The sequence below is a fragment of the Nymphaea colorata genome, chromosome 8 (genome assembly GCF_008831285.2).
Source record: "Nymphaea colorata isolate Beijing-Zhang1983 chromosome 8, ASM883128v2, whole genome shotgun sequence".
In the NCBI taxonomy this organism is placed as follows: domain Eukaryota; kingdom Viridiplantae; phylum Streptophyta; class Magnoliopsida; order Nymphaeales; family Nymphaeaceae; genus Nymphaea; species Nymphaea colorata.
The window spans coordinates 5,660,178-5,732,266 of record NC_045145.1 but is presented as its reverse complement, the minus strand read 5'-3'; the positions used below and the strand labels follow the sequence as shown (position 1 = coordinate 5,732,266).

Here is a 72,089-nt window from a genome sequence, read left to right as displayed (position 1 = left end):
CTACCATTTTGTTGTAGTTTGATAGAAATAGAAGAGATGGAAGAGACACATACCTCTCTCTCTCTCTCTCTCCCTCAGTGTTGCTTTCCTTTTCTTGGTTCTTTTCCCCTTTTCTTGGTTGCTAGAATGATGAGAGATAAAGGTGGAGAAAGTCATATGAAGAAGCACTCATCATCATCAAAGGACCCACCATAGGAAACAACACGAGGGATTGTGGTTGTATCCACGGAACAACAAGTTTCTGAAAAACCTAACCCTAATTCCAACCCTAACCCTAATCCCAATCCAAAGAGAGTTAGATATGGAAGTAGGCAATGGAAGCCAGTCAACCCCCCACAACCACAATCGTAGCTGCCGCTGTCTCCCCCAACACTGTCAAGCTCACCACAATTCCAAAATCTGGCCACTTCCCACCACCAACCTCAGCCGGCTATGGCGGACTCCTCATCTCTCGCAACCTCTACTTCGTCTCACTCTCCATGACCTTCCTTCTCTGCCGCCTTCGACCAACACCACCCGGATTTGATAATGAAAAACCCTAACCTTTATTTTATTTTTTTTGTTAGTCGGGTTTATCAGGCCGTCAATGGTAACAGGTTGAAGCCCGAACCTGACCCGTTAATGGTAACAGACGAGCCCGATAACTATTTTTCCAGGCCCAGGCCTGAGCCAGGCCGGGTACTTGGCGGCAGCCCACCTTGGTGCCCAGGCTTACTTCTGCCTCCTTGCCGCCACCCTTTATCTCTTCTTCTTCCTCCTCTTCCTGCTACCTAGTTTTAGCTTCCTTCCATTCTCTCGCCCGATCACTCTCTCTCGCTTCCTCGAGACCCCACGGCCATCTTCCCCTCCTGTCTTCCACTCTTCCCCTTTGCTCTCTCTCCATCTCTCTCTGCTTCCTCCTCTTCTTTTTGCTCCCTCTCTTTATTAGTCCCTCGCTAGTGAAGGATGGCAATCGTGACGGGGATAGGTGCTTGGAGGCACTGCTGGCCACTTGCCCCATCGATTGCCTCCATGCCTATGTCTCTGGCCTCTGCAACCACCGAACCCTTGAGCAGCTCTACCGGATCGTCCATCTTATCGCTTTCTCACTTCCCTCAAGGTCAGCTACGTCCTCTCATCTCCTGCCAAGGGTTCGCATCCCCCATTCCATCTTCACTGCTTCCAGTATGGGGTCCTCACCAATCAACCCTCTTGCCGCAAGTTGCCAATCGGCCGGTGGGCGATCTGCTATGTCCTTCGTCGTTTCCCTCTACACCAACCCATTCAACCACCGCCATTAAGGATTTCTCTGGTTCCGTCACCACTAAGGCCATCGCCAATGGGGATCTCCTCTGAAGGGTGTCTGGTATCATCTCTCTTCTTGTCGTTCTTGTTGCCTTCGGTTGGTATATGAGCAAATTCGTTCATTGTCTAGGGTATGTATTGTATGTTCATATATTGGTTCGATTTTCAGTAATATTCTTTGCTTATCATTCATGCCCGAGTTGCTTCCTTGTTATTAGACGTCATTAAATCATGCTGATCATATATAATCAAATGTGGCATCATTGGGTTGAATTCAATCTGATTAACAATAGACGAATCGAATCAAATTGCATGTTTGTCTTAGGCCTATAAATCCGTCTGTTGCATGTTATTTCCCTATCTATATTTACTTTGAATGTAGTTTGATTGCTTCTAGTCTAGAGTCATTAGTTTCTTGATTTCATTTTCGTTGGATAGAGTTTCAATTCTGATCATGCATGTTAATACTAGGATCATTGAATTTGTCTTCACTCTTCTCTTTAGATAGCATCTTTCCATATTTGGAACCTTGGTTGCTTGTTTGGTAGTAGTTGTAAGCTTGTGAATTTTTTTTCTTTTGGCGAGTTTCATTAATGTGCTATGAAATGAGTTTTTGTTTATACGAATGGATGTTTGTGTGTGGCCTCAATGGCCATCCCTATGAGCATTATCGTTGAAACTATATCACGTCAGCCTAGTTGCATACCTTGTTTGGAACTTAATCGGGTCAGCCTAGTAGCATACCTCAAGGCATTAGTCAATGTATGTAAAAACCTAAATCTAGTTTGTTCTTCAAGCAAAAGACCATTTCAAATAATATATTTCTAAAACATTTTCAAAATCAACTTTTTCAATTGATTTCAAAAACCCTGTCATGTGGATGTGAAGCCCAAACCTAGTCCAGCTCTTTAAGACATAGCCTAGACTGGTTGTAGAGCCCACCACTCATAAACCAAGCACCATATTCTAGACTTAGCCAATCCTTCTATATCTATCCAAATAAGATGAATGAAGATCATATCAAGAATCATGTGGTTTAAATAAGACAAACTCATATGCTCCAATCAAGCATGTTCCTTAGGTATGTTCAAACCAATTTAGGCATGATCAAACTCAGTTCTTTGACCGACCTAGTCCTAGTCATCAAAATCCTGAGTTTTAGCCAGATTTCGTCTTAAACATGATCATGAATACATATTTAAACCTCAAGAATTACAATGATAGATAACGAATCCCATATTGATCTTAGATTATGGATCTTATGTTCTGGATTTGAAATATTAGATTTTGGATCTTGGACTCTAAATAGGTAATCGTAGACTTTGAATCATAAATTTCTGCCTACCAATTTCAAATTCTAGATCTCGGATTTTGGATCTTGAATTTCAAATTTTGGATTTAGATCGGATTTCACATAATGAGTATGGAATCGTCTTATATTGTGGAATCAGATTATGAATTTTAGATCATGGACATTGGATTTTGATCTCAAACCTTAGATTTTTGGATCTTGGATCTTAGGTCTTGAATTTTGATTTCAGATTTTGGATTTCATATTTCAGATCTCAAACATTAAATTACAAATTTTGTATCTCAGATTTTGGATCTCAAATTTTAGATCATGGATATTACAATTCAATGTCAAACCTTGGATTTTGGATCATGAATTTCCACAACCTGATATGACATTTTGTATCATTATGACATTTTTATTTCAATTTTAGATCAAGAATCATACAAAATCTCTTAGATCATGATTACAACTCTTAAATTCGGATCCAGTTTTTTCCTATAAGTCCATGTCATACATCCTAGTCCTAATAGAGACCGGACTCGAGGCCTACATGACTTAGTTTTTGCATGCATCATATTAAATTTTAGGACATCAATTTTTATTGATCTATGATGATCCGAACATGAATGAACTTCAAATTAATTTCTTCTTGTTCATAAATCCATTTCTAAGATCTACTTAGATTTCAAAACATGCATAATTTCAAAATTAGGGTATGTTTGATTTTTTCTTTTTAGATTTTGGACGCCATCTATACTTTGGAAATGAAACAGTTTAGTCTAGTCCTTGGTTTGATTATCCCTGGTAAAGGTGCCAGAATGGTAAAACTTTGTACCGACATGTTGGATCCTATTAGAATCCCACATAAGAAAACATGGGTGAGTACAGGTAATGACATCTTATTTATTGTGGTATGCTTAAGCTTGAAAATTTTTACATGTAAATAAAAGTGATGACCGTGATGAGATCTATCAGTGCCTAACTAGACAAGAATGTTCCACTTCATGTTATAAATGTTGTTCCATCTTTAGAGACACTTAGGTATCCTGATTTGATGTACATGTATTTTTTTATGTGCATTATGACCTAGAATTGCAAAGGATTTTTCATGTTCACTTAGATATATGACCACATATTATCCCTCTCAATTTAGGAGTTGCTTGAAAATAATGTTTGTTTGTTTCTCTGATTTTAAACCCCATCTTGGGCCCCATTTCATTAGAGTTAACTATTTGCGCATGTGCTAGCATATTTTAAAAATTTTCGACACTCATTTGTCCTGGTCATCATGTCACAGAATACCCTCTGTATGCGTTAGCTCAGTGTGGTTCAACAGCTGGACCAACCTACTAAAGGCATGTATTGACTCTCCCTTCACCCATACTGAGGCATTAGCCTAGTATATTGATGAGTGATCAAGGAGAACGATGACCCTTAACCCTTAAAACCCCAATTAGAGGAGTCATGTACTCTGGACTTCTTGTTGAAGTATATAGACATATGTGGTATATAAAACAATCGATGATGTCAAATCCTAAATATCTAGTTCCAGATAACCAAGTCATTTTCAAACATTACATAGTAGAGTCATGTCATTAGGAGGTGTTGTTTGTAGCATTCTATGTTTGCCTTATCTAACTGCATGTGTGTCTTTTTGCATTATATTTCATCAACATTGTTCACATGATTTTCATTAAAAACTAGATGAATTTTCCAGAAGAATTCTTGTTTTCATGTGTCAAAGTCATCCAGAAAGTTTCTTTCCAATCTCATCCTATAGGGTTTTTTCAACCTGTCAATGTCAACATTGTCCTTAGTTTGAATCTTCTATTTGGTTGAACCTAACAAGCATAGTCTTATCATGTGATCTGGCCGTCCTTTATTTGTATGTTCATTTGCATATCAGTCGTGACTCAACCATGTCATTTTGTTAGGCTCCATGATCATAACATTTTCCAAGGCCCACATTGTACATTCTATTCTTAGAAGTGTCTCAGACACTAGATCCATTCTATAATCATGAGCAAAATGTAGGAGTTTCAACTCAAGGTCGTTATTATTTCATCTCTTGTTTTCTCCCATGCGATGTAGGGATGATTGGGGTCGCCTTCTCAAATTTCTTTCTTCAATCAAAGGCAATTTTCCCACTCGCATGATCAAATACTTTTGTATTCTTTCATGTGATGTATCATCTGATGGCCAAACTAGTCTCTTGTTTCAATTCATGTAGTTTCTTCACTGCCCTTCATATTGGGGCATGTTTTTTTACAAGGACATTACAAGTTGCAAGGAAATGACCACGAAAGGTTTTTCAACATGGCAAGTTTCAAAATTTTCAAAATTTGAGACCAATCAGTCCACAATTTTTGCATGCAAGTATATACCCACTTTACAAGTTTTGTGATCCTTTCAAGAGCCTCAAATTTTCATGAATACATGGTTTTTTTCTCTAATTTCACATTTGGTGCACACAAGCTTTTAAATTTTAAACTTTGGGGCACACAAATTTTCAAATTTGGTGCATATAAGTGGCTATCTTTTGCACTTCAATGCATACAAGTTTTCCAATTTCATATTTTAATGCTGACAAATTTTTCAAAATTTTACACCTCGATGCACATGTGTTTTTAAATATCACAACTTTTTTAAAATTTTGCACCTAGAAGCACACAAGTTTACTAATTTTGTACCTCAGTATGCACAATCTCTTCATATTTTGCACTTGGGTGCACACATGTTTTCAATGTCACAAGTTTTTCAAATTTTTGCACCTTGGTACCCATGGTTTCCAAATCTCGTAAGTTTTTTCAAATCTTGGACCTAAGGGCACATAAGTTTTCACTTTCATAAGTTTAAAGTTTTGTACATTAATGCATATAAGTTTTCAAATTTCACAAGTGTTTCAAAATCTCACACCTCAGTGCACATAGGTTTTCCAAATTCATATTTCAATGCCTATAAATTTTTCAGTGATATACAAGTTTTCAATTTCACACAAGTTTTCTAATTTGATACAACTTTTGTCCTTTTGCTCATAATGTCACATTTTGCTACAAACAAATTTCACAAGTCATTTTGTACTTTGACATACCATTTCTGTGCTTCGTTGCATATAAGTTTTTCAAATTTCGCACTTTGATGCATATAAGTTTCTCAAATTTTGCATATCAGTGCACCAGTTTTTCAATCACATGCAAATTTTTAGGTTCGCACATTGGTACACAAGCTTTCCATTCAGACAAGTGCAAACAAGTTTGCAATTTCGTGTTTTGGTGCACTCAAATTTTCACTAGTCCTATAGTTTCTACTTTCAAACGTGATTCACACTTTGGTGCACCCAAATTTCACGAGTCTCAAAATGATTTTGTGCTTTGTCACAACATTTTTATGTTCCAACACAACATTTATGTGCTTCAACACACCATTTTCGTGCTTTGGCTCATGCAAGTTTTACAAAACATGCATTAGTATAAAATTTCACACTTCAATGCCCCCAAAGAAATGTGCTTCGGCATAAGATTTCATGCTTTAACACACCCAAGCAAATGTACCAGTTTACATAGGTTTTTAAACTTTCGTGTTTTGGTATAAGATTTCGCACTTCAGCACCCCCAAGCTAATGTACCGATGTATAAATCTCGGGTCTTGGTGTGAGATTTTTGCGCTTAGGCGCACAATGAAACACACTTTGGTATAAGATTTTGCACTTTGGTGCCTCAAAGTGAAGTGCCTGGAAATAAGATTTCTGCGCTTCAGTGCACACGCATGAATGTACTAGTGTACATAAGTTTTCAAACTTTTGCATTCTAGTATAAGATTTTCATGTTTCGATCCATCCAAGTGAATGTGTCTCAGTATAAGATTTTCATGTTTCAGTAACACAAGTGAATGTACCATTGCGTAAATTTTTTGCGCTTCAGTGTACACAAGTACATGCCCCTCAACACACATTTTTGCACTTCGATGCACATTTTTAAGTCACATTGCATACAAGTTTTAGATCTTCACAAGCATCTACAGGCACACAAGCATTTTCCCAAGCATTTGGATTTGTACGAGACCCTCAAACACTTGTATTCATATGAGACCCACAAGCACTCACATTTTAATTTAAGATTTCACACTCCAGGGCATATTTTCGAACTTCAATGCATATTTATGCAATTTGGTATATATAAGCATTATAGACATTTCAAGTCTACTAAGTATTCCTTACACGTTATCATATTGTATCTTGTAAGTACGTAATGATTTCAGTTTCTCTAATTAGACAAGAAAATTTTAGTTATTGGTTTGATGATCGTCAAATGACGAAAGTTTGACAGGACTAGGTTATAAACCATGGAAAGATCTCAAAGAAATAGAGAGAACTAAAAGCCTAGGAGATGTCACTAGCCTTGACCCCTCGTAAAACAAAATCTTATCAAAATCAATCAAAAAACAAAAAACTAAGTTGACTCAAGCAAACATGCAAAATAAAAAAAATAAAAAAAAAAGAATGAAAATCAGCCTGAGAAATGGGCTTCGAGTAACTATAGTCGTTCTGTCAAATCAGTACTCAAGAGTATGAGGTAGGTGTAGAGTTGATTTGCATCTACACTACAAAGTTATGTGATCTATAAACATTTGTCTAGCCATGTCTTCTACAGCTTTCTGAGCTTGAGCAAGTCCGTTTGAGAGGTGTTCTACATCTAGTACCCTGGGACCAATTGGTCTCAGAGCTGCCGACCCAAAAATCATTACAAAGGTTTAGTAGAAAGCTTGATAGACATGACATTGTACATGACAAAGCTACATGACCATCAAAGTGATAAAGCCCTATAGTAGCCTGTGGAGTGACAAGGTATTTCTCATGCATATGAAATTCAGTCTGGAAAATCAAGAAAATAAGAACAAGAATGAAAAAGCCAAAAGCAGCCAAATTCAAGGAAAAATACAAAACAAGCAAAAATGTGTACCTGGAAAGCCAAGGTCACTCGAGTCAAGAATTCTCCAATAAATCAAAACGCGAGTTTTTTATTTTATTATAAAGGAAGTTGGGATAGTGGTAAATCCTGCATTAAGAAACCCTATAACATGGAGAACAATTTTTCTTGGCTTATCATTTGGAAATGAAAAAACAATTGTTTTAAATTAATTTCATAAGTTGGCTGAAAAATTTTGTTCTTACAAGAACGAAATCATGCAGGTCCTTGCAAAAAACAAGAGATACAAGCAAAGGGGTTTTACCAAATTTTACAATTACTTCACAAGCACTCACAGTTTGATGTGAGATTTTCACATTTCAGCACACACAAGCATTCCATAAGCCTTCACATTTTTATGTGAGTTTTTTGCACTTTGACACACACATGGCATGAATTTCATAAACATTTCACAAGCATTCCCATTTTTATGTGAGATTTCGGTGCTTCAACGCACACAAACATATGCATTTCATTGCATGAATTATTCAACCATCTCACAAGCATTTTAGAATTTCATAAGCACTCATATTTATGTTAGATTTTTGTGCTTCGATGCAAACAAACATACAAGTACATGCATTCCAATGCATAAATTTCACAAGCAAGCACAAACACTTACACTATGGTATGAGAACCACACGTGTTTTCATAAGTACTCACAATTTCATGTGAGAATTTCACACTTCGGCTCACACAAGCAATTCACAAGCGCTCATATTTTCATGTGAGATTTTTGAATTTTAGCAAACACAATCATGCAAGTACCTACACCTGAATGCATAAATCTCAAACAAGTTCAAGTGTCTTCACAAGCACCACACTAGTCTTCACATTGGGGCTTTTTTTTTAACATTATAGGCCCTAACCTTGTCCTTCATGATTTGAACATTTTGAAAATACTTTTCAAATCTATGAGCTTTTCCCTCACAAATGAGGCATCCTATCATTGAACCTTGTCTTTTGACCAGTATTTTTGAAACATAGTTCTTTCACAATGTTAAACCAGTCCATGGACTGGGGCATCTTCTATTTCATAACGACCTTGTGAATAGACATTTTAGAGCAATCACTCCATGTTGCCGCATCAATGCATATAGTGAGACAAAGATTTTGCATCAGGGTCGTATCCTGTCGAACATCGTGATTTTGTAAAGTTTAAATAACCATTTATCTTCTAATGTTTTTATTTAATTATGTGGTAGTGAAAAATCAAATCCTTACCATATGCAGCCTAAAGTGAACCTAAGCGAGTGTTGAGTGTTGAACTGTGTGACTCTAGATAGAGAGATCTCTTGGGTTGGTGCCTCAAGAATTATTGTATATATGATTGAATTGAGGAAATGGCCAAGCTCTCATCTCGTAATGTCTCTTTAGTCTAGGGTTCACATTTTTAATAGATTTAAGTCAGGCCGAGGGGCCACTTTAACAATGTTTTCAAATGGTTTTCAAACCCAAAATCTCAAATTTAAAATTCAGTCTGGTTTGTAAAGTGATATCCAATCTCAAATGCATTCTACAAATCCATGTCCCCTAGTCCATGTTAAAAGGACTCACTGTCAATACATTTTCATATCTCAATAAAGTAGTTTTCAACTTAAACAAAATTGTATTTCATATCTGAATATAAACATAATCAAGTCATATTTGGATCCAAATCGATTGTCGGACTCATACCCAAGTTTTATCCAAGATCATATATTAAACCCAAAGTCCAAAACTCATTTGCAAATAAACAGATCTTCGAATCCATATCCAAATGATTCTGATCTAGATCTGAATCCTATAAAAACTTGCTTTCATCTTCAAAACCATTTTCAACAAAATCAAATTTCAAATTTGGATCCAAAATTATCAAATCTAAAATTATATGATTTTCAAATGAATATCCAAAGCCAATAGGATTACATGTGTATATCGCACTCATGAATCTCCAATGTCATTGAGTCTGCCACAAGTAACCTACATCCTTAAAATTGTTAATATGTTTTTCTCATTTTCAAATTAGAACTTGTTCATATAGTTCAGTTTTTGAGAAAATTTAGTGCATGCATCCTCGTTTTGGTATGCTTCTCTCACTTTCCTCTTTTTATATTTCAATTTCATCATTTATTGTCATTTGTTTTTGCATCATGCATAATAATCATATTTCTTCATATGCCTTCATTAGTCATGCATCACTCATTTATTTTAACATGCATTGAATCACCTTACACCCACATGTTCTACTTGTCTGAAACCATACCAAGTCAGCCAAGTAGCATACCATGATGCATTAGTCTAGGTATGTGAAAGCCTAAATCCAATTTGCTCTTCATACTAAAAACCGTTTCAAATCTTAGTTTTCTAAAATGTTTTCAAAATCAACTTTTTTAAATGATGTCAAAAACCCTAGGGCATATAGACCTTGATTTCAAACATAGACTGTTGTCTAAGACCTCGCCCAGACTAGTCTTAGAGCCCACTACTCATAAACCAAACACCATAGTCTAGACCTAGCCAATCCTTTTATATTTGTATAAATAAGATGAATGAAGATCATATCAAGAATCATGTGGTTGAAAAGCCCATTTCGACAAATCTATTTAAAAAAAAAAAAGCTCGGCATGGCAGGCAAGCTTTGCGAGTGACAAAGAACTCACAAAGCTTCGCTTAAGGGCTTTTTTAGTCAATCATGCATGTGTTGGCTTTGAAAGCTTTTTGAAAGCACTCAACGTCACGAGCAAAGATAATAGCATCTCCTTTTTTGATGGTTTCTTTCAAGATTCCATCAATTGCTTTTCCTTTTAAGAAGATCCTTTCTTTTCCTTCAAAATTGCAAATGTAAAGAGATCAGAGAATTCCCGCATTCTTGATCATCTTGGCTGGATTGGACTCCTTTCCATTAGAGTGGTTAGGGTGAGCACTTTTGAGGATTTGTCTAACCTTAATCAGTGACCTTCTCACGATCGGGCATGAGCGTTCGGAAGTTTTCATTGGATACTCCCGCGGGTCGGAAGGCGGCGGGGGAGGAGAGTAAGGCTGGGTGTCGGGCCGGGCCGGGTTTGGTCTGGGAAAATCCCGGCCCGGGCCGGAGAGGCCGGGGCCGGCGGCGGCCCGGTCGGCCTGACTACCTCCCCGGCTCCCTTCCCCCCTTCCTGTCTCCCTCCGGCCTCCCCCTTCCCGTCTCCCTCCCCCCTTCCCGTCACCCTCCCCCTTCCCCTTCCCCTCTTCCCGTCTCCCTCCCCCTTCCCCTTCCCTCCTTCCCATCTCCTTCCCCCCTTCCCGTCTCCCTCCCCTTCCCCGTAGGCACGCCATCGCCGCCCCGATGGGCGTGCCGCTGATGATGGCCAGCCCTTCCTTGGGCTGCAGCTCGAACGGCCTCTCCACCCCGACCCGCCTCAGTGCCTCGGTCCCAGATATCTCCTCCCCCGTCGTCGTCCGAACTTTCGAGTTGGGCCGCCCCATCACCACGCCCGCCAGCTAGGACAGCGGCACGAGGTCGCCGGACGCCGTGATAGTCGCGACGAAGCCAGGCCGGGCCTAATTTTTGGTGGCCAGACCCGGTACCCGGCCCAGCCCGATACCCACCCCTGGAGGAGAGGCCTTTAGTCTCAAGAAGTCAGACCGGCCTAATAGCAGTTCAAAGCAAAGTCAAGACTAGAAAAGTTGATGAGGGAGTCCTGGCGCGTTAGTTGCTTTGACAGTAGTCAGAATTTCTTGAGAAAAGGCGGAACAATACACACATTGGTTTTCTGCAAGGAAGCCCCATGGCGGAACTGTTCTCAAAACGGCAAAGAAAGAGGTTAGTTGGTTCTCTCTGGCCGTCAAGTGTAGTCTACTAAAAGAGACAAAAGGGCGCTACTGGCGAGATCTACTTTGTTATCTTGGCTACCTTCCTTTTAGAAGCAATGGGTTATTTGCTTCTTCTATACGCAAAAATCAAAGAAAGAGACTGTCACAAAGAATGCCAAAGAAGGTCTTTGGATACTGCAACCCTTCTATGTTGCGGAAAATGAGACAACCTACACGAAGAAGGAGAACAACAACAACCACTTAAATGTCATTGAAGGAATTTTCGAGATATGCCTTTCGGCTTAGTTGCTTCTAATGTTATGCTACTGAATGAATGGAACAATTCTCATCTTTGTTCATGACCCCTTGCTTCAAAGGCCATGCGTATGCGGTTTGACGGATTGATGGAATCTTGAATGAAACCATAAAAAAAGGAGATGTCATGAACCATACAACAAATTGTATGCCATTAGTACTTTTGAAGGAAAAGAAAAAACAATTGATGGAATCTTGAAAGAAACCATCAAAAAAGGAGATGTCATTATTCATAGTGGTCAACACTTTGAACGATTTCTCTGACCTGAATCAGTTAAGTGACCTTAGTATCATTAATGAAAAGGTCAAGACTTTCTTGAAAGGTCAGGACTAACTGCAATGAAATGCCATTAGTACTCACTATACCAAGAAAATGCTCTAAGTACTAACCATTTTGCTTCGACCAAGGCTGTCCTCTCGAACCCAGCAAGATCTCTAATTCAGGAAGAGAGGTAGGGGTCGACACAGCCTACTGGAGGACAATAGGGTCACACTTTGACCACATAGTGTGGAAATGCCCCATCTTCTTTCCTGGCTCAATATGACAAGTACATATCTCATACAACTATGCCTGGTGGTATACAGGGCTTGAAAAGCTTCGTAGACAGCTACGCTTCCTCCTTCTAGTGACACTCTTCCGATGACTAGCTTCTCCAGTGGCGAGTGCTAATTCATATCAGACAAAACTCTCAGATCACTCTGATAGTGGTTGTTTCATGACATCAAGGTTTGATGGATTGATGGAATCTTGAAAGAAACCATAAAAAAAGCAACCAAACCACTTGACTTCTTCAATCTATTCATTGAGATACGCGGTCAATCAGGCAAAAGAATAGCCTCACTCGCTAGCATTCCTGACTTCAAACTAGAAAAGGACTTGAGGGCTTTAGCAGCTCCCCTTGACCCATTCATACTATTGTTTATAGAACCATTAGTCTTCAGTCAAAGCAAAGTCCAAGACAGGCTCTCGGTGACCAACCACATAGTCTTGAAAGAAACCATCAAAAAAGGAGATGCCATCAAATGGAGATTTCTATAGTGTAAAGTGAGTTTAGAACAGACTCTCGAAAAGAAGAAAGTCGGGATTAGGAAAGTTTTCAAAGTATGAGTCATTTTAAATGAACAAGAAGGCTTTGTAGCCAGCTGAATACATAGCTCATTTTTTAAACTTCTCCCTATGTCAATTGATGAGCAAAGCCCACAAATTACTCGCAAAGCGTAGGGCTTATCAAGACAAAATCTACTATCATGCCCCCGAACCAGCGTCAATTGATGAGCAACTCCCACAAAGCATCGCAACTTTTAAACTCACATGGTCTGATCAAGTGTGTCCCTAGGTAGGTTCAAACTCAGTTTAGGCAAGACCGAACTCAGTTCTTTGACCGACCTAGCCCTAGTCATGAAAATCCTGAATTTCAGTTAGATGTCATCTTAAACATGATCATGAATTCAGATTTAAACCTCAATAATTACAATTGATAGATAAGAAACCCAGATTGGTCTTGGATTATGGATCTTATATTTCAAATCTCAAATATTGGATTTTGGATCTTGGACTCTAAAGATGGGATCATTGATGTTGGAACATAAATCTCTACCTATTGATTTCATATTCTTGATGTTGGATTTTAGATCTTAAATTTTAGATTTTGGATCTTGTATTCCAAATTTTGTATTTTAGATCAGACTTCATATAATGAGTATGTAATCATACATCTTAGATTATGGATATCGTATTATGGATTTCAAACCATGGAGATCATATTTTGGACCTCAAACCTTAGATATTGGATCTTGGATCTTAGGCTTTGAATTTTGATTTCAGATTTTGGATTTCATATTTTGGATATATTTTAGATCTAAAATATTAGATTACGGATTTCATATATGAGATTTTTGGATCTCGAATCTTAGATCTTGGGCATTAAATTTCAAACTCAAACCTTGAATTTTGGATCACAAATTTTCTCAACCTGATATGATATTTTGTATCTTTATGACATCTCTATTTCAAATTTAGAATAAGAGTCATGCAAAATCTCTTGGATCATGATTACAAGTCTTGAATTCAGATCCAATGTTTTCCTAATAGGACAATGTCCTATATCCTAGTCCTAGTAGAAAATTGACTCCATGCCTGCATGACTTAGTTTTTGCATGCATCACATTTGATTTAAGACATCGATTTGCATTGATTTATGATGATCCATACTTGAACAAACTTCAAATTAATTCCTTCTTGTTCATCAGACCATTCTTGAGATTTACTTAGATTTTGAAACATGCATAATTTCAAAATTAGGGTATGTATGATTTTTTTTTTTAGGTTTTGATTTTGAAGGACATTTAGACTTAAGAAATGAAACATTTTAGTATAGTCTTTAGTCTGATTAGCCTTGGTAAAGGCATCAGGAACGAATAGACCTCGTACTAGTAAGTTGGTTATCATCTCTCAGCGGCCCACACAAGGAAATAAAGGTGAGTATAGGTAATGACATCTCATTTATTGTGGTTTGCATGTAAGGTTGAAAAAATTTACATGGGCATAAGCTGAGGCAAGCTTGAGCTTGGATTAATACCTAAAATACTCAACTCTAGCTCAATTTGATAATAATATTTGGATCTCAACTCAACTCAGTAAGCTCTTTTGTCATTAGCAATATTCAATCAAAACTTTGTGCAAAAAATAGGAGTTTCTATTTCATCTCTCCTGGCCAAGGAAACGAATATAGAAAATGGGGCGACCAACTTCAATACTGATGCACCCAAGAGGGAAAAAAGGACAACTGGAATATTTGCTGAGAGAAGTGGAGAGTTGGAGAGAGAGAGTAATTAATGTCAGCCATTGTTGCTGGTCTTTTACCAAGAAATATTTCGTTCTTTCCTCTTTATCTCTCTTTGCATCTCTGACAGAGAAGTTTAGGTCCAAGGAAAAGACATCTGCACTTGCCAACATTTGAAACATCCAAGGGCATCGAGGAATGGGCCACCAGAGGATGCATGAGTCGAGACAAGCTTTAACAAGTTGACTTCAATGAACTTGAACTTGCTTATAAAAACTCAAATTCAACTTGTTTGTTAAAAGAGCCAACTGGAACTCAGGAGATAGGCTTTTACGAAGTTGAGTTTGAGCTACTCGACTCAATGTTCACCTCTAGGCATGGCCCAGGCTATTGGACGAATGCAAGTCGTGACCTGTACTACTGGGCCATGCCTGATTGAGGTTGGACAATTGTGGCTAGGCCTAGTGGAAAAAGATCGTCTCGATCTGAGTTCTGCTCCAAATTTGTGCATGTATTGTCCTTGTCTCCCTATTCCTAGTCCAGGATATGGGCTAGACTAGGCTTTCAGCATGGCCTGCATCACCTAGGCTCAATGACTGACCTCACCCAAGGTTGTTTTGACTAGCCCCCACTAGCCCGCCTAGGCTTCTTACCTAGCTAGCCTGTAGATAACATGTTACATGCCTTGATTAGCCCTAGCCCCCATCCTTGGACTGCGTATTCCTACCCTAGTCGTGCACCACCTCCCATCCAGAATATTTACCGTAGGTCAGCCCTAAAACTACCTTCTACTTGATCGCTTTCACTTCCATCGAGGCCAATTACTTAGCGCTACATGCACTTTAGATAAGGACCCACTTCCTGGTCATTCCCTTGCATGCAAACCCTGCAGAAGTCCCATGACCTCCCCGGTCCTCAACCTTTGCCAGCCACGCCCGACTGCACTCTTTGAGGGCCCGCTAAAGCACCAATGGTGCTAGCCTTGTTTGGCCACACCCCTCAACCAGCCGTGCTGAACCGCAAGCTCGACCAAAGTAAGGCGTTAGCATTATCTATGCCCCTAAGTGAAAGGTACCAACCGAGCATGCAACCAGGGCAGAGACAGGTGTGGACACTATGTGGCTAATTGCCCACACAAAACAACAAAAAATACTTATTTTCATATTAATACTTCATGGTAATTATTCACGTTTACATATTAATGATCCTTAAAAACTGAAAATTTATTACGAGTACCCTTGGCCGGAAATTTTTGGCTTTGCCTCTGCATGTGGCTGCCAAGCCCAACGGCTCACTAGGCCCGACCTTGGCAACTCCTGGCCCATGGGGTAGTCCCTTTCTCATTCTCAATTCATTCCCCCACTTCTCATGCGTGGTTTCAAAGCATTATTAGTGTACACACAAGCATCTAAAAAATGAGACACACAATTGAACAGCTGGGCATTGTAATTGAGATTTTTTTTTTTGCTCCAGGCTTGTTTGGGCGAGATGTTTGCAATCTCACGTGCCGGAGTGACCTCTTAACCCTAGGATCGTTGGGAGTTCAGGGGCATCACACTGTCTTCATATCCTCATCCGACTCATTTTCTTCATTTTCCACATAATCTTCATCCTCAACTTCATCTTTCTCTTCATGCAAATGCACAATGCATTTTTCACTTCTATTGTACTTTTTCTTTTTTTTTTTCTCTTCCTCCCACCTGAAATTCTCCTCCCATTATAGTTCTATTCACCCATTTCACGGCTCCTGTCACTATTGATGATACCCTACTGGTTCGCTTGGATTAGGCTATAGGGAGTGGAGACACCCAACAAAAAGGTCGTGGTGATTCAAATTTGAAGGGTCGGAGTTCAAGGAAGAATCTGATATTCAAATTCAAATGGTCGAGGGCAAAATCGTTTTTTCAATATTGTCACACTTAGGGCAGTTTCGACTAGGGGTAGAATCATCTTTCATGAGAGAAGGGTAGGCTCGTCCACAGTCAGGGGTCAGGCTTGTGGGTCCCATCTCTTGGGTCCACCATGGGCACATGGCATCAGTTGGGGTACTTTGGTCCCAAGGACCTTGAGATTGAAGCATTGTTGCAATTTAAGGCCATTCCTAGAATGCTTTATTCTCGTTTGCTAGGTCGCTATTGCAACTCAAGGGCTTACACCTAATGCGGTCTCCTTTTTTTTTTACTAGGACTCCAGTCTTCGGGCCAAACATTTATTCTGCTCCGATCCGATCAAAAGCAAATTAAATCGATCGATTCGTTTCACCCGATTGGGGAGGCCCCACGGCCCACGCCTACAGGACCCTTTTCTTCCCCATTGCCGATTTTTTTCCTCCACATTGCGCATTTTTTCCCCTTTTCCTTTCCCTCCTCTCTTGTCGACCATACCGTAACGAGGTGTCCGGCGTGAGCATTTCTCTCCGTCGATCATCCCTCGGCAAACCTTTCGAAGGACCGGAGAACTCAAGGTTCCTGGAGAAACAGAGGCAGATGGGGGACGAATCGAAGGGCGACGATTTGCTGAAGAAGGCGGAGAAGAAGATCAATGGCTGGGGCATTTTTGGGTCCAAGTATGAGGACGCCGCCGAGCTGTTCGACAAGGCCGCCAATCAGTATAAGCTCGCCAAAGCATGTGAGTCCGAATCGTCTCCTTTCTTCCTCCACCTGGGATTTCCCGTGTTTTCTTTTTTCTCTTTTATTTATGGGAGTATTCTTTTTCATGAATTAGCGAAGTTCTCCGTGCTCCATCAAACCTTTTCCTTTTTAGTGATCCTCAGGGAATTTTGATCTTTCTCTTTTTCCGATTTCTATCTTCATTTTCTAATCGGCATGCTCAGGAGAAAGCGAATTTTGATGTTTTTGTTTTTATCTAAAATGGCCGATCAATATTTCCTTCTGCCATCTATATTTTTGTACCTTTATTCTCCGTCTTCAAGAGACGAAAACACATATTCATATGATTCTTTATCCTTCCCTCTCACTGAAATCGTCTTTGGGAAATCAACTTCTAATTTGGTATGGTTATGTTCTCTTTCCGATCGGCTCCTTCTAGTTGTTCTTCTGTCTGTTTTTTTCTCCTCTTATAAATATCTAATGCCATTTCAGGGGATAAAGCTGGAAATACGTACCTCAAATTGGCTGAGTGTCATTTGAAGGTTCTTCGCTTGCTTTCTAGTTTTTAGTTTACTGTGGGATTATGAGAGACTCTCTGGTGCTATACTGCTTAAATCAATCCAATTTATTTATTCATTACTATCTTCTCAACAGATGGACAGCAAGCATGAGGCTGCTTCGGCATGTGTAGATGCGGCAAATTGCTACAAAAAGATTAACACCGCAGGTTTATGCTTCTGCACGCTGTTGAACATGAATTGCTGTTCCCAGCTTTCTTCTTGGTTGCTAAGACATTTTTTTCGCCTTCCTCTTAGGAGAATTTACAACAACGTGTCTCCCTTTTCCTTTCTAATAAGCTTTTAGAAGAAACTAATGGGTGTTTTTGCATGATAGTCTGGAAGGAAGAGATCATGTTTGAGATATATTGGTCTTAGTCAAATTTTTCTTTAACTTTGTACTTGTTATCCCATACACGGTTTTGTTTCTCATAGTTTTGCACCACGGCACCTGCATTTTTTTAAAGGTGCACTCGCAAAAATACTAGAGAAGGATAGAAAAGGGTGGCAGGTAGTTGACCATGATAGATATCTATGCTTTGCCTTAAGGAGGAGAGATGCAATATTTTTCTGAAATATGCTGGATTACTTTGTAATTTTTGACTAATCTCTATTTAAGAAGATATTAGGGTTGACGAAAGGATCTTTTGCTAGTTTCTCTTTGTCATTCTCAACAATTACAATCAGAGTCTTATCTTACAGTTTACTACATGTTCCTATTTACTTTTATTTTAACTTTTTCAGGCACACATATGCCCAGGCTCAAGCTTTTTTAGAATGCTCCTCTTGTATCCTTACTGCTTTTGTAAGCATTTACTGATCAATTCAATTCATTGTCACAAATATTGTTCTTGGGTTTTTAACGGCAAGATTTTTCTCTGGTTTTTAATAGCAAAGTTGTTTTTTTCGAGAAAATCTTGGGAAAAACTTAAAAATAAAAAATTAGGTATAAATGAAATAAATGAGAAACTAATAGGAAAACATAAGTAAAACTATATAACAGTGATAAAAGGAATGTTTTGATGATAATAAAAAATGATGAAAATAATTTAGTTGAAGTTTATATTTGAATCCATGATAATATGAATGCTAAAAAATAGAAAAATGAAAAAATTTGAGAAAAATCGCGAAAAAAACGTGATAAATATTTTTTTCCTTTTTTTTTTTCAAAATATCATGGTTTTTTTTCTCTTTTTTTTTCGTTTTTCTTATTTTTTATGTTAATATCACAATATTTTTTAAAATATCAAGTGTTTATCTTTTGTATTGTGCCTTAGTGCACATTGTGAGATTCTGATGCTCATTGGCCTTAATGCGACTATCTAGGTTGTTTTGGGGCTGATGCTGGCCTTTATTGAGGTTTTCTACAGCCAAGCACTTAGGATTACCTAAATATTTAGATCGAAAGCAATTAGCTTGTAATCAGACATGGGTACTCGGTGGATTCAGTGAGAAAATCTCATGTAGAGTATTCAAATTTTATTACTAAATGACTGTGAATTCTGATTAAGTGGACTGTAATTCAAATAATTCGTCTTTGGCTCCTTGCTTATTGCCACTTAATGCTTTTGATTAGATGGTTCATACTTTTGGATTATGAACTGGAGTTGTTAACCTCCTTTTCACCCAGAACTGGAGTTTCTCTCTAATTTGTGATCTTTCTTATCTGCAGATGCAATCCAATGTTACGATGCTGCAGTCAGCCATTTTATGGAGATTGGTAGACTTAATATGGCAGCAAGATACTGCAAGGTATTCAGAATACGACTTTGGTATGGAAATTGGTGTAGCGTACTTAAAATTTGAGTTTTTGTTTTCATGTGTTTATCACATTTTTCTTAGATTTTATGTAAGTACTTCTGCATAATGCAAACACACACACACACACACACACATATATATATAAAAGAACTGAAATCCTTAGGCCATCTTGAGCTCCATCCAATCCAGCCGCCTGGTGCAATGGCACTGGTTAGTGTGCTGTGAAAGGCCGGAGGATTTCTCCATCCAAACCCGGACGGAGAAATCCAATCCACAATATATATATATATATATATATATATATATATATATATATATATACTATATTTATATATATATATGTATATTATCTTTTGTAAGCTCTTAGTTTCCTCTTGTATTTTTGTATATTTTTTCTGTTATTATTTCCACATCATAAGAAGCATGTACTGATGAAGGCCCTAGCCGTTGGAATGCCCTATGTCTGTTTCAGCTGAAAGAAATAAGTACAAAAACAATATACAAAAATACAAGAGGAAAATAAGAGTTTACAAAAGAGAAAAGAATACAAGGAACTCTTGATCTGTCTGTAGTGCCTTATTGTAGTTTCCTTCCTTGAGGCTCTCTTCTTGGGATTACTGATATAGATTTGTATCTATCTATGTCACATGGGTGCGGGTACGGTATCGGTTCGGGTAGGCAGTAGAGGTTCGGACACGGCAATTTTGAAAATTGTGGGTTCAACAAATTTTATAAATTCTCAAAAATGATAAAATGAAAAAAAAAACCATTAATAGTTCATACTTGTAATCCTATAAAAAATTTACAAACAAAACATTGTTTATCACAAACAAAACATTATTTATCATAAGAATACTATCATTATCATCATTCTAGCTATTCCAAGTCGATGCCCCATCGCCCATCTCGTCCTCCTCTTCTTCCATTGCCTCAAGCACATTAGAAGTTGTTAATGGAACAGAAGGTTCTTCGAATATTGACTTAACAGCTTCAACTGCATTGCCTTCTTCTAAGTTAAAGTCCTCAACATTCACGTCCCATTTTTTTAGTTTCTCTTTCTCTAGAAGACAAAAAGCAAATTGTAATTATTACTGAATAAGAAGAGAAAGATCTAAATCAATAAATCATGGAAAGATGTACAGTTTTACAATTCAATCTTCAAATAAAAACATCCTCAAATCTAAAAAACGAAAACCCCCAAATCAAGGAAATGAAACCCTAAGTTATAATAGAAAAAAGAAAAAAAAAACTCCTTCCTGGCTGCCGCCGGACATTGTTGTGGGTCATCGGATATCGTTGCCGCCCCCAGTCATTGCTGTTTTAGACAAGGGTTGAAGAAAACGCACGTAGATCGAGCTCTGCTAAAGAGCTCGACTTGTGTTTTGTAAGTTAAAGGAAACAATTTTATGGTTTGGAACAGGTCCGACCCGGACCTAATCCAACCCGTACCTAGTAGCGTAGCCATACATGGTTCCACATACCCATGTACTGAAGCGGATGCATGGGGCAATCCCACATACCCGTGTCACATAGGTATCTATATTTGTAAGCAATATTGTCCCTGGTGTATCATATCTTGGTCGGGCCGACCTATATGTTGTCTCGGAAATGTACGGTAACGTATCATAAAATTGATTTTTTAATTAAAAAAACACTAAAAAAGTAAAAAATAAGGAAAAACATTTAAAAAAGCAGAAAAATCCAAAACAATGTATTTCATATAAAAAAAACTCAATACACATAAAAAACATTAATGATTCATCATTCATCATTCATAAACCATAGGTAACATATTAAAACATCCATGATCGATCACAAGTTTCAAGAGCATCTATCACATATGAGTTTAGGCTTTAGACTTTAGAGTGTCATTTTGTCTAGTAAACTACATCACGAGTTCATCAAATCAATGGTTTCTTCCTCAAAACAGCAATTTTTTAGAGAAACCAGCAAAATGTCTCCCTCTCACAGTCTTTAGTGAAGTTTAGAGAGAGAGTCCCAGTTTAAAAGAATGACGCAAAAGGGGCCTTGGGGTCCTTTTTCAAATTTTAACCTTGTATCCTAAGATACAGGTGTATCGTATGATACACCTCCCCCTATCGTACAATACACCCGATACAGGCACGATACGCAGGCGTATTGCGTATCGAGTCTGTATCATCTAAGGTTTCTTCACCTAGAAGAGACATATCGTACGATATGCGTCCGTATCACACGATATGGATGGCACTGTTTGTAAGCGTTTACGTGGTATCAAAGCATAGTTTGATTTTTGCCTTATTCTTCCAAGCTGTTGATGTATTGTAAAATTGTGTTTTTGCCGCCTTGAAGATTGGTTGCCTCTTAGTGTCGTTGAAAGATTTTTTTCATCTATGTTGCTGGATATCGTGGATGTGTTGGATCAGCTGTTAGTAGGCCTGGGCATCGGGCCGGGCCGGGTAAGGGCCGGGCCGATCCGGCCTGACGGGCCACTCAGCCCGGCCCTCGGCCCGGCCGGCCTGACGGGCCGCTCAGCCCAACCCGGACCCGGCCCGGGTCGCCCTCCTGGCCCATTTCCCCCGCTCTCCTGTCGCGCTCTGATGGAGACGGAGGAGGAGGGGGAGGGAGAGGGAGAGAGAGGAGGAGGGGGAGGGAGAGGGAGAGAGAGGAGGAGGGGGAGGGAGAGGGAGAGAGAGAGGGGGAGCAGAGAGGGAGAGGGAGAGGGAGAGGGAGAGGGTAAGTGGAGAGGGAGGGGGAGCGGGAGCAGAGAGGGAGAGGGGGAACGGGAGGGGAGGGGAGAGGGAGAGGGAGAGTGGGAACAGGAGCAGAGAGGGAGAGGGGGAACGGGAGGGGAGGGGAGGGGAGAGGGAGAGTGGGAATAGGAGCAGAGAGGGAGAGGGGGAACGGGAGCAGAGCTGCAAAGAGGGAGAGGGGGAGCAGGAGCAGAGAGAGAGAGGGAGAGGGGAGAGGGAGAGGGGGAACGGGAGGGGAGGGGAGGGGAAGGGAGGGGAGAGGGAGAGGGAGAGTGGGAACAGGAGCAGAGAGGGAGAGGGGGAACGGGAGCAGAGCTGCAGAGAGGGGGAGCAGGAGCAGAGAGGGAGAGGGAGAGGGGGAGCGGAAGCAGGAGCAGAGAGGGAGAGGGAGAGGGAGAGGGGGAGATGGGGAGCGGGAGCAGAGAGGGAGAGGGAGAGGGAGAGAGGGGGAGCGGGAGCAGAGAGGGAGAAAGGGGGGGGGGGGGGGTTGAGCATGGAGTCGGGCCGGGCCGGCCTATCGGGCTGGTTTCTTGGCGCTTTTATAAAATTTTATTGCTGTTTTTTGGCGGTCGAGCTGAATTAAAAAACTGCTGGTGCTGGGTGTTAACCATCTAGACGTATTCCTCATGGGCGATAAAATATCTTCAGTTCCCCTATATAAACTCTTTAAGGCCAATGATGTTTGATGGGCTAGAGTTGTGAAACACTTGATTAGAAGTAAAAAGATTGTGGAGACTTGTTGATGCTTCAAAAAGGGAACCTCAATCAATTTTCACTCAAATATCTGAGCGAAAAACATGTGAACTAGAAGGATCCAACGCATAAAGTGATAGTTGAATATGAGAAAAAATGGGAGGGCCAGAAAGTAGGCTATGTAACACGGGTACTGTTCCTTTTGGAGCAGTACCCACACCGTACCAGTACGTAGGCCTGGGCAACGGGCCGGGCCGGCCCGATTGCGGCCGGGCTTGGGCCGGGAATTTCCCGACCCAGCAGCGGCCCAGCCCGTTTACATTAAAAATATATATTTTTAATTTTTTTTGTTTTAAAGATATATATTTAATATTATTAAATATATTTTATATTTTAAAAAATTATTTTATAATTAAAAAAAATAATTTTTAAATTCAAATGGGCCGCGGGCCGAGACCCGGGCTATCGGGCCGGCCCGGCCCGGCCCGGCTCGATGCCCACCCTTACCAGTATGGGTACGAGTGCCTGTTGACTGTGCCGTGCATGGTCAATGTACCTGAGGTCGAATCCGACCATTTTTCGGACTTGATCAAAGTTGACCAAGTCCAATTTCGACCTTTTTTGGTTTTTAACGTGATTTACAATTTAACGCGGTTTACATTTTTCACGTTAAAAATATCGTAACCATTAAGCCTCGACGGTTCTTCTTCACCTCGCCTTCACCAAGACTGACGACATGAGGCGATTCTCCACTCCAGCGAACGGCAAGCAGCGAACTGCGAACGGCAAGAGGCGAGCGTCGAACGGCGAAGATAAAGGTTTTTAGGGTTTTCCGATGCAGCTTTTGGTTTCATCTGTTGAAAATCTCGTTTGTTTTGTGAAGATCGAGCTTCTTTCTTCATTTTTTGTGCTTCCTTTTTCTGTTTTGTGCCTTTGTAATCATTCTTGACCAGTTAATGGTCATGCCTGTGTCTTGAAAATATCCCTCCTCTCGTTTCTTCGTCGGCCCTTCTCAAAGGTATGGCTGCAAACCTGAATCTTCCTTCGTCAGCTTTATTATTAAGGAGATTGACGCGTTTTCTTACCTTCACTTTCTATTGGGTTCTTTGTAGGGTTTTAAGGGTTTTAACAGACGAGATTTAGCATTTCAGTTGATTTCTTAGTTCCTGAACTTGGCTAAATGCGCTTTTCTGTTTTTTATTCAGTTTTTAATGTCATTCCTTTCCCTTTTCTTGCTTTTCTTGGTTTTGTTCTTTCTTTGCCTGGTTTCATTTGTGGTTCCTCTTTTCTCGTAATGCTTAACATGGAATTTATTGGCCACAGCGGCACTTTTTGATAGTTGTAGATAGAACCTGCTGTGCGTCTTCGGTCTAATAACCAGTTGTGTGCTGCAATTTTGTCCCGTGAGAACAGGGTCATGTTTGAAATCGTTGCTTTTGTGTCCTTTTGTATATTGCAGATCGTTGCAACTGAATTTCTTGGACTTCTGGTTTTCCCCTTCCTCAAAACTTTCTTCCAATAACACTATTTCCATTTTCCATCTGTTTGTAATTTTTTGATATATATATATATATATATATATGTGTGTGTGTGTGTGTGTGTGTGTGTGTACTGCTGTACCCCCACACCCCAAGTTTTTTGAAAATGGTCTGTACCCGCACGGGCAACACCCATGTGACTTAGAAAGTAAGTTATCATGTCCTGCCCCAAATTTTTACTCCATTTTTTTTTTGAAATGCACAACAGATATAGAATTTTAGCGATAGACTCAATGATACTATTCAAATACATAAAGCATTGACCGAAAAATAGGCTTTTCCGTTTTCACTATATACAAAACATATATACAAGTGCTCTTACAAGGTCGACACCTGGTCCTATTGACATGTTTCCACAAAATTACAATAAAATCAAAAAAGAAAAACTTAAATTGCAGATGACGCGCTAGCACAACACTCTCTCCTAGTGGAATGTGGGTTGCGCTAGCCAATCCGATTGCTGTCCTGGCTAGCTGCATCTCAGCGCTTCAAAGCCGTAGTTTGCTGGGTTTAGATGGCAGCATCGTCGGTGGCGCCGCTGACTCTGGATCCACCGAGTAAGGAACATCATCAATCCCGGTGGCGTCTTTATCCGCTGAGTTGGGTCCACTCCCAGTTCGTTCTCTTCTTTCTTTCGTCACGATCAAAATAATTCACAACAGAAGGCTAAGTGTCTAGAGTATGATGGATAACTATCAAATTCAATAACCCCCTAGGATTGTGTGTGCATTACAATAGGATTCAGTGGCACTATACTACCTTGCAACATAAAACTTTCTTGTCACAATTTATGTGACGTTAGAACTCTTCACACTGATCCTACGTATACTGGAGCAAATTCATTAGTGCGATACAATTTCACATAATTGTTAGCCATCATGATGATTTCATAACAAAACTGGGTTTCACACAAATCTACTGGCCGCAATACACTTGATTCATCATTCATTGGATCACAATACACTCCATCAATAATTCATTTGATCTTGTGATTTATGGAAGTGTTACCCTCTCACCTAGTCAAGTTTCGGTGCAATCAAAGTATGGTCAAGCATGCATATTTAGTGCCAATAATTCAGTCATACACATTGTCATTTGACTATGACACACATTCGGTGCCAATGATTTAGTTGCATGTGTTGTCATCCCAACTACACTAGACCACCTTGCGCAGACTCTTTCTGTATCATAGGAGCATAGCACACATTCACCCAAGGGTTTAATAAGTCTACACCTTAAGTTGCACAACCCAAGTTGTAGTTAGGTAAATTTTATTTTTTAAGGCTCTAGACTTTCCATTTGGATGACCTTATCGGTTTTTACCCATGCCACATTATGGTCTTCTTATATTTCCATTTTTTTTAGCCTTTGTGGGTGCAACACTGAGGTGTGAGTGCATCATATGCAGCCCATTGGATGGGAGAAAGCCCTTGTAATGGATTGAATCAATCAAAATCTTGTCAGACTACAATGAAGAAGCACTCTACTTGTGACCAAACCAAGAGTGGAGAAGCTCGACCTCCCTAGGACATCCTACTCAAGAAGGCTGGAATGCTTTGTTCTTTACATATAGTATAATATGATTCTTCGAGGCCTTTCACCACCTACCCTTTGAGCAGGCTATCCAATGGGAAAATTTAGCCTTTCTTTTGATTGAAGGAAGGGGAGGGATGGAAAGGAAAGGAAAGGAAAGAGAAGGAAAAGAATTATTATGAAAGCTTCTCGATAGAAAGGAAAAAAATGAAAAGAAAATGTTTAAAATCATGTTTGTTTAGGTTATATAATGGAAAGGAAAGGAGAAAATTAAGTTGGTTTATAATAATGCCCCCAATACTCTATAACTAATATAATATACTTAAATTTGTATCACATAACTAATATAATATATGTATTTTTTATTAAATAGGTACCACCCTAAAAAAATGACAATTTATTTTTCAAATGTTTAATTTCTAAAATCTTTCCTCCATTTTTTTTTTTAAATTTTTTTACCATGTACGATCCACCTACATTGATAGGCGATTTTCCAGTGTCCATAAATATACACATATATGTTTATATTTATATGCATAGGTGATGCATTATGGTTATCTTAGTTAAATTGTATCATTTCTCCCATGAAAATTACATGGGAAAAGTAATGATCTACATTGGCATATCACAAGAACAATTCATGTCGAAGTATAGATCATCGATTTATAGTGCGCAAAAATTACAAACCAAAATATTGAAACCAATTCACTATGTGTATTATTTTTCAGACAGTAAAACGGTCGACGAAGGCCATTATGGACAAGAATTGAAGCTCCCATACTTTCAATGCATGCTTTTTCTCATTTAAATGCTTGAACTTATTAGTTTCATTATCATAGCCAGTGTTGTACGTATCGTACGATACGGGGCCGTATCGTACGATACGTATCGTATCGTTTACAAAATACGATACGATGCACCCCTTGTATCGTAAATGGGGGTGTATCGTACCTGTATCGTACGATACGTGCGATACGGGCCCCCGTATCGTACGATACGTGCGATACGGGCCCCCGTATCGTACGATACGGTGCGATACGGGCTGATTTCTAAAAAGGGGGCTTGAACCCCATTTTTTCGAGTTTTTTTTTTATAAAAACCCACCCCTAATTCATTTCTAATCTATAGATTGTACCGCCTTAGAGCGAAATCATCGATTTCCATTGTGAAATCATCGATTTTCACCGTGAAATCATCTATTAAACCATGGATTTGTGCATGGGTGGCTGATTCCCATTGGGAGGAAAGGGGTTTTTCAAAACCATGAAGATGAAGATGAAAAAGAATGATATTGTTATGAATTTTGATGTCTATGAAGTATGAATGATGAACCGTGAACGCGTAAGTTTATAACATTTAGCAAAATAATAAGTCTATCATTATCTAAAAGACTAAAACATGTTTTCTATGAAGAATTTATTATTTTTAATTTTTTCTGATTTTTTTTCTGATTTTTTCGATTTTTTTTAATTTTTTCTGATTTATTATTATTATTTTTTAAAAATTTACGATACGGTTACGATACGTTACGATACGGCGTATCTTAAAGCCCGACCGATACGGCTTACGATACGCGTTTTACAACATTGATCATAGCTGCCAATGCCTGTCACCCTTTTTGTTTTGTTCTTCTCGAGCTCACTGCGAATGCCCTGTTCTTCTTTTTCTGCCAGCTGCAGACATATATCGTTATGTATTTATATGCACTTTTAGTGCATAAATACACATACTTTTGGCATGACATAGCCAAGTATGCATGCATGCTTGCCCCTATTTCTAAACAACAGCCAAACAATTGACATTTCAATCTAAAAATTGTCAAATATTACATATCACAAGCAATGTTGTAAACGGTGTAGCATATTGCGTATCGGTCAGCCTGACCTATATGTCTTATCGTAACGTATCGTAAACGTAGCGTAGCGTATCGTAAAATTATTTTTTTTGATTTAAAAAATCATTAAAAAATAAAAAAAAATCATAAAATTGAAGAAAATTCCAAAAAAATGAACAGTAAATCAGAAAAAAATCAAGAAAAATGTATTCAATATAGATAAAAAAACATCATAAATAAGGAAGAAAGGAACATTCATGTATATCAACAACACATTCAGAAATAAGAAATTCAAAAGAATATAATAAGCATCCATCACCATTTTAGACTTGAAAATTTTATAGATTACATCACAATTCATAAGTTCAAAATATGTAGTTATCTTCTTTCATGATTCAACTATAATCCTCTTCATTTTTTATGAATCCTTAGTGATTTTTTATGAAAATGGGCAAAATCTCTCCCTCTCACGTCTCTTGGAATATTTGGAAACAAGGAAAGGGGGAGAGAGAGAGAGAGAGGAGTGTAGGATTTGAAATATAATGCAAAAATGCATTTTTTCCCGTATCGTACAATACGGGGGTGTATCGCCCGTATTGTACCGATACACGAGCAAATCGTGTATCGTTAGCTTATCGCATAGGTTTTTTAGGCCTATACGATACAGATAACATTGATCACAAGTTCATTACTTGGATCCTTACATATGTTGACACTACAACAATGAGTCAAAAGTGCTAAGCACAACTATACAAATTGGGCTTGGGAGTTTTTTGAAAAGAAGCTCATACTATGAAGGGCATTGCACATATGTGCAATATTCAAGGCAAGATTGCTACTGTCTAACAAAGAGATATAACCGTCAAAGAGTACTTTAGCAAAGTAGAACAACTTTGGAATGATTAGTCTATGGTTATACCTGATTAGGTTGATGCTAGAGACATAACCTTGAGAGAAAAGTAAATCCAAAAGGAAAAGTCATATTAAATTCATTATTAGATTGGAGTCTGGGTTTAAAGGAGTCAAAACTTCACTACTTCATAGATGTAAGGTTCCTTCTATTAGTGAGACCATTGTGGAAAACAAATGGAAGAAAGTAGATTAATTTTTTCTGGGGGAGATGATGATAGTATTATTGTTACATCCTGCCACAATTCTTATATAAACCTATGTAGACCTCTCCATTTTGATAGAGCTAGTGAAGAGAATGGGAAGATAATTTGTTTAGAAGGCAAGAACTATGGTTGACATCGACAAATTGGTGATTGCACTCCAACCCAAACTTATGGATGTTGTCCAACCTTTTTCCAAAGGATCTGCTGCACCAACCTTGGTAGCCAAGGTTGCCTCTATTTGATCCGGTATGTATTCTTGGATATTTGATTGGGAGGCATCATTTCATATGATCCCTCCTAGTTCATTGCTCTTTGTACACATTAATGAGAAATTTCGTCCTTTTGTAAAAACTGCAGATGAAATCTTTTTTTCCATTGAAATGTTGCAAATTCAATTTTTTGTGACCAATCTTTTGACTTGAAGGTTTTCAAAGTATCATAATTTAGATGCATTCACGGACTCGATCTAAATATTTTTTTGGTCTTTCAAGTTGCCAACCACGATCATGATATATTTTTTCACAAAATAATATTTGGATACCAGAATATCTTTTCAGGAAGACAATTAGGGAAGGTTCTAAGAGAGGTTCGTTGATTTGTTCGACCTTTTTGAACCTTCTTGTACTTTCACTTAGAAAAATGTTAATATTTGTCATCAAATATTGGAACATACCAGTTTTGTGCCTTGGGAAGAGATTATGTATCTCTTGTATGAAAGAAATGTTTAAAGGAGATTTTATTTGTAATGATTGTATTAAAGCAAAAGTGAAATTTTTAGTATCACACATAGCATACCTTAAGAGAGTGTCACCAAATGAATATACCTTCAAGTCGTTGAGCTTGAAGTCCATCTTGCAATACGTGCCGCCAGCACTTAGATTCGGCACTTTCAGCAGCTTCCGACACTAAAACCAATTTATTACCAGCACATTTAAAGTCCACCACTGATGTAGACCAATCCATCAAACAATTGGTGAGCACTTTGGCCACCAATTAGAAACCAAACTTCAATATGTGAGCAGCAATAGGATCAGCACTAACCAGCGCTTTGATACTATCTAAACAGACCTAGAGCAGCATGAAAAATCAATAGAACAATTGCTAGGCAGATGTCACAATGTTCACCATAATTACTCGCATGGAAGAACTCTTCAAAAGAGTAAAAACAAAACTGGATTATTGAGTAGAAAAACCTCTAGGACCAGGCTAAAAAGCCTTGCCAAAAATACTTGGGAAATCAATCCCTTATTTATACATTAATACATGAGGTTGTCTTTGCTCTGCTGGAATATAGCTGGAGGATTGCAATTCAAATTTTCAAATTTTGTCCCTGTCCAGCAAACGCTGGATGAGGATTCTGCTCGTTGGAGGTTGATTCTAGAATGAGTATCACAGGATCCTTGTCCCACCCATATAGGGGTGTGATGAGGATATAGGAAACATTTTTTTGACCGTTGCAGGATGCTGCAACTTCAAGCATTCGATGATGCAATGTCAGGTGTTCGACACTGCAACATCAGGTGCAGGGGCTGCTTTAGCAACCCCCTGTGATATTGAAAAAAAAGTAGAAAAATCCCATCGCAATTCCTACTGTAGCAGCCTTGTTGCCGATGAAAATAAAAAATGAAAAACCAGCAACATTCTTTTCGATGTCAACCAAAAAAAAAAAGAAAAAAAAAACGGACTGAAACCCTCGATGAAGAGAGTTTCAACGAAGAGGGTTTCAATTGACTGAGACCCTCCATATCAAGGGTTCGACTGCTGGAAACCCTCGATGCAGCGGTTTCAGTGCCTGAAACCCTTTGTGTTGATGGTTTGTCAATTGAAACCCTCTGTATTGAGGGTTTTAGGCAACTGAAACCCTCTATGTTGAGGGTCAGGGAAGGAAACCCTCTGTGTTGAGGGTTTGGTCACCTAAAAACCTCGACACAGAGGGTTTAAGCATCATGGGTTAGAGAGAGAGAGAGAAAGAGAAACAAAAACAGACATTGAACGAGGATTGTGATGGTCAATGTTTTTTTCAGTGTCAAAAAATAAAAGCAAAAAAACTATGACAAAACCCACCTGTGAACGCATTGGGTTTTCTCCTTAGAGGCTTTAGTGACTCCACTGTCCATTTTGTTAGGCTCCAATTGCTGGTTGCTGGAGCAAGTTCAGTTTCACGAGAGAGAGAGAGAGATGAAGAAAAAAAAACGTCCAACTTGTATTTATACCCGTTTTCTCAAATTTTCATTTCAGCCACATGATTTTCCATGAATTTTCAAAACGATTAATTATGATTTAAAAAAAAAGTTACCCTGACGCCCTACAACTTTTTCTCAAATGCCAGAAAAAGGTCACATTCCGATGGTTCAAAAATCTCTCAATCGCGCTCATCAAACAATGTAACTTCATTCCTAATTTTCTCATCCACCTAAAATAACCACTATGATTTGGAAAATGGCATCATGATCCCAATTCCATTATTTCCAGAATCAAGATTCTGGAATTTGCATACCAGAATCCTGATTCTGGGGGAGCAAACACTACCCAACAGAAGAAGGTAAGGAGCTAATTCCAACAGCTAAAAAAAAAGTGGCCATTAGAACTAGCCCATGGCTAGCTCAGGTCAGCTGAGTCGCCAGCTGAACCAAAAACAAAACAAAGAAATATAAAAGGAGAAATAAAAATATATAAAAAGCCTATGTACATTATGTATATATATGATTCTATATATACTGATCATATATCAAATACAAATATTATGACATATAATATAGATACAAATATATAAATAAATGTACTTAAATGATTTCTAACACAGTGATTGTAAATCAGGCCCAAAACTTAGGCAAATACTTCAAGAATATCACTCTTGAATCTGTTAGAATTTAAATATTAGACATTATGTAAGTATACATATGTTTCATATATGATTTGTATATATGAATATCTATGGATGCATAGGTGTTATGTATTTTATTTTATTTGCTTCCTTTTCGTTTTTATGTATTTTTTATTTCTTTTCTTTTTCTATTTTTACCTTTTCCTTTTTTGTAAAAGGGAACTAGCTGTTGGACCAGCTTCCAACGGCTAGATTTCTAGCCGTTGGAGCTGGCCCAACAGCCAACTCCTCCTTCTTCTCTCCCTTTCATTGTACTATATATATGGGACTGTTGTCCCTTGTTTGGTTAAGGCTTTTAGGCCTCTCTTGTGTATTCTTCTCTTGAGATTAATAGATTTGGTATCTTCTCCTCAAGTTTGAGGTTTGGTTGTGTATTACCTATTGAAGTTGTTGGGATCTTCAAGAGTGTATCTCTTGAAGCATTTGTATTCTCAAGATCAGGCCTGATTTACATGGTATCAGAGCCTCGTTTTGGCTCTTTGTGTTGCTGTCTTTCAAGCTTGGAAGATCCAATTATTACTCTTTCCTTGGAGCTGTGAAGCACTCCAAGTGTTCGATATATTGTTGGCTGAAATTTGACACAAGAAGGTGCTGTTATTTTGCGGGCCTCTTTTGGTGATATTTGTGACGGGATAAAGCTCCCTTGGTGGTGAAGATTGTGGCAGTCCTTGACGCGTCGAAAGCTTCATTTTTGTGTGGCTGTTTTTCATCCTAGCACTACCTCAACGTCTCTTTTACAAGGTACACATTATGGATGAAAGAACTTCCTCTACTCCTCTTCCCAAATTAACTTCATCAAATTATGTTTCTTGGGCAAAAACTATGGAACATTTTATTAGAAGTAAAGGCCTATGGGGACTCGTTGATGGGTCAAAAAGTAAACCTCAATTAGTCCTCACCAAGACCATAGATGGTAAAGCTCAAGAACTAGATGGAGTTGAAAAAGACAAGACTATGAATGAATATGAGAGAAAATGGGAAGAGTGGAAGATAGGACACCACAAGATTATCACTTGGATTATTGCTTGTGTTGATACTACAACCATGGGCCAAATAGCAAAACATAATTTTGCTCATGAAGCTTGGGAATTCCTCAAGAAAACCCACACTATGAAGGATGTGGCCTACATGTGCAATCTTCAAATGAAGATTGCAAGTCTCCAACAAGGAGACAAGACCATTAAAGAATATGTTGGAGAAATGGAGCAATTATGGGACGAACTTGCTCTATTTGAACCCGAATGGTATGATCCAAGAGACATTGGAGTTAGAGAAAAACAAATCCAAAGGGAGAAATTTTATAAATTTATTCTTGGTCTTAGATCGGAATATGATGGAGTCAAAACTTCCTTGCTCCATAGGCATAAAGTGCCATCTATGAACGAAGCCATAGCGGAACTTCAAATGGAGGAGAATAGACTCAATTTTTCAAAAGACAAGAGTGAAAGTGTTCTTGCTACCTCAAGACCCGGTGCTCATATGAGAACTTATAGGCCTCCTCACTTTAATCGAAACTATGAGCATAGCAATAATGGCAACAAGAAGATTATATGTTTCCATTGTCAAGAAGAAGGACATACCAAACTTAGATGTCCTAAATTGAGGAGATTTGATAAAAAGACAAGTGTGGCTGGGACAATGTATGAAGAAAACAATCGATTTGACCTAGACAAACTTGTAAGTGCCCTCCAACCAAAGCTTATTGATGCTCTTCAACCGCTTTTCAAAGGAGGAGGGACTTCTCCAATCTCCGGAGCAACCGTGGCATCTACATCATCAAGTAAGTACTCTTGGATTCTTGATTCCGGAGCTTCATTTCATATGACCCCTTGTAATTCTTTGCTTACCGAATGCACTAAGGAAGAATCGTGTCCATTTGTTAAAACCGCCGATGGAACTCCTCTTGAAATCAAATGTGTTGGGAATATTGATCAAAATTTTAATTCAAAAGTTTTTAAAATACCAAAAGTTAGATTTATTCCCAAACTTAACTTAAATCTCTTGTCGGTTTCTCAAATAACAAATCATGGATGCGATATTGTCTTCTCACAAAATAAATTTTTGATACAGGACCATCTTTCCAAGAAGACGATTGGGGAAGGTTCTAGGAAAAATGATCTCTACTATGTTGACTATTTGGATCTTTCCAACCCTACTTGCAATATAGTCAAGAAGAGTGACATTCAAGTTTGGCATCAAAGACTTGGGCATTCAAGTTTAGGAAAAATGTCTTGTATCCCTTTTTTGGAAGAGAAATGTAAAGAAATGATCTCTTGTGATGATTGTATTAAAGCCAAAATTAAGGCTTTAACTTTTGGAAATAGAAATTTTGTTGCAAAAGCACCTTTTGAATTAGTGCATTCGGATGTATGGGGTCCCGCTCCTATTATGTCTAAAGGTGGTTTGCTTTATTATGTCATTTTTGTGGATGATTACTCTCGATATGCTTGGGTTTACTTTCTTAAACGCAAATCCGAAGTCCTTATGAATTTTAAAAACTTTTACAACATGATCAAAACTAAATTTGATGCAAACCTTAAAATTTTTAGAAGTGATTCCGGGGGAGAATTCATTTCCAATGAATTTGAAGAATTCCTAAAAGAAAAGGGAGTTATACACCAAAAGTCTTGTCCCAAAACCCCCCAACAAAATGGAGTCGCCGAAAGAAAACATAGACATATTCTTGAAACAACAAGAGCTCTTCTTATATCAAAAAATGTTCCAAAAAATTTTTGGGCTGAAGCAATTTTAACATCCATTTACTTGATTAATAGAATGCCCTCTAAAGTTTTAGAAAATATTTCACCTTTTCAAAAACTTTTTAACTTGGAGCCAACTTATAAAAGATTCAAAGTCTTTGGTTGCAAATGTTTCATTTTAAATGACAAAAATGATAAACTTTCATCTAGGGCTATTCAATGTGTCTTTATTGGCTATTCCGAAACTCAAAAAGGGTATAGATGCTATGATATTGAAAAAGATAAGGTGTATGTTTCAAGAAATGTGATATTTTTAGAAGAAGAAAATGGCTTTAATGAAAATAAACCCAAGCATGAAGATGACTATTCTTTTTTATGGATAAATGATGATGATGTTGATAGTGATGATGATGTTTTGCCTTCTTCACATAATGATGCTCAAAATGAGGTTGAGAATACTCCTTTTGATAGATCTTCACCAAGAAGTGATGGATCACCAAGAGAAGTTATAGTTTATAAGAGAAGGTCTCAACAAAACATCCAAGAGTCTCAACCTACTCTTAGGAGATCTCAAAGAGATTCTCATCCACCTCAAAAATTTGTTTCCTATGAGTCTTTTTCCCCAAAACATAGAGCTTGCTTATTAGCTATTCACTCTTATGTTGAACCTTCATCCTATCTTGAAGCCAAAACTAACCCACATTGGATTGAAGCAATGAACAATGAACTTAGAGCCCTTGAAGACAATAAAACTTGGGACATTGTGTCTCTTCCTATAGGGAAAAGGACAATAGGATGTAGGTGGGTTTACAAAGTCAAGACTAGAAGTGATGGATCACTTGAAAGGTATAAAGCTAGACTTGTTGCCAAAGGATATGCCCAAGAATATGGGATTGATTACGAAGAAACCTTCGCCCCTGTTGCTCGTATGACCTCTGTTAGAGCTCTTATTGCCATTGCCTCCATTAAACAATGGTCTATATATCAATTGGATGTCAAAAATGCTTTTTTGAATGGCTACTTAAATGAAGAGGTATACATGGATTCACCCCCTGGGCTTGATTTACCTCAAGGAAAAGTTCTTTATCTTAGAAAGGCATTATATGGCTTGAAACAAGCTCCAAAAGCTTGGTTTGACATGTTTAGCAATGTTATGTTCAAACAAGGTTTTAAATCATGCTATTCTGACACTGCTATGTTTGTTAAAAATACTGCTATAGGTATAATTGTGTTACTTTTATATGTAGATGATATGATTATTACAGGTAATGATGCCAACGGAATTATGCAGGTAAAAGACTTTCTAAAGAATGAATTTGAAATGACTGATTTGGGTAAACTAACATATTTTCTTGGTATTGAAGTAGCTTATAGTAGAAGAGGATACTTACTCTCACAAATGAAGTTTGCCAATGACATTATAAGCAGATCAGGTATCACTGATGACAAGGTGGTAGACACTCCTGAAGCCTTAGGAGTAAAGATGAAGATTGATGATGGAGAAATTTTAGAAAATCCCACTCCATTTCGTCAATTGGTTGGAGCTCTCACATATCTATCCATTACAAGGCCTGACATATCACATGCGGTACATGTCATAAGTCAGTTTCAACAAAGACCCACTTCTGTACACATGGGAGCCGCATTGAGGATTGTTCGATATGTCAAACACACAATCACTAAAGGACTTTTTCTATCATCCTCATCAAACTTGAATATGATTGCCTATACTGATGCTGATCGGGGTGGAGATCCTAATAACAGGCATTCCACCACCGGCTTTTGTGTTTTTCTAGGTGACTCTCTTATTTCGTGGAGGTGCAAAAAACAAAATAAAGTCTCTCTATCATCAACTGAAGCAGAATATCGTGCCATGGCCACCACCACCATGGAGATTGTGTGGTTAAAAAGCTTATTGAAGGACATTGGAATTGACTTAAATGAAGCAACCAAGCTCTGCTGCGACAATAAAAGTGCCATCTACATTGCTAGCAATCATACTTTTCATGAAAGGACGAAGCATATTGAAATGGATTGTCACTATGTGAGAGAAGAATATCTTAGCCGAACAATCGATATATCCTTTGTCCCTTCCGAATATCAACTTGGAGATTTCTTCACCAAAGCACTTGCTTCAGCACGTTTTCAGTTTCTTCTTGGCAAACTTTCGGTGATCACACCGTAAGTTTGAGGGGGGGTGTTAGAATTTAAATATTAGACATTATGTAAGTATACATATGTTTCATATATGATTTGTATATATGAATATCTATGTATGCATAGGTGTTATGTATTTTATTTTATTTGCTTCCTTTTCGTTTTTATGTATTTTTTATTTCTTTTCTTTTTTTATTTTTACCTTTTCCTTTTTTGTAAAAGGGAACTAGCTGTTGGACCAGCTTCCAACGGCTAGATTTCTAGCCGTTGGAGCTGGCCCAACAGCCAACTCCTCCTTCTTCTCTCCCTTTCATTGTACTATATATATGGGACTGTTGTCCCTTGTTTGGTTAAGGCTTTTAGGCCTCTCTTGTGTATTCTTCTCTTGAGATTAATAGATTTGGTATCTTCTCCTCAAGTTTGAGGTTTGGTTGTGTATTACCTATTGAAGTTGTTGGGATCTTCAAGAGATACGTGTATCTCTTGAAGCATTTGTATTCTCAAGATCAGGCCTGATTTACAGAATCTCCCACTAACTCAACAAGGCAATACACAAGAGTCCTCTAACAAGAGGATAAAGAAAACATGTATTTATCTTCAACAATAATACAAGAAGTGGCTTAACAAGCCATAGGTTAAAGAGAGGGGAGCCTACACTATATATAGAGGAGAGAACAAAAGAAAGAGGAGAGCCAACCGTTGGGACTAGTCCCCTTTAGGGAATAAGGATAAAGAAAAGGGGGGAAAAGGGGAAAATAAAAACATAAGTATCCTAATATCCAAATATATATATATATATATGTATACATATAAGACATATATTAAATAACTAATATATGTAATATATATATATAAATATATATATATATATATATATAGATACATTTAGAATGCATACAATCTAATATTCTAACACCCCCCCTCAAACTTATGGTGTGATAACCAAAAGTTTGCTAAGGAGAAAATTAAATCTGGCAGTGGCAAGAGCCTTTGTGAAGAAGTCGCCTAGTTGATATTCAGAAGAGACATAGGAGAGATCAATGTTCTTTTGAAGGAATTCTTCACGAACATAATGACAGTCCATCTCTATATGCTTCGTTCTTTCGTGGAATGTGTGATTACTAGCAATATAAATTGCACTTTTGTTGTCACAACAAAGCTTGACCGGATCCTTGATATGAATTCCCATATCTTTCAGCAAGATCTTCAGCCACACTATCTCCATTGTTGTAGTTGCCATCGCACGATACTCAGCTTCTGTTGATGATAGTGACACCTTATGTTGTTTCTTGCATCGCCAGGAAATTAAGGAATCACCTAAAAACACACAAAAACCAGTGGTGGAGTGCTTATTATTGGGATCTCCACCCCAATCAGCATCTGTATAAGCAACTAACTCTAATGTAGAAGAAGAAGACAAAAATAGTCCTTTGTTGATAGTATTTTTCACATAACGGACAATCCGCATTGCCGCTCCCATGTGCACTGAGGTGGGTCTTTCTTGAAATTGGCTTATCACATGTACGGCATGAGCAATGTCAAGTCTGGTGATGGAGAGAAAAGAGAGAGCGCCAACTATTTGCCGAAAAGGAGTGGGATTCTCCAATATCTCTCCATCATCAATTTTCATTTTTACTCCCAGTGCTTCTGGAGTATCCACAACTTTGTCATCTGAGATACCTGTTCTGTCAACTAATTCACTGGCAAACTTCATTTGAGAAAGAAGGTAACCCTGTTTGCTATAAGCAACTTCAATTCCAAGAAAATAAGTTAGTCTTCTCAAATCAGTCATTTGAAAGCATTTGTTAAGAAAATGTTTTACCTCTATAATCCCTTCATCATCACTCCCAGTAATAACCATATCATCAACATACAATAATAAAACAATTACACCTACGGAGGTGGTTTTTACAAACATGGCAGTATCAGAGTAGCAAGATTGAAAACCTTGATTAAACATGACACTACTAAACTTGTCAAACCAGGCCTTGGGAGCTTGTTTCAAACCATAAAGGGCTTTCTTAAGTCGTAAAACTTTGTTTTGAGGTAGATCAAAACCAGGAGGAGCACTCATGAAAACTTCTTCCTGTAGGTGACCATTTAGGAAAGCATTTTTAACATCCATTTGAAAAATAGTCCAATGTTTAACAGAAGCAATGACAATAAGAGTTCTCACAGAAGTCATGCGAGCAACAGGAGCAAAGGTTTCTTCATAATCAATCCCATATTCTTGAGCATATCCCTTGGCAACAAGTCTGGCCTTATATTTTTCTAAAGTTCCATCACTTCTAGTTTTGATTTTATAGATCCATCTACAACCAATAGTCTTTTTCCCCATTGGTAGAGACACAATATCCCAAGTCTTATTGCTTTCAAGAGCTTTAAGTTCAAGATCCATGGATTCAATCCAATTGGGATCTTCCTTAGCTTCAAGGTAAGAAGATGGCTCATAAAAAGAGTGATGAGCCATAATACAAGTTCGAAATTTTGGGGAAAAAGACTCATAAGAGATAAATTTTTGAGGAGGTCTAGTGTGCCTTTGGGATCTCCTAGGAAGAGATTGATTAGTTTCTTGATTTTGAGGATCTCTTCTTCTATAAACTAAGATCTCTTTTGGAGGAATGATATTAGTAGAATTATCATTGTTGACCTCTTTAATTGGCACTTCTACAACTTTATCGGGTTCATCATCATCAATATCATTAGTCCAAAGAAAAGTATAATCTTTTAGTTTCTTGGGTTCATCTTTGAAACCATGTTCATTTTCTAAAAAGATCACATTTCTAAAAACATAAACTTTATCTCTTTCCATATCATAACATCTATAACCCTTTTGAGTTTCGGAATACCCAATAAAAACACAACAAATAGCTTTGGAAGAAAGCTTATCGTCTTTATCACTTAACACAAAACATTTGCAACCAAAAGTTTTTAAGTCTATTGTAATTAGGTTTAACATGGTGGAGTTTTTCAAAAGGAGAAATATGTTTCAAAAGTTTGGTAGGTATTCTATTAATTAAATAGGTTGAAGTCAAAACAGCCTCAGCCCAAAAGTTTTTGGGAACATTTTTAGATAAAAGAACGGCTCTAGCAGTTTCAATAATGTGCCTACGTTTACGCTCGGCCACTCCGTTTTGTTGTGAAGTGTTAGGACAAGATCTTTGATGAACAACCCCTTTTTCTTTTAGAAATTGTTGAAATTCATTTGACATAAATTCTCCTCCTGAATCACTTCTAAAGACTTTGATATTTGTGCCAAATTGGGTATAGATCATGTTGTAGAAATTCTTAAAGTTTGTGAAAACCTCCGATTTGTGTTTGAGAAAGTAAACCCAAGTATGCCTAGAAAAATCATCAATAAAGATCACATAGTACAACAATTCTCCTTTTGACATAATGGGAGCGGGTCCCCACACATCCGAATGCACTAAATCAAAAGATTTTTGGGCAATAAAATTTCTATTATCAAAAGGTAAGACTTTCATTTTAGCCTTAATACAATCATTACAATAAAAGTTCTTTTGACAAAAATTCTCCATGAAGGGAAGATGAGACATTTTTTCTATATTGGAATGTCCAAGTCTTTGATGCCAAGTTTGAATGTCACATTCTTTGGAGATATTGCAAGATGGTCTTGAGAGGTCCAAAAAGTCTATGTAGTAGAGATCTTTTGTTCTAAAACCTTCCCCAATCGTCTTCTTGGATACTCGGTCCTGTATCAAACATTTGGATTGTGAGAAGATTATATCAAAACCTAGGTCGGCTATTTGAGAAACTGATAATAAATTTAAGCTTAATTTAGGAATGTGTCTTAATTGAAGTACTTTTAAAGTTTTGGATCCAAAGGTTTTCAATAAAATCAATTTCAAGAGAAGTACCATCCGCCGTTTTCACAAAGGAATAAGAATCATTTTTAGTGCATTTGGTGAGAAGGGATCCACAAGGAGTCATATGAAAAGATGCACCTGAATCAATAATCCAAGAATACTTACTTGTAGAAGTAGATGCTACGGTAGCTCCCAAAGTTGAAGGTGTGTCTCCTCCCTTTAGAAAAGGTTGAAGAGCACTTATAAGTTGATCAAGTTGGAATGAGCTTGCTTCTTTTCTTTCTTCTTGAATTGGAGCTGCAACATTGCTTCTTTTGCCAAAAATTCTAAGTTTTGGACATCTTGGTTTGGTATGTTCTTCTTGGCAATGATAGCAAATAACTTTTCTTCTTACTCCTTCATATGTACGATTGAAGTGAGGAGGTCTATAAGGTCTCAAATGGGCTCCCCGCCTAGATGTGGCAAGCACATTGTTGACTTTCTCTTTATCAAGACAAAGACGATTTTCCTCCATTTGGAGCTCCGCAATAGCCTCATTCATAGATGGTGTTTTAGAACGATGAAGTAAGGCGGTTTTAACACCATCAAATTCAGGTCTAAGACCTATGATAAACTTGTAAAACTTGTCACATTGTATTTGCTTTTCTCTAAAAATAAGATCTTGTGTCCAATGTGGTTCAAAAATACTTAATTCATCATACAATTGATCCCTTTCAGCCACATAATCTTTAATAGATCTATCTCCTTGTTGAAGATTGTGAATTTTGAGTTGAACATGATGCATATAAGCAACGTCTCTCATGGTATGAGTTTTCTTTAGATATTCCCAAGCTTCTAGGGCAGAATTTAACTTGGAAATTTGCCCGCTAGTAGCATTGTCAACACAAGTCAAGATCCAAGTAATAATTTTGTGATGACCAACACTCCATTCTTCCCATTTTTTGTTGTATTCAGTCATTACTTTTTCTTTTTCGGTTCCGTCCAATTCCATAGCTCTTCCATCAACAACTTTAGTAAGGACTAGTTGTGGTTCAAGTTTTGTCCCATCAACTAGTCCCCAAAGGCTTTTACTACGAATAAAATGTTCCATAGTTCTAGCCCATTGTATATAGTTTGTTGATAAGAGTTTGGGAAATGGAAGAGACGAGACTTTGTCATCCATGATCACAATCAACAAGGTAGATCCACTTACAAGTTATGACGAAGCTGGCTGTCGCGCAAAAAGAAGTCTACAGCAATAAGAAAAACCAGTCTCCCTTCTTCTTGTGTAAAACTTGTATGTTTGAGATGATGAAAAAATGACGAAATCAGTCACAATCTTTTTCCACCAAAACAGCACCTCAGCTTCAATCTTTACCACCAATAGAGACTAGCAAAACAGCACCTTCTTGTGTCAAGAATCAGCCAGCAATAACGTCGAGTACTTAGAGTGCTTCACGGCTCCAAAGAAGGAGTAAGAGCTGAAACTTTAAGCTGAAGGACAGCAAGATGAATAGCCAAAACGTGGCTCTGATACCATGTAAATCAGGCCCAAAACTTAGGCAAATACTTCAAGAATATCACTCTTGAATTTTCCACTAACTCAACAAGGCAATACACAAGAGTCCTCTAACAAGATTATAAAGAAAACATGTATTTATCTTCAACAATAATACAAGAAGTGGCTTAACAAGCCATAGGTTAAAGAGAGGGGAGCCTACACTATATATAGAGGGGAGAACAAAAGAAAGAGGAGAGCCAACCGTTGGGACTAGTTCCAACGGCTAGAATTCTAGCCGTTGGGACTAGTCCCCCTTAGGGAATAAGGATAAAGAAAAGGGGGGAAAAGGGGAAAATAAAAATACATAAAAAAGGGAAAAATTACATAAGTATCCTAATATCCAAATATATATAAAATATATATATATGTATACATATAAGACATATATTAGATAACTAATATATGTAATATATATATATATATATATATATATATATAGATACATTTAGAATGCATACAATCTAATATTCTAACAGTGATGACAGTATCACAAGATACAAGCTATAGAGAGAGAGAGAGAGAGAGAGAGAGATTGATTTGGAGATGAAGGGTTTATCCTTTCATCCCTTTTCAATTTTTTTTCTTTAATTTGTTTAACCTTTTTGAAAATTTCTTAAGCAACCTTACCTTTTTACTGATATTACAAAAGCTACATCCTTAACTTCTACTCATAGTTAAAGATGAAAACAACATTTATGTGGTAACCCCCGTATCCGCATTTTTAAAATATGTCATGCCTGTACCCGAATTGGTGTACTCTACTGGTACTAGTACTGTACTCACACCCACGTGTCATAGATTGTCACATTACATAATTGCAATACATATATGGCCTGCACGGACTCTTCAAAAAAGGGGTGGCACCCATGTCGACACGATGCTCGTATTGGTGCTGCTTCGACACGCACCCCAACTGCATCCTTTCTTATGCAAGTTCAAAATATTTTTCATGTTTTTTCTTCTCCTTGTCCCTTTCTTTCTTTATGTATAGTAATACAAGTAAAAAGAAAGGACAGATTAAGCTAATAAACAAACTAAAATTATATATATTATGAATACGTACATTTATATATATAAAATAAATATATTATATACACCCTTGCCGCACCCTCGCACCCAAATTTTTTGGGATACGTTGCACCGGCACTTGCATCCGCACTAGCACTCGCACCCCACACTCATGTTACATAGGCCTCAACTGCATGTATGTTTAGTTTTTATATATATATATATTGTGCATAGGAGTTTTTTGTACTTTTTCTCTTCTTTATTTTTTTATATTTCTTTTGGTTTTTTTTTGCCTTTTTTGTTATAGCTGAAGTGCTGAGCTGAAACAACTGTTGGTCTAGCCGTTGGAAGCTGAACAGCTCCCTTTGAATGACTACTTTGGTCCTCATCAATACATGCTTCTTGTGAAGCGTTTCTTATTTGTTTAGTGCCTTAGTGTACTTTGCTGGATCTGTTTTCCTTCTGTGTGTTTCTCATACTTGTGTTTGTTTGATTGTCTTATCAGTCTCAGGTGTTCAGTAACATCCAAAAAATTCTGTGCAGGAAATTGGTGAACTATATGAAAATGACCAGAACTTTGAGCAAGCAATTGCATATCTTGAAAGAGCTGCTGACTTGTTCCAGAGTGAGGAAGTGACAACATCTGCGAACCAATGCATGCAAAGAGTTGCACAGTTGGCTGCTTCATTAGACCAGTAAGCTGCATTTGGCTGTTGAATTTCTGTTTCACATAATTGAAAACTGCACTGTTTGGTTTATTTTTATAGTAATTTGGCCTTTCTGTTAACACAGTTCATGATGTTGGACAATTAGGAATTGCCATTCAAAGAAAAATCGGTAACTTTTGCTAACAATGTCACTTTTCATTTGTGGCAGAAATTTGACAGGGAAAACTGAAACTGTTTGTATTTTAGATTTCCCATTGGAAGAGTCTGGAGAGTGTAGACATTTCCCACTATTGTTAATAGCTTCTATTTTGCATACATGGTGCTTGGTCATTTTTTTGAAGGAAAAAAGTTAATGATGAAACAAATCATCAGCTGAAACTTATTCCAAGTACAATTGTGGACCATATGTTGCCATTACTAGTAGGTAGATAGCACTTGGTGCTGTTCCCGACAAATAGAATTCCCATGCACCTGGTGCTTCATAATAAAAGTTCTGATTGGTCCAATTTATTGTTGTGATTCACTGTCAACTAATTAGCCTTTACCCAAACTCTATCTGGCCCTAAAATCAGTGGCTAGTTACTGATTAGCTCATTGACGATTGTTCTTTGACTGAGTACTCGGTGTTCAGAAAAAGAACCTAAATACTTAAAAGAGGGGGTTCAAAACACTTAATCCCCTTTTCTCTCAGCAGTTGAAGATTTAAGAAATATGGTCTGCTGACTCTGCCCTATGATTGAGGAGACACCAGCAATGTGCAAATAAAATCACTAGATTTATCACAAGTTCACATAATTTATTTTTGTTTATTCTTGATTGCATGCCGTGAAAGGAATCCATATTGTATTTAACAAGTGCCCTGCGTGTACACAACTGCAGGGCTTGTTATTTTCAATTTTATTTATTTATTTATTCTTCAGACATGTAATTTGCATTATTATGTTAAAGTGAATTAGGGCAGGCTTATTACTGCTGAGCAACTTCCTGCTGTCTTGTCTTCTCTTGTTTCTCACATTGAGCAGTTCTGTATATCGAAATCTGACTTGGTATCAGAGCCATAGATCAGGGAGAGTCTTATTCCTATTTCCTAAGGTGTGGTGCTGGAGATCCTTCATCCTATCTCAAGTTCATTTTTTGGGTTTATTCTTTTCTCCTTATACACTGGTCTATTCTTTTCTCTCTAATCTGATTCTGAATTTGTGGATGTGCTTTCTCCGCTTCTCCATTTCACTTTTCTTCAGGTTGGCTCTTTTCAAGAGCCCTGTTTCCTTGGTGTTAACTTATTCTGCTTCTATGTTTATGGTTTGTTCTGCACTTCTAATCAGGGTTTCTTTTTTTCTGCCCCAGTTACATTGGATTAAATATTCAGTTTTTTTATATTCTGTTCTGTTGCTTAATGCTCGTCCTATTTCCCAAATTTATTTCTTATTCATCCATGTCGGCATGCTTCTCTCTTGCTTATGCTTCTCAGTTTTCTAACATTTTCCTTGTCCTGTTTCCCTTCCAATCTGTTTTATGTCACTCATCACAAATTATCATGGCCCTGTCTTGGAGTTAAGTTCTGAATTCTGACCGATCAGGTGCCTCCTCTCTTGAAGCTAACAGTCATTTGACATCTAAAGTTAGGCGTATATCATTTGTATTCACAGATTTCGGGTCTGGTTATTTCTTTCAGTTTTGCTCCAGCAGTAGCTTGACCCTCCCTCTCAAAAACAAAAAGGAAGACAGAAGGAGAAAAGGAAAGTGGGGTTGGCTGGGGGTGGAAGCAAAGAAAGGATCTGTTTCATTATTCTACTATTGCTGCAATATTGTTGAAAATATTCCCATATTGGTTGGAGACTTGGAGTATGACTTTGTTGTGCAATTCTTAGTTTCTTTTTCATTGTTTTCGCCTTCGCTGGATTCAGATCTCTCTCGTCTTCTTCCTATCCAATTCTCACATTTCTCCTCCTCCTTCCTAGTCCTTTCAACTCAAATGGATTTTCCTTCTCGTTCTGGCATCTGATTCAACTTCCTCAGATTGAGAAACTTGGATTTTTTCCAATTGGTAAAGCAGATTATTCATTTTTACAAGGAGTGAAGTCTCCTTAGTCACCTAGATGGAAGCATTCGAGTCTTCAAAAAGTTCATTTTTTGTAAGAAAAAGAATGACGAAGGAGGTGACCTTGGCATTGTATGTCAAAAACCCTCTCTCAACTAGGAGAAGAAAGGTCAGTCTGTGGTTGACATCACCTCCATGTGGTCATAGGAGGTCCTTGCGTTGATACCAGATGACTGGCCCAACAGCCAACTCCTCCTTCTTCTCTCCCTTTCACTGTACTACAAATAAGGGACTGTTGTCCCTTGTTTTGTTAAGGCTTTTAGGCCTCTCTTGTGTTCTCTTCTCTTGAGATTAATATATTTGATATCTTCCCCTCAAGTTTGAGGTTTGGTTGTGCATTACCTATTGAAGGTGTTGGGATCTTCAAGAGTGTATCTCTTGAAGCATTTGCATTCTCAAGATTGGGACTGATTTACATGGTATCACAGCAAGGTTTTAGCTCTTTGTCTTGCTGTCTTTCAAGCTTGAAGATCCCTGATATTTCTCTTTCTTTGGAGCTGTGAAGCACTCCAAGTGTTCGATATATTGCTGCTTTGAGTTGACACAAGAAGGTGCTGTTATTTTTGCTGGCCTCTTTTGGTGATATTTGTGACGGGATAAAGCTCCCTTGGTGGGGAAGATTGTGGCAGTCTTTGACGCGTCAAAAGCTTCATTTTGTGTGGCTGTTTTTCGTCCTAGCACTACCTCAACGTCTCCTTTACAAGGTACACATTATGGATGAAAGAACTTCTTCTACTCTTCCTAAATGAACTTCATCAAATTATGTTTCTTGGGCAAAAACTATGGAACATTTTATTAAAAGTAAAGGGCTATGAGGACTTGTTGATGGGTCTAAAGGTGAACCTCAATTAGTCCTCACCAAGACCATAGATGGTAAAGCCCAATAACTAGATGGAATTGAAAAAGACAAGGTTATGAATGAATATGAGAGAAAATGGAAAGAGTGGAAGATAGGACACCACAAAATTATCACTTGGATTATTGCTTGTGTTGATACTACAACGATGGGCCAAATAGCAAAACATAATTTTGCTCATGAAGCTTGGGAATTCCTCAAGAAAACCCACACTATGAAGGATGTGGCCTACATGTGCAATTTTCAAATGAAGATTGCAAGTCTCCAACAAGGGGATAAGTCCATTAAAGAATACGTTGGAGAAATGGAGCAATTATGGGACAAACTTGCTCTATTTGAACCCGAATGGTATGATCCAAGAGACATTGGAGTTAGAGAAAAACAAATCCAAAGGGAGAAATTTTATAAATTCATTCTTGGCCTTAGATCGGAATATGATGGAGTCAAAACTTCCTTGCTCCATAGGCATAAAGTGCCATCTATGAATGAAGCCATAGCGGAACTTCAAATGGAGGAGAATAGACTCAATTTTTCCAAAGATAAAAGTGAGAGTGTTCTTGCTACCTCAAGACCCGGTGCTCATATGAGAACTTATAGGCCTCCTCACCTTAATCGAAACTATGAGCATAACAATAATGGCAACAAGAAGATCATATGTTTCCATTGTCAAGAAGAAGGACATACTAAACTTAGATGTCTTAAATTGAGGAGATTTGATAAAAAGACAAGTGTGGTTGGGACAATGTATGAAGAAAGCAATCGATTTGACCTAGACAAACTTGTATGTGCCCTCCAACCAAAGCTTATTGATGCTCTTCAACCGCTTTTCAAAGGAGGAGGGACTTCTCCAATCTCCGGAGCAACGGTGGCATCTACATCATCAAGTAAGTACTCTTGGATTCTTGATTCTGGAGCTTCATTTCATATGACCCCTTGTAGTTCTTTACTTACCGAATGCACTACGGAAGAATCTTGCCCATTTGTTAAAACCGCCGATGGAACTCCTCTTGAAATCAAATGTGTTGGGAATATTGATCAAAATTTTAATTCAAAAGTTTTTAAAATACCAAAAGTTAGATTTATTCCCAAACTTAACTTAAATCTCTTGTCGGTTTCGCAAATAACAAATCATGGATGTGATATTGTCTTCTCACAAAATAAATTTTTGATACAGGACCATCTTTCCAAGAAGACGATTGGAGAAGGTTCTAGAAAAAATGATCTCTACTATGTTGATTATTTGGATCTTTCCAACCCTACTTGCAATGTAGTCAAGAAGAGTGACATTCAAGTTTGGCATCAAAGACTTGAGCATTCAAGTTTAGGAAAAATGTCTTGTATCCCTTTTTTGAAAGAGAAATGTAAAGAAATGATCTCTTGTGATGATTGTATTAAAGCCAAAATAAAGGCTTTACCTTTTGGAAATAGAAATTTTGTTGCAAAGGCACGTTTTGAATTAGTGCATTCAGATGTATGGGGTCCCGCTCCTATTATGTCTAAAGGTGGTTTGCTGTATTATGTCATTTTTGTGGATGATTACTCTCGATATGCTTGGGTTTACTTTCTTAAACGTAAATCGGAAGTCTTTTTGAATTTTAAAAACTTTTACAACATGATCAAAACTCAATTTGATGCAAATCTTAAAATTTGTAGAAGTGATTCCGGGGGAGTATTCATTTCGAATGAATTTGAAGAATTCCTAAAAGAAAAGGGTGTTATACACCAAAAGTCTTGTCCCAAAACCCCCCAACAAAATGGAGTTGCCGAAAGAAAACATAGACATATGCTTGAAACCACAAGAGCTCTTCTTATATCAAAAAATGTTCCAAAAAATTTTTGGGCTGAAGCAATTCTAACATCCATTTACTTGATTAATAGAATGCTCTCTATAGTTTTAGAAAATATTTCACCTTTTCAAAAACTTTTTAATTTAGAGCCAATTTATAAAAGATTCAAAGTCTTTGGTTGCAAATGTTTCATTTTAAATGACAAAAATGACAAACTTTCATCTATGGCTATTCAATGTGTCTTTATTGGCTATTCCGAAACTCAAAAAGGGTATAGATGTTATGATATTGAAAAAGATAAGGTGTATGTTTCAAGAAATGTGATATTTCTAGAAGAAGAAAATGACTTTAATGAAAATAAACCCAAGCATGAAGATGACTATTTTTTTTTATGGATAAATGATGATGATGATGATAATGATGATGATGATGATGTTTTGCCTTCTTCACATGATGATGCTCTAAATGAGGTTGAGAGTACTCCTTTTAATAGATCTCCACCAAGAGAAGTTATAGTTTATAAGAGAAGGTCTCAACAAAACATCCAAGAGTATCAACCTACTCTTAGGAGATCTCAAAGAGATTTTCATCCACCTTAAAAATTTGTCTCCTACGAGTCCCTTTCCCCAAAACATAGAGCTTGCTTATTAGCTATTCACTCTTATGTTGAACCTTCATCCTATCTTGAAGCCAAAACTAACCCACTTTGGATTGAAGCAATGAACAGTGAACTTAGAGCCCTTGAAGACAATAAAACTTGAGACATTGTGTCTCTTCCTATAGGGAAAAGGACAATAGGATGTAGGTGGGTTTACAAAGTCATGACTAGAAGTGATGGATCACTTGAAAGGTATAAAGCTAGACTTGTTGCCAAAGGATATGCCCAAGAATATGAGATTGATTACGAAGAAACTTTCGCCCCTGTTGCTCGTATGACCTCTGTTTGGAGCTCCTATTGCCATTGGATGCCAAAAATGCTTTTTTGAATGAATACTTAAATGAGGAGGTATACATGGATTCACCCCCTGAGCTTGATTTACCTCAAGGAAAAGCTCTTTATCTTAGAAAGGCATTATTATATGGCTTGAAACAAGCTCCAATAGCAATGTTATGTTTAAACAAGGTTTTAAATCCTGCTATTCTAACACTTCTATGTTTGTTAAAAATACTGCTATAGGTATAATTGTGTTACTTTTATATGTAGATGATATGATTATTACAGGTAATGATGCCAACGAAATTATGCAGGTAAAGGATTTTCTAAAGAATGAATTTGAAATGATTGATTTGGGTAAAGTAACTTATTTTCTTGGTATTGAAGTATCTTATAGTAGAAAAGGATACTTACTTTCACAAATGAAGCTTGCCAATGACATTATAAACAGATCAGGAATCACTGGTGACAAGGTGGTGGACACTCCTGAAGCCTTAGGAGTAAAGATGAAGATTGATGATGGAGAAATTCTAGAAAATCCCACTCCATTTCGTCAATTGGTTGGAGCTCTCACATATTTATCTATCACAAGGCATGACATATCACATGCTATACATGTCATAAGTCAGTTTCAACTTTCAACAAAGACCCACTTCTATACACATGGGAGCCGCATTGAGAATTGTTCGATATGTCAAACACACAATCACTAAAGGACTTTTTCTCCTCATCAAACTTGAATATGATTGCCTATACTGATGCTGATTGGGGTGGAGATCTTAATAACAAGCATTCCACCACCGGTTTTTGTGTTTTGCTAGGTGACTCTTATTTCGTGGAGGTGCAAAAAACAAAATAAAGTCTCTCTATCATCAACTGAAGCAGAGTATCGTGCCATGGCCACCACCACCATGGAGATTGTATGGTTAAAAAGCTTATTGAAGGACATTGGAATTGACTTAAATGAAGCAACCAAGCTCTGCTGCGACAATAAAAGTGCCATCTACATTGCTAGCAATCATATTTTTCATGAAAGGACAAAGCATATTGAAATGGATTGTCATTATGTGAGAGAAGAATATCTCAGCCGAACAATCGATATGTCCTTTGTCCCTTCCGAATATCAACTTGGAGATTTCTTCACCAAGGCACTTGCTTCAGCACGATTTCAGTTTTTTCTTGGCAAACCTTCGGTGATCACACCGTAAGTTTGAGGGGGGGTGTTAGAATTTAAAGATTAGACATTATGTAAGTATACGTATGTATATTTCATATATACTGTCATACATCTAGTTTCATGTATGATTTGTATATATGAATATCTATGTATGCATAGTTGTGTGTTTATGTATTTTATTTGTTTCTTTTTCCTTTTTATGTACCTTTTTTATTTCTTTTCTTTTTCTATTTTTTCCTTTTCTTACTTTGTAAAGGAGAACTAGCTGTTGGGCCAGCTTCCAACGACTAGATTTCTAGCCGTTGGAACTGGCCCAACAGCCAACTCCTCCTTCTTCTCTCCCTTTCATTGTACTATAAATAAGGGACTGTTGTCCCTTGTTTTGTTAAGGCTTTTAGGCCTCTCTTGTGTTCTCTTCCCTTGAGATTAATATATTTGATATCTTCCCGTCAAGTTTGAGGTTTGGTTGTGCATTACCTATTGAAGGTGTTGGGATCTTCAAGAGTGTATCTCTTGAAGCATTTGCATTCTTAAGATTGGGACTGATTTACAGTTCATTCTCTGCCGTAATTGTTGGCTCCTCCTGCATATGAAGAGTTGCAAGCCAAATTGCTACATTGCGAGATGACTATGAAGGGCTCTTCTGAAGACTCACAGGATCAGGCTGCCTCTTAGGATTTACTGTTTACTGGCGTTTCTTATGGACAAGGTTAAATAGGTTTTGTCAACTGTACTAGAGATAGGGGCAAGGATAGTTCTTACTCTTAAGTATTAAAATACCTGAAAATGCTCAGGTACAAAAAAATGTTCTTGTTTTTTGTGCAACAAAATGGAGTCATATTGGTTCAATCCTCTTAATAAATGCACGGGCCCACAGAAGGACTTCAAGAAGGAGAATGGTAACAATTGCACCAAGGACAGATGAATACAGGAAATCATATGCCGTTTTAGTGGTAGCAACCATGTGATAGGTGATGTAGGTAACTCCTAATCGCTATTCCTTCCTTTAATAAAAGCAATGTCATCACTAGTGATGGAACTCACCATGTTGTCACTATCACACCCCGACCCTTTTGAACCCCCAAATAATTTTTTTTCATTAAAACATAAAACGTCGAGGTGCGATGACACAACAATTAAAAGGGAGTTATGCAAATCAAAAGGACAATGGGGCAAACATTCCATTATGTAGCAAATTCAATTCATACAAAATTACTTCAGATTTACCAATAACATACATGACAAAAGTGCTCCCAAAACCACAACATCAATGTCTAACAAAAGCAAGACATCAATGCGATCAGAACATGATGCGTCGGCACGATTATAGTCCCAAAATCTCCCCAGTAGGATATGAGCGGAGCCATCTGATCAACTGCTGCCTCGTGTCCGCGAAAACCTAAAAAAAAAGTGAACAATAGAAGACTTAGCCTTCGCAGTATGACAACAAACCAGATAAATCCCTAACCTTCTAAGGTAAGGGTACAACTTTTCAATGACATAATGCTCTATCATATAAAATATTAAAACAAATGTACGCTCACAAACGCATCCCATATGATACAGTAATGTGAGTCTTGATCTGAATCTTAGCAGATCCACATGAGAACTCCTTAATACGATTTCCAAAGGGTGCATGCCTGTGTAAAGTAATCACCAACTTTTCACTATCTTTCTAGTTAGGTAATCATTGGCATCCATATCTATAAATATTGTGCAGGTTAAGTTAATGATATAAAATAGATTAATAGACATGCAATGAACCTCTTTGGTTTGAGAATATTGGTGTGGAGAGACAAGGTGAATAAAGAGCAGTATCAAGCTCAAAAAATGGGCTTGCATGGTAGACCTTCCTTCTTAACACATTTTTCTTTTTTTCCTAGATGGTTTAAAATCCTATATGCCTTCTCTTCTAGTTTTTTGTTCATGATATGATGCCATGCTAATCAATGATACATTATGAAACAAAACTACTTGGTGTGGAGTTCATTCTTAGATTCTAATTAACTGGTAGTGTCTCAATGACAAGACATTGTTAGAGATTTTCTCTCTAAATTGACATTATACTGGAAATTTGAGTATGAAGTATTTGTGAAAAGCACTTTACATGCAAAATTTATTCGAGAGTTTTCAGCTACAAATCATTCTTTTTTGCTAAATAACTTAGTATTTACTATTTAAAAATCTCAAACTGAAGGGTTCAGGTGGTCTAACTTGGCTTTTCTAGTCACTTCATGCAGCGTCAACTGCTATGATAAATGTTCTTCTATATTACTTGTGAAATTTATGATGAATTGCTAGGTTGTCTAACTTTGTCTCTTGGAGCATTTGATGTAACCTTAAGTGCTATTTGCTGACAGCATGGTTGCTTTGTCATAGGTATCCAAAGGCTACTGAGATTTTTGAATCAATTGCAAAGGTATCAATGAATAATAATCTTCTGAAGTACAGTGTCAAAGGACTTCTTTTGAATGCTGGAATTTGTCACCTGTGCAAAGGAGATGCTGTGGCGATACATAATGCGTTAGAGCGGTACCAGGTAAAAAATTAGCCTTACCTTCTTTCCTTGGGTCTATACATAGACACACACATACGTTATCAGTTGGTGAAATTCTTTTGCAAATGATTTTAAAGACTACCTTTTATGAATATGTGGATGGTTTTTAAATACTATTTTCTTATAAAATATTTCAATGTAAACTGTGTACCAAAGTTATAAAATATAACCGGTTTGCACACATGTATAGTTGCAAACTATGTTGTGAAGGCATCGCCTAAGCGTTGCCTAGGCGTGGACTAAGCCTGAGTCCACACCCGTTGCCTAAGTCCACCACCTAGGCAACAGGATATGTGCTGGCACCTAGGCGTCAGCACGCGCACACCTAGTCGATATTATATTACCTGCTATTATACATGTTGCATGTATTGTAATACCTGTTATTTGTATTGTTAATTTTGCATAAAACTGTTATAATGCCTGCTGTTATACTTTTATGTACTGTTAGTCTATTTTGTTCTCTGATACACAGGTGCGCCTGTGCGCCTGAAGTGTCGGTGTCGACTCGCCTTGATGCGGGTGCAGGTACGGACATGCCTCCGACACTTCAGGTGCACAGGCACACCCGTGTATTGCTGTAACTGTAATTATATGTTCAATATACAACATAGAATTTATATATTCAATACCTTACAATATATTTATATGTATTGTACTGGATTGTAATCTTAATAAATGTATTTTTCCAGATTTTGTGTGTGTGTGTATATATATGTGTGTGTGTGTGTGTGTAATATAGGTATGGCCAGCCGTACCCGCGTGCCCGTGATTTTGAATTATGTCTGCATCCGTATCCATGTGACATAGATTTTGTTATATATAATACCTGCTGGTATACCTGTTATATGTATTGTAATACCTGTTATATGTTTATACTGTTATGTACAGTTTGTTTTATCTATTATATAGTATTATTGCATCAACCTGTTATATGTATATACTGTTAGCCTTTATATAATATATAGTATTGTGATACCTGTTATATGTATATGTTAGTATGGTTATGTACTTATGTGTCTTGTTACTGTTATGTACTGTTAGTCTTTTTTATTATATTACGTCTTCTTGAAGTACTATAACTTATATGTAAATATATTATGTAAATAGTTTATCTGTTTTATATATGTTTCTATTTCTGATTTCTGATTTCCGTTTGAATTATTAATTTGTCATGTTTCTCTTTCTGTTATATGACTGTCTGTCATATACTGGTAGTATATATGACTGTTTTGTATATGATTAGCCATTAGTAAACTGTTATACGTATTCTGTTTATGATTCATGTTACGTATTCTGTTTTACTGTATAATACAGTATGTATTACTGTTTAGACTGTTAAATGTATTCTGTTTATGATTCTATTACATATTATAATATGTAATATATATTATACTGTTATATACTGCTTTGGTAATATGTATATTGTTATATACTATAATGAGTAATACGTATTATACTTTTATATATTAGTTATATTATAACAACACCTACTTGGCATTGTAAAAGATGCCACTGCATGTAACAACTTGACAATAGAGATAGGAACTTTCTATATGGATTTTTCATATTCAATAAAGTCAACAATCAATGTATGATTGTTTAAGTTGATTGTGCTTGTTATATTACTACTCTCCACATTTCAAATAATAGTAATAGTTAATCAAAATAACTTGACATATTAACATAACTAAAAAAATGGTCTCTTTTTTTTCCCAGGCACACCTAGGCGCTGGGCACTGTCTGGCGCCAAGGCAACCTTTGGCACCTTGACAACATAGGTTGCAAATGGATCAGTCCACAAGTACAGAGATTCAAGTTACTGAATGCACAATTATAGTACATTTTATTACCTCAACTCCTCAAGTCAATGTAAAAATACACCTAAAGTGCTGCAGAAACATTGGAATCTATTACAATAAAAAGTTAAATAAGGACTTAATGAAAACCCTTTGAGTTAATAATAAAATGTTTGCTTTTGCTGTTTCATCATGGGACCCTCCTGCCTCCATAAAATACCTAATCCCACAGCAGTACATAAAGTAAAACCACCAAACAAGGATAACTTTATCTTGTTAGATCTGTTACTTTATCTTGAACATGTAAATTGGGCAGACCACAAACTAAACATCTTCAATAATAAGGCTGATAGATGCCAGGAATAATCTTTAGTCAAAGAACACCATGTTTGTCCATATTGAAAAAATAAATACAGAGAATAAAGTAAAAAAGACAAAAACTAAAACAATTACAAATTTAAACCTATATACAAGCAAAAGTTAGTAGATAAGCAGCAAATAAAAATTAGAAAACAGAAGCAAGCAGTTTGAGATTAAAAAATCTGAAAAAAATGAAATGAAAAAATAGAAGAAAACCCATTTAAAACACATCTTTTTCGTTTTGACATTTTTTTTATAAAAAAGGTGGCATCTTTTTGCCATTTGATTCAGTTGACTTATTTTTCACATTTTTATTTTTTTTTCCGAAAAAATGCATTTTTTGTGACTATGATATATATGTGTGTGTGTGTGTATAGATATATATAATCTTGGTTATTATATATATATAGAATGGTGACTTTGGCTATCCAAAGTTACCTAGCTTATCCATGAGGTATGTTTGATCCTTCATAATGAGCAAATGAAAGAAAAATAATGAGAGAAACGTGATGGACATTTTCATCATATAGTATTAATTGACACCTCTCTTTGTTTTTCTGTTAAATGCCCTTCAGAATAGATCAGATGACCCTCATGAGTGAGCTTCATCATTCATTAACTATATATATATATATATATTTGTGTGTGTATGTATGTATCAATACCATATGTATATTGTATAGAAGTATTTACATAATTCTTGACACCCCCTCAAACTTACGGTGTAATTACTGAAAGTTTGTTCATGTGAAAGTTAAACCTAGGAGATCACAAAGCTTAAGTGAAAAAAATTGCAAGTTGATATTCTGAGGTAACATATGACAGCTCAATTGTCTTCTTCAGGAATTCTTCACAAACAAAATGACAATCTGTCATCTAGCTTCTTGGCATCAGAAACAGTTTATGGATTATGGTTTTAGTCCTAGAAGTTCATGAACCCTACTGTGTTTTTGTGTGAGTATTGCTAAGACATTACATCAGACTTTGAACTTAATAATACATACAAAAAGTATACGACTTATTGTTTCCCTTTTTTTAGTCAAACTAAGTGTCTAAAATAGTCCAAGAACTAGGAAGACCAGGGTATTGTGATCATTGGCCAGTGGTGAACATGTAATTTTCAGCCATGATCAGGGGTAGATTAGTATTTATCTAATTGAGATTAAATTATGCTAATCGTTATTAAGTTCAGCTAATGATCGTTTAAGAGCTTAAACACCCAATTAATGACAGATTAGACACTAAGCTGAACCAGAACTGAAACTAATCATTTAAATCCGAATAATTGGACAGACCTCCTCAAGATAGATTAATATAAAATATGCTATAATAAGTAATATAAAAATTATAAATTGGGGTTGCCACCTCCTTTGGAAGGGAACGTGGGGGAGAAGAGGAAGAGAGAGAAGAGAGAGGAGAGGGAGGAGAAGGGGAAGAGAGAAAAGAAGAGGGAGAAGAGGAAGAGAGAAAAGAGAGGAGAGGGAGGGGAGGAGGAAGAGAGAGAGGGAGGAGAGGAGAAAAAAAGAGCAGAGGAGAAAGAGAAGGGAAGAGAAAGAGAGGGTAGAGAGAGAAAATTTAGGAGAGAGAAAGTGTCCATTAGCGATGAAACTCTGCCGATCTTTCCTCTTGCGCATTGTAATAACCTGGAGCAGAGATTTTAATTGCTTATAGTTAAAATTTTAGATTGTTTATAGTAGAAATTTTAATTGCTTCTCTTGCAGCTATTCTCTACAATTCCGATGGATCGGAATTAAGAAAAATCAGATCAATAGATGAGATGCTTTCGAATTTTGGTTAAAAACCTTGAACCTTCTCGTTTTGCGTATGAAGCATACAAGCAACAAATGGATTGTGCCAATAGTGTTCGTGTGGCTTAATTGTCTAGGCTGTATCGCAATCTGTGTCGAATTGCGCACCGGTTCGTTGTATCGTGAAACTTGACAGTGGGCTAGGCTAGGCCGTGGGACCTAGCTAGTCTTAATCGGCCATGATTACTAGTAGATCTTGGTCTACTACGAGCCAGTTTTGGTTAGATAACCTTGGCCGTGCCCAGAGTCGAGATAAAGCCAGGCGGGCAATTAACTACAAAGAGTTTTAGTTAAGATTTAATGTTAATAGTACGTATTTAAGTTAATCACGTAGCTTATAGAGTACTTAGACTAGCAAAGTTGAGATTTTGCAAGCTTGAACTAAGTTGCAAGTTTAAGCAAATGGCTTAAGTTATTTAAGTTTTGTTTGATTCTTTGAATACATGTTCATGCATACATGCATGTCATTTAGTTGTATCTGTTTTTGGAAGTACATGCCACACTCAAATAGGGAACTCGAGCGGTGTTGGTGATACAAGCTCGATATTGAGTTCTATGAGTGAGTTGTTTAATGACAAACCTGTGCTTTAGCTCTGAGATGAGCATATTTGATAATGCAAGCAGGGTATTGATAATAGATGTGGAAGTATGCTCATGCATTAAATTGCTTGAGCACGATGGTTGTCTATTTACTTTACGCAAATATTTTCTCATGGCCTGAGTTGTCATATGATGTGGGCAGTGGCCTAGGGCCGGTTTTATATTTCCGGGTTTATGGTATAAGGGAAAGTTCAAGAGCGGCCCAATATATTGGAAATGAAAGTTCCGAGAGCAGCCTAGTATACTAGAAATGAAAAGTCTGAGATCGGCACATGTTGCGACTATAAAGATTCAAACCCAACTGTAAAACATAAAATGGGCCATGTTTGGGTGGCACAGGGATCCAAAGACCTGTGAGTGGAACCTTCCCTGAGTGCAAGGATTGATAAATTGCTCCTTCTCCGGACTACTTAGAGGAGCCCATCCTCATGGTGAGGCAACGAGTGTTGGATGCAGTTACTGCAGTAACACAGTTGAGCTCAATGAATGTGGATTCACGTGAGTGGTTACCCCAGATTATGCCAATATTCCTAGTGACTTGGTGTTTGGGACTGTAAGCTGCACAACGGTCCGCCCTCCATACGCTGACGAAATGGGTGGCATCATAGGATCTTACTCAAGCGGGTGTGTATGCATGCATCCATTGAAAATCATGCTACTGTGAATTGCTTGTTTATCTATTTATTTATTTGTTTAATTTCTTTTACTACTATTATTGATGGATAAGTTAACTGTGTGACTCAGATTGAGTTTGACTCATTCGAATGCTGAAGAATTCAGCAAACCAAAAGTGAACCTTTTGAACTACAATTCAAGTATTATCACCAGTGCTAGAGTGAGCTCTTGTAGTGATGATACTCATTGTTATTTTAATAATCAATACATAAACTCTACACTGAAATGATATATCGGAGATCTTGTTATGATTTTCATTGTACTCAGCCGTTGTGTTGATGTTATGATTATATGCATTCATTAGGTTCTTACTATGTAGCGGATGATGCTCGTTGATTGGACGGCTGAAAGGATGGAGGATTGCTGGGAAAAAATGCGACAATGTCATATACATTTCCCCTATATACTTTTGTTTGTATATACTTGCACAACTTTTTGGGTTGTGTGAGACTAAGACTTAAAGAGTCGTGGCTCCCAACATATAAAGTAATGTTTTTATTAATAGGTGTTTTTCATCAGCAACATTAATTGTTAGAACAAATCGTGTCGTGCGTTATTTATGCAGGCAAATTATTTGTACGCAATAGACAGATCGGGCCTATGCCAACTATGTAGGTGTGTGATTGTTCTGCTTACCCTACCAAAAAAATAAAAATAAAAAATAACTCTATATCTATTTCCTTTTCATGTTTAGTTGTGTATGACATTGGAACGTTACACAATCCATCTCGATATGCACAAACTGTATGATTCTTGGCAATATCTATGGAGCTTTTGTTGTCACAATATAATTTGGTTGGTTCTATTATTTTGGTTCTCATTTTCAGTAAAGTTGTCGCATTCACACTATCTCCATTATACTTGAAGCCATAGCTCTGCATTCTGCCTTTTTTTGATGGATAAAGAAACCTTTTGTTGCTTCTTGTGTTGCCATAAAGTCATAGATTCACTTGAGAAAACATAAAAGCATGTTGTTAAATATGTGTTTGGGTCCACTCCGTAATTTGCATATGCATAGACAAATAAATTTGAAGATGAACAAGAAAGAAAACCCCCCCTATTCATTGTTCCCATGATGTATCTGACGATCTGATGAGCAATACTCATATGACAAGTGTTGATGCATGTTGGAATTGGCTCACTATATGAACACCATGTGACATATTTGCGTGAGTAATGCTAAGGTACTTTAAGGATCCTACTAGTTGACAATATGGTGTAGCCATGTAGGATTGCCTAGAGAAACTCCATCATCAGGCTTCCTTTTTGTTTTGACGATCTCTAGAGCTGCATTTCAAAAGTCTTTCATGACAACTTTTTAGTTTCTTTAACCTACTCTTGATCAGTTTCCTGTAATTTTCATGTTATCAACATATAATAAAAGTATAAAAATACCTTTGGTAGGATTATTAACAAGCAATGTATTAAAACATGATTTGAAATTGAAACCACAGTTAGTCATATCAGATTTAAAACGATCCAATCCCATAAAGAGAAGTTAGCCATATCTATCATGGGCTGAATTCTCATACAACACCAGTTGGCATTCATCGACCGGTGTCACACCATTTGAGGCGGTGTATGGGCGTCGACCTCCCACTATACGTCGATGTCAGCCTAACACAGCGAGAGAAGAATCAGTGGATACTCAGCTCCGCTGCAGAGACGCTATTCTGGGAGATCTGAAAACACACCTCGCAACGGCGCGCAACCGAATGGTGATCCAATACAACCGCAGACACCGGGACCAACAATACAACGTTGACGAATGGGTGTACTTACGCAGGCCGACCCGCGCAGCAGGGTATCGTCAACCACGAGGGTACAACAAACTCGCCCCCCGCTATGTTGGCCCATTTCGCATCATCAGGCACGTTGGTCCTCTTGCTTACGAGTTGCTACTGCCTGCTGGAAGTAATATACATCCCGTTTTTCACGTCTCAAAGCTTAAACCGTGCCCCAACCACCGACTGAAGAAGACATAATCGAAGGGCCCATCAACGAAGATCAAACCAAGGCTGACTTGGCACGTGCACGATCAATCAAGAGGGCTCGAAATCGGTTGAGTGGTTAATAGAGTGGAACAATATTGAGGAGGGCGTAGCGACCTGGGAAAAGGCTGAAGGCATTATTAATCGCTTTCCAGATTTTGCACATTAGGGTTCAGCATTATTTCAGTTTCTTTTAATTGTCGTTAACAGTTGCGGGTGTTTTTTGCTTAAATAATTTCTTTTGTTCCGGGTCGAGTCTGGTTAGAGTGTGCAACCCAACCCAGCACGTCATGTACTTAAACCCTCTTATGAGTTAAGCAAACCCTAATGAAGTTATTATTGACGTGAAGATGAGCTGAGCTTCTTGCGGCTGTGTGTGTGAGTGCTACAACGAGCAGTTGTAGTGATTGTTGGCCAACGAGGCTAACAGGCTCCATACGGCTGATATAAGGGCCGTTTAGATACCTTTTCATGCTGTTTTTGCTCTTCTTAGGATGCCAACATGAGCTGAATATGGTGTGAGATTTAAAATATTGGTATTAATTAACAGTTGTTTTTTTCTTGTGTGTGTGTGTGTGTATATATATATATATATAAGATCTTGAAAGACAGCATCCATTTTGAAAATCTTCTTGTTCTTGCAGGACTTAGATCCAACCTTCTCTGGAACGCGCGAGCATAAATTATTATCTGTAAGTCACAAATTAAACTACTGGATATTGCTGCATGATCTGCAATTTTTTTTTTCTGTCATTGTAAAACTTTTTCATGATTTTGGTACTGGAAAAGTTTTTTTTTTCTGTTTCTAAGTGAAGCAATTTAGTTGGAGTGGATAAGCAATTTTGGATTTGCATCAAAGGAAGAGTCCTTGTACTAGTGCATAAACGACACATTTCCTGAAGGTGGTTGTCTTATGTTCTCGAAAAGCAACTGAGTAGGATCATATGTAGAAAGATGAGGATATCCATCTATTGAATATTTTGCTGATCATGATTTTAACACTCCACTTGTCGTTGTTGCCTTTAATGTTTCCTATTTAACATCAGAATGTACAATTTCAATCTCTTTTCTCGATTTGTTAGGATCTAGCTTCTGCTTTCGATGAAGAAGATATTGACAAGTTCACGACAGCTGTTAGAGAATTTGATTCTATGACTCGACTGGTATGCTTTTATTTCAATGTAACAAAATTTTCTGAGTATTCTCTCTCTCGAACACATGCATGCACAATATTCCCCACACACAAGCTTGGACAAATGGATATATACATGCACATGTACTCATGTATGAACAACCTCCCAGTCAATCGGGTGTGAGAGCACACTCACTTATGCTGGGATGTGGAATATGGGGCATCTGACCTGCTCTATTTTGATGGCTTCTCCATTTTTGTTAATAATTTTGAACTTAAAAAGGCCTTGCCATGCACACACTCAGAGTTACCTATTCGAGTTTGTCCTGTAGGACCCCTGGAAAACGTCGCTTCTTTTAAAGGCAAAGAACACCCTGAAAGAAAAGGAACTGGAAGAGGATGATCTTACTTGATAAGTTTGGTGGTCCAGTCAGTGATTGAAGCCTACACCTCTGTTGCATTGAGCTGTTTTGACGTTGTGGCTTTTCATTCAGCTATTTTTATATACTAGTCCATTTGATCAGAAATGATTTGAAGTTCTATGCTTGGGGATCGCTTCTGCACCTTTGTTTCAACAAGATATAATCTTCCTGTTTGCAAAGGTACTGGAAAACCTTTATTGTTTTTCTTTCCTTGCAAATTGTGGGAGGATCATAAGCTGTTTTTATTATTGTTCAAGGTTACAATTTATGCACTTAATGTCCTGGTCAATTCACTTGGTGGAGGCTGCCTTTCCACGAGTCCTTTCAAATATTTGGCAACTTTGCAATTTTGACATGAAATGCAAGGTTCCTACTTTATCAAAAACATCATATTCTTTTCATTTTTAATGATAAATTTCTCCCGGTACAAGGGTAAGGAGATTTGAGAGGTGAACTGTGATTATTAATCTCTAGTGGGTCTGCGGCATTTTTGAGCATCCTGTAAGAAGGCTTTAGTATCTCATGCAAACCTTATTATGTTTGCAACATTCTCTAAGTACCTATAAACCTTACAAGGTGCAAGAGAGTTTTGAACTTCCATAGGTTCACAACATTTTCTGCAAACCTTCTGCACAAAAATGGGTGATTATTGTGTTTTGTCAGTTCACAGCGTGATTTCATTGTTTTTGCAAATCCTACATATGGTTGCAAGAGGCTGCAGTATTTTTTTTTGGCGAAAAATCTGAAAAGATTGCAACTTTATTTCAAGTTAAATGTAAGATCCGAGGAGGTTTACATATTGCAAATTTCCAATATGTTCTCAGCATGAACTTGAATTCCTTTTGCAGAAGGTTTGTAATATTTTCAAGAAACAACTAGATGTCTTCCAACTTGGTAAACTTCGTTTGTCTAAACAGGGTGAGAAAATGAAATTAATAGCCTTCAATGCTTATTGGGAACGTCCGTTGTCTTTTTCAGCCTGTCATATGGTACCTCATTTTCTATCTTGTCCTTTTTGTTTGCACAAGTTTTATGATGTGGGTACCTATTGTGTTGGGTATGGCATGGACAGGTTGCACGTCAGATCCAGGTGCCACCATTATTTTTGGAGGCATATCATAACCCTGGCCCTGTTTTGCTGCCCACTTCATTCTTTATCACCTCCCACACGTTCACCCTCTTCGTCTATCTTTACCAGCCTCTGATGACTGACAAGGCCTGTTGCTTTAGTGACCAGCTCCAACGTTGAGATGCAGCATATATGAGCTTTTTTGTTTTTATCTATTCTCTTTCATGATTTTTTTCAGTTTCTCAAACCAAATATGGGTTTGTAACTTTTAATGTTTTTTTTTTCTCTTTTCTTCAAGTTTTAGGATTTGGGGTCAGTTCGTTGTCCGTTTTAATATATGCTGTTATTCAGAGATAGGTTTTAAATTTTAAATACTAAAATGTTTCTTCAAGTTTTAGGATGTGAATGAGTTTTGCCTTTTCCTTTTTTCTTTTCATTTTGTTTAATTTTGTGTGCTTTTGTATTATGAGGGTTTTTATTCTTCTGGACATTATGTTTTGCTATACTGTTTATTTTCAATTTAATATTTTCTTTTTCATTATTTTTTGTATATCATTCATGTTTGCACATGTGCTTTCTCTATATTGCTTTTCCTTCCGTTCTCTGTTTTCTGTCCATTCGTGGTCTCCCTTTCATCTTGTTTGAATAATTGAATTACATTTTCATCGACATGTATCATGTATGAACAATGTTTGAATCACAATCTTGAAAAAAGGATTTCTCTTCAGTAACATTTTAGTATTTTAAATTCTAACTAGGAAATTGAACTTTGAACAGGGGTTGGTATTTCTTCAGGGATCTTTTTGTAAGAACCTATAAGCTTACTTCGCCTGAAGTTTCTGTACCATTGAAATGAATTATGTATGACTTACATTGGAGAGTGTGAATATATATATGAGTGAGTGAATGATGACTTTGGATATCCAAAGTCACCCAGCCATCTAACCAAAGCAGTGTATTTATAGCAGATGGGTGGTTGACTGAAAAACAAGGAAAAAAAAGGTGTAAACTAATGCTACATGACAGAAATGTCTATTGCCTTTTTATCCTTGTTTTTCTTTTTACTGTCCATCATGTTGGATTGGTCTTAATTAGATGGCAGGGTAATTCTAAAAAGTAATCATCACCATTCAACTTATATATATATTAGTTGTATTCGGTCTTGTCCCTATTGCCCGTTGGCTAAAAATTAAGTATCGGTCGCTAAAAAATAGTCATCACATGGCCATTATTCATAGTGTTCTTAACAATGATTTGTGATACTTCTAGCAACAGATTTTTAATTTTATCGAGAGGATGAATGAAATCAGCTGGTCATTGGATATATTGGATGGCTAAAAAATTTAGCCCCATTGTTAGAATCACTTTAAACTCTTGCTAAAACCACTAAAAACCGTTCCTGCATCATAAACCATTAGCAATGTCCCTGTTGCTAGACATTGTAACATAAAAATTCTTTTAGTCATTGGACATATGTTTATTTGTGTATGCATTTGTGTCTGTGTATAAATAGAGGAGAGTGAAGGCGAGAGAATATAAAGGGAAGAGAGGGAGAGTATATAAAGGCCATGCCTGCCATTTACTTGTATGAAGTTGTCATACCTTTGGTAGTTGTACCATCTCCCACACTTATTTGTATCTTGGGGACAACATCTTGTAAGTAGGGGTTAGGCGATTGGGCTGAGGTGTTGCCCTTGCGGAAATCGAGGGTCTTGAAACCCTAGGTCGACAGTTTTACTACCATGATAAAAACTGACACCTTTGGTTGAGGGTTTCTGCAATATGCTGAAAATTGGGACCGCCTGTTGATCGTTTCAGTCATGCTATGCCCTTGAACGCACACTTGTGGTATGGATTTGCCAATCTGCGCTACTGGACAATATCGGAGGAGAGAGGAAAGGAGAGAAGAAATTAAATGAGTGCGAGGGGGCGGTGATGCTTATGTATGAGCAGGCTTTTGAGACCAGCCGGACCCAGCCTGACCCGAGTGAAAATTTTATGGATACAAGCCAGGCTGATTTGTTTGAGCCTGTGGCTGAGACTCGCGAGTCGAGCCAGTTGCCCACCCTTACCTGTGTGGAGAAGAAGATTTAAAGTGGATAGCAAACTTCCTATCAATATGTAAATGTAGCGAGTCTTGTGTGTTGCGCAAATCTAAAGAGTTTAGCTGGGGAAGAGAAAAACTGCAATAACGGAAGGAGAACCAACAGATGGCAAGTTTGCAGGAGTTTTATTAAACAGTTCGGGGAATCTAGAGAAAATCTTGGCAACTTCCTGCTTCCTTGATGGAAGTTTTTACAGTTCATTATTGTAAATCATCTAAAGTTCACATAAAATACCAAAAACCTACTAATAGTAAAATTCTACCAACAATTGAGAGGTTCACAACATTCGTCGCATCTCTTTAGATCTGTGTTAAAGGGGTAATGTTATATACATTCATTTCAGCAAAAAAATTTGGGTATGCAGGGATTTTTCTCAATATTAGTGACAACTTGTAAAACTGGTCTTTTCTTCCTTGCTGTTTCTATAATTTTCTAAAGAGTATCTTTAATTAAGAATCCCCTTTAACATGTCAGATTTCTAACGGTTATACGTTAAAAAAGAAAATCATGTTGACGAATCTGTTTACAGTTTGTAGTTTTGACTATATAACTCTTCTCTGAAAAAGAAACATAATCTAAAGGTGAGACACATTATTGTCGATCATGTGTGTCTTATATTAGGATTTGACGACGGCAACTTAAAACTTAAGTTTCGACATGGCTTTTACTGGAACTCCTTCACATATTTTACATTCAATGCAGGCTGGCATACTCAATCCTGCTTAAATCTTTGGCACATTGCTCGCCAAATGAAAGAGCTTAGAGAAGTGTATGAAAGGAAAGATTCATATATTTTAGAATATTCCCACCTGAGGCATCAGCCTTCTCAAGTTTCCATGGCAAGGTAAAAGTTGAGGGACGAGTGACTTCTGGAAACCTTTTATAAAATGCTGATTGTGGAAAGCTTGAGAAGAAGAACGTGCATTGATAGAATGCAAACTGATTCTTTGTGTTTGATAGAAAAGATCAAAAACGCTATTCACCACCCCGGCGATGCACATGCAGTTTAAGATACTCCATCTGAATCCGAGCAAACAGAGAGTAAACAATAATAATCTCCAGCGTGTTCCTTTTATAAACTGAGCCTACTTGAATGAAGGCAAAGTGCAACTTGGATCTAATAATAATCTACCAACTGAATTATAACAAATGAGATTCAAATATGTATAAAACGAAAAGCAAATAGCTAATAAATGAGATCCAAATTGTGATGAATATGAACAAGCTGAGTTTAGTACTATGAGTTTAGTATTCGGATCTAGCATACCCCGAGCCTAGGTTTGCTATTATTCAATCTTTTATAGGTTGAAAAAAAGTCATTTTCACCAATATAGAGAAATAGACTAGATATATTGAAGATGGGCAAAATATGTAAATTAGTCATGTGAAGTTAGAAAATTTTAGAAATAGTTTACTTGGGCGTAGAAACAATTAACCGAAAACCTAAAAATCGAAGGACAAAATTGGTTTGGGAACTGGTTAAAGAAGAATAATTAGCTAAATATTGATTTTTACATTTTGGATCGAATATTATCAAAGTTGGAACCCAAACTCAAAGGAAGAAGACGAAGACCACAATTCGATTGACCAAGGGCGTTCTGTCACTTTTATATATATATATATATATATAGCCAGCTATCTCGTGGCCCAATGATTTTTTTTTTGTCATTACAAACAGTCTCAAAAGGTGCATTGTATCGTTAAAAATCTTGTCAAAGAAAGTGCCGTCAATGCACCTTTTGCAACAACTTTTAAGGGTATAATAAAAAAACCGGCTAGCTATTTTCATTCCTCCTAGTAGTGAAATCAGCCGGCTGCTGAGCGCTGCCGAATGGGCTTTTTTTATTTTTTCATCACCAACAGTTTCCAAAACCACAGATAAAAATAATGAAATGCCAAGATCAAGAAAAAAATCATTGCTAATATACCTTACCGATAAGTTGTTAAGTTGATACAAAATATATATTAAGTTGATCATTTTTTAAAAATTTAATAGTGTTTTTTATAATAAAAAATGAATGGTACCCGTAGCATCAACATTTTGAAAATTAAAAAAATTATGTTTTTCATAAGAACAATTACAATCAAAGCATGCTTGATATCAAAATAGTTTTTAAAAATATATTAAGATGTTTATATTATGTGTTAAGTTGATACAAAACATAACATATATTAAGTTGATCATTTTTTTAAAATTTAATAGTGTTTTTTATAATAAAAAATGAATGGTACCCGTAGCATCAACATTTTGAAAATAAAAAAAAATATGCTTTTCATAAAAACAATTACAATCAAAGCATGCTTTATATCAAAATAGTTTTTAAAAATATATTAAGATGTTTATATTATGTGAAAAATATTTGATTTTAGCAAAAAATCAAAAAGTTTAGTTTTTGTACCTAACCTAATGGTCTATATATATATATATATTTATATAGAGTGGGTGAACAATGGTTTTGGTTATTTATAGATACCTAGCGATGTAACTAAGGCCGTTTATGGATAGTTGAAAGAAAAACAAGAAGAAAAATGTGTAAACTAATATATAATAATGAAAATAATCATAACCATTTTTTTCTTATTTTTCGTTTAATCATTCATATCATTTGAGTGACTTTAAAAAGTTAAAGTGACCATTCAATTTTCTTATTTATATATATATATATATATATATATATATATATATATTAAAAAATTACTAAAAAAAAACACTTACACCAGTATTAGTGATGATTTATGATGCAGTATATATATATAAAATAATGAGTTCTGCTGCACTATAAATCATCACCAATACTTGTGTAAGTGTTGTTTTTTAGTATATATATATATATATATATATATATATATATATATATATATGTGGGGGGGGGGCTGGGGGGGCGGGAGAGAGAGAGTAATTGCCACTTTCTAGACCACTAAGTCACGGACTCACGGGCAAAAACAGACCACCCAGATTATGTTGTTAAAATAAACTTTTGTATATTCTCACCATGCAGATATGATTTTAAGAATGTAATGATGAAAGTCGTACACTAAGTTCGTCATGTTTTGAGTTTAACATGTTTTTGTAGTAATAAAAATTAAACTGCTCTTGCAACATCAATTATTTAGCAGTTGAGAAGTCAATGGTTTTCATAAAAATAACTTGATCTAAAACATATTTTTTGTTGAATTAGTATTTAAAAACACATTAGAATGTTCATATATTGTTTAAAATAATTGTTTCTATAAGATCTTAAATTGTCTAGCTTTTATCCGTAGGAGGATATATATATATATATATATATATATATATATATATATATATATATATATATATATATATATTCTTGACATGGTAACTCTATGTAAACTATACATCAGGGACACCGGATGATGGCTGTCCGATCTGGCGCCATCGGAGGGTCGTCATCGTTTTGTCAAAACGTAATGGCTCGCCTCAATCCTCCGCTCAGGAGAAGCACGTACACTCTCTCTCCCCCACGATCCTGCTGTCGGCCGCTCTCATTCTCCCTAAACTGAACGAGACCTTCTCATTCTCGCTCACCCTCACCCCTCAGCCATTGCCCTGAATTGAAATGCTTCGTCTGATGTTGTCTTGATGCCCTTTTGTTATGCAGAGCCTGAGCAAGGGATTGACGAGGGAGGCGAGAGCGAGAGAGGGAGTGATTGACGAGGGAGGCGAGAGCGAGCGAGAGAGGGAGTGATTGACGAGGGAGGCGAGAAAAAAGAGGGAGAGGAAGGGGGTGAGGACAACAGCGAGAGTGAGTGGGTCTCGTTCTGTCAAGGGAGCATGAAAGAGGGGATGGGCCAGAGCAGGAGCGTGGGGGAGAGAGAGACTGGTAATGCCTCTTGTGAACAGGGAATTGAGGGGAGCCATTATTTTCTGACAAAACGATGATGCCGTTCGGTGGCATCGGATCAAATGGCTATCATTGGTGTCCTTTGGTGTATTGTATATATTGTATATAAAGAGACACCATTCATGGACTGCATTTATAGTTTTCGAACCTTGATTATAAGATTCTTATGACATTCAGAGACATCAAATAAGAAAGAATCTTTTGATCTTATGGTTCTCATTTCATATCCTTTATACAATGTTTAAAATATCTATTAGTACTTTTTATTATATTTATATGTTGAAATTCTTCACTCTGCCACCCTCTCGCGGTGCTGTTGAACTGTTCGCAGTCGTCCGGCAGCACCGGCTGACCATTGAGTAATTGCAGTGGAGGGAGAAATCCCTCTTCCCCCTCCCTAGTGTACGTTCAGAAGAAAGGAGAAGGGTCTCTCCCCCTCTCACCAGCCGACAAAAGTGCTCAGCTGTCAGCCGAAAGAGGGAGATGATTCTCTTCCCTCATGTAAAAGGCAAAACAAATAAAAAGATGGAGGGCCTTCATTTGATGTCTCTAAATGTCATCAAAACCTTAGAATCGTTCAATAATGATATATGTACATACAAATTGAACCATGACTCTTGAGCATTTTTGTGTCAGAACTCAGAATGACTGCTCGCTGTTCCTTTTTTATTTTTTAGCCATTGTCTTTTTTCGATTTACCCAAGGGCTTTTTTTACATGCAATGTGGATTTACAATCCATGTTACCAAGATCCTCGGTTCCTTTTAAACAAAGGATCTTCCAAAACACACTTTTTAATACAGTCTCAAATCTTGATTACAAGTCAAGAATATCAAATGCAACCTAAATGTGCAACCAATTCTTCTTTTATCCCCAGAGGTGCTTCAATGCATTCATTGGATCATGTTCCTCTTCGATGTTGCTCCACATGCCTTTGCCAACTTGAAAAAATGAGAAAAAAAACGATGAAACCAGATGGTTCATGCTAGTCAACCTATTTTACCTAGAGCCCTAGAGTATAATACAAAATTCTAGCTAGGGATACGTACTTCTAAAGTAAACCGGAAATAAGTTATAATCCTTTCTAATCAAATCAGATAATAACACCCTTAAGTACCTACAAAATAGATCACCTATGTTACAATCACAAGAAAGCAGGAGCAAAATGACCTGCGAAGCATAATCCTATTTGGCTTGTATGCTACGAAATGATAAACAATCCAAAAATTTCTTAAGCAAAACAAGTAAAACAAATCCTGACATAATTATGTCCTAAAAACCCCACCTTACAAGTACCTAAAAACTATCTAAGGTGCCATTGGAGTGTCTACAATCAACTCTAGGCAAAGACATAATGAAATAAATGCAAGCATTGATGACCAACTTCACCAAATAGCATCTAGCTGATTCTAATAAGAATCACATTGAATGCAATAAACTTAACAGAAATAAAGCTTATCTAACTCACCTAAATGCTATCTGAAACTCTGCAGTATTTTTTATAGAAAACTACCATCAAACACTAAAATGGAATACATAACAAGAAAGATGTGTAAAGTTCCGGCCACAACCGGCTTCAATGTCGGTAATTTTGAGCAGATCATCAATGGACTACACCACAAAAAAAGTGACTGTGCTAATGCAAAAAAAAAAAAAAAACGTCGGCACGAATTATATCAGTAAAACCTTTACTGATGTTCTTCCAAACGTTTATATCTCAAGATTGATTGTTACTGACGTTTTTTATTGTGTTAGAAAGTAACCACGATTCACTGAGCCGGAAGGTGAGGAAAAAAAAGGACTTTTGATTGACGTACACTGTGTCAGCAAAGATTAGATTAATTTTTAATGATGCGATTTGTTGCATAAGGATTTTTTCTGGCATCATTATTGTGTCAGCATAGGCCTCTTATTTACCAACGATAATTGAAGGAATGCAACTTATTACACAACGAATTAATGTTTGATAACAACAATGCTGCAAACTAAATAACGCAAATAATACGCAAACGTACTCACCAATTGCTGGCACCCTATTTATTGACACCTCCTTTTCTCATCATCTCTATAACCAAGCACAATGGTGAACAGATCCAACATGTTCTATCGCGTCTTCAACTGTGAATCTATGGAGATCACCAGAATCTGCACTAGTAATATGATACTGTAAACGCTGAACAATTTTTTTAACAAAGCACTACTTTTTCCTGCTTCATGGCTTTCTGTCATTCTGCCGGAATGATTTGATGAACCAGCTTAATTGTCTTATGCACATACACTCTCCAGTGGTGGAGCCACCTTGTGGTTGCTGTGGGCAATGTGCCCATGCCAGCCCACAAAATTCACTCTATTTACACATACAGGTTTCTCTAGTTTTCAACTTTGTACACATGAATTCCCTTTAAAGTTTGAAATTGGCAGTAACAATGTCTTTTTGCCAAAAATTTTTAGCTCCGCGGCTGATTAGCTCTGCCACTGATACTCTCCAATGTGATCGATGAATGTTACATCTATCAAGGAGGCTAAGTTGATCATTCACTCCGCAAGACAAAAAAATGTGTTTAATTTCTTCAAACTCTATCCTATTCTTCACCAGTGCAGTCGCCTATGATCGATTTCTCCACCAGCACAAAATAGGCCGACAGATTACGTGACTTTTCTTGTTTGTAAATAGGAAATTAAAGCAGTTAAATATTAGGGAGCCCACTTTGTCTTGTTTCGTTTGTCTGTTGTGCATTTCTTTTGGTAGTTCTTGACATAGGATGTTGTCGTTAATAACTGCATTGCATGTTGGCTTTATTGTACAGCATTTGATTATAATATGGTGTATTAGAGTCAGCTTTTATTTAGGATTTTATTCAAAATTTTATTGATTGTTAATTTTTGGGAGGAATTATTCAAATTTATTTGAAATTAATGACATAGTATTGGCATGGGGGAAGGCCTCAAGCAATTTAGTTTACCATTTTGTAGCTGCTTCGTGTGATTTTTATTGTTTTTGTGTGACTTAGTGTAAGCATTTTATTTTGAAGAAAAATTGTAGTACTGTTAGATCTGAATACTGTTTTCAATAACTCGACCATAATCAGCACTTTAGTGGAAGTTCCATTTTTGTTATTTGGTGCCGATTTTCAAAATTTATATAAAAAAATATCTATTGAAAAGTCAAAATACCTTCAAGGGAAAACTAACTAGTAAGACATTGAAACTAAAGTGTGTCGCACTCTTTCTTTTTGGCAGCATCTACTGCTTTTTAAATTGCAAATGAGTGTTTCAAAGTTATCC

General features: G+C 37.2%; 1 protein-coding gene across 1 annotated transcript; it reads left to right on the top strand.

The window, feature by feature from the left end:
* The first annotated feature begins 16,675 nt into the window (after window positions 1-16,675).
* Window positions 16,676-62,042, top strand: LOC116258725 (alpha-soluble NSF attachment protein 2-like). Its single transcript, XM_031636067.2, has 9 exons — window positions 16,676-17,042; window positions 17,516-17,565; window positions 17,678-17,750; window positions 19,253-19,332; window positions 43,445-43,596; window positions 52,804-52,963; window positions 60,856-60,903; window positions 61,294-61,374; window positions 61,676-62,042. The coding sequence occupies exons 1-9, from the start codon at window positions 16,901-16,903 to the stop codon at window positions 61,754-61,756; spliced, it is 867 nt and encodes a 288-aa protein (XP_031491927.1). The 5' UTR covers window positions 16,676-16,900; the 3' UTR covers window positions 61,757-62,042.
* The last annotated feature ends 10,047 nt before the right edge of the window (window positions 62,043-72,089 follow it).

Bases quoted from the DNA above. Each gene is read 5' to 3' on its own strand.
- LOC116258725 (XM_031636067.2), top strand. From the start codon at position 16,901: ATGGGGGACGAATCGAAGGGCGACGATTTGCTGAAGAAGGCGGAGAAG. The intron at 43,597-52,803 runs GTAAGCTGCATT...GCTTTGTCATAG, and splicing joins TTGGCTGCTTCATTAGACCA to GTATCCAAAGGCTACTGAGA. The intron at 61,375-61,675 runs GTATGCTTTTAT...TTTGTCCTGTAG, and splicing joins TTGATTCTATGACTCGACTG to GACCCCTGGAAAACGTCGCT.